This window comes from Hevea brasiliensis, chromosome 3 (assembly GCF_030052815.1).
Source record: "Hevea brasiliensis isolate MT/VB/25A 57/8 chromosome 3, ASM3005281v1, whole genome shotgun sequence".
NCBI classification, from domain to species: Eukaryota; Viridiplantae; Streptophyta; class Magnoliopsida; order Malpighiales; family Euphorbiaceae; genus Hevea; species Hevea brasiliensis.
In genome coordinates, this window is record NC_079495.1 from 46774007 (window position 1) to 46846095 (window position 72089).

Here is a 72089-nt window from a genome sequence, read left to right on the forward strand (position 1 = left end):
TTATTTTGGGCATGTATTATTAAGTTTGTAATATTTTTGTTTTGTAATTTCATTTATTTAAGTTCTTGTAAATTAGCCTTGGTATGCAAGGGATTACTATGTAATATTGGATTGCAGAAGTTCAGGAGGTCAAGAGCATTGGTGGGACGGTGGGAGAATTCAATATCAAGTGTTGATTATGTACTCCTTCAGCAACTCTTGTAAAATGAATGAATGAAATGCACCTAGGAATGCCACGATTCAATTCTTGGTGGCTCGAGTGAATCCCTTAGAAAATCCATGATCATACCATATTTCTTGCTTATCCATGAATGCATGAGATGTATGGGAATGTATGCAATTATATGATATATGCATGCTAAATGGAAAATGTGCAAAGTGAGACCTTAATAGTAATTAGTATGGCTATAAAATCTTCAAGACAAATGATTAAGTTGGAAATGCTATAATTAAAGTAATTATAACATAAGCCCTCCATTGGGGCAATTATTTTAAGAAATTTTAAATAGTTGAATGAGATGCAATTAATTTAAGAGATTTTCTTAAGAATAATTGTTAAGCATGAGATGTTGTAAATATGTAAATGGTTTGGTGGCCAATATTGGATGTACTGAGGACATTAAAATTATTTGCATAATTCTGGCTCAATGGGATCAACAACTAATGCAAGATAAGTCAATAATGGATGTATGAGATTTTGAGCATTAGGGGCTAGTAAGATTGAACCTCACATGAGATGTGATGGGCAAGGAGTTGCTCACTTATAGTTTATTGTAATTCCAATAATGGATGTACACGAGGATGATCAATAGAATTATAAGAATTCAATCACTTAGAAATCCATCCAACTAGGATTTCCGTTTCTACTTTGGAAGTGTAGGATTAAGCTAAGTTAGTGGGAGGACCAATTTGATTAAAAGACCATAATCATTTTGGTTAATTACATGATACATTTACTAATTAATCTGGTTATTTATTAATTTTACGATAAAAATGAGCACAAAACAACCACCATCCAATATCCTTGCGATTGGCTAAGAAATTTGAAACTTGAACCTTGAACATATAGGATATGTTCTAGATTCAAATGTTCTGGTCACTTACCTCGGAGGCCACACAAGAGGAACATGATACTTTGGACAAGTGGAAGGAGCATGATATGAGCTAAGTGTTGAGAACATAGTGAGATCCTCCTTCACCTACAAGAGTTGTATGGTGGGTATGAGATATCTAGAATGTTGGGGATCATGTCCACAAGATGATTTTGGAACATCTGACAAATTTCCATATAGGAGGTGGAGCTTGAGGAGGAGATCGGACGAACACCATTCCCTTAGCTCAGCATAGGCCTCGGAAGGCTACTAAGATCCGCCACGAGTTAGGGTGAACTTGAGCAATGCACACTCGGTGAAGTTTTAGGACCTCCTTAAAGAAGTCATCCAGAGGGAACCGAAGACCAGCCTTTAACTGCTCCTCGTATACCATAACCAGGTCATTCTCTTCAAAGAAATGATCAGCTCGGTGATTGCCGTGACACCGGATAAGTTCGCATTTAATCAGACGATATTGTACTCTGGTGAACGATTCTAGATCGGACTCTTGCAAGATCGATGGTAGCTCGTCCATAGGGAGATTCTCCCTCCCTGAAGAAGGTACGTGCCTTGATGGTCCGATCCGCCAGACCTAGGAGGTTCTGACCACCTCTTCTGAACCGAATGGAAGGAGGACTCGCTTTGACCCAAGACCGCCATTTTCAAAGAAAACAAAGAAATTAAACTAAAAGAAGATCAAAGCCCTTACCTGAGTCCCAAGAGCTTGAGTAAACGAGAACTTTGAGGTTGCGAGAGATTGAAATATTTAAATATGATTTAATTAATTAATTAAAGAGTTTAATTGATTAATTAAATAGATTATATTTAAAGTGTTTAAATATGAATTTAATTGATGAGAAATTAATTAATAGAGATTAATTAATTAATTTATATTTGATATAAATTAATTAGAAGAAGAAAATAATTATTTAATCATGTAAGATGATTAAAATCAAGATTAAATATAGGTTTGACAGAGATTAGCCATCAAGATTAATTTTAAAATCTTAAATGGCAAATACAGATCCAAAAACATATTAAAAGAGTTTTAATATGTTGTTTATCATTGAAATCAAATAGATAAAAAATGGTATAATCTTGTGTTTATTTAGATTGTTGATTATATGATTTAATTGTGTGGGTTTGCTTTTAATTCTGCAATTGTTGTATGATCTAAGGCCTATTCTTTGACTAATTAAAGTGTTTAATTAGTTGTTTTAATCACACAATTAAATTATGATTCAAATCAGAATTTTAAAAAAATGTTTGAATGTGATTCAAAAATTTTAAAAGTTGTTTGAATGTGATTCAAATCTGAATTTTTAAAGTTGTTTGAATCATATTTAAATCTGATTTTTAAAATTGATTCAATAAAATTAGATCTGATTTTAAAAATATTTGAATGTGATTCAAATCTGATTTTTAAAAATATTTGAATGTGATTCAAATCTGAATTTTTGAAGTTGTTTGAATGTGATTCAAATCTGAATTTTTAAATTTGTTTGAATGAGATTCAAATCTGAATTTTTAAATTTATTTGAATCATATTCAAATCTGATTTTTAAGTTGAATATGAGATATTCAATTTAATATAAGTATGTATGTTTTATTTAATTGTTAAATAGTGATATGCATGATGGATGATCATGGACTATAAAAGACCAATGTGATTGGATTTATTTCTTTATGTTTCTTTGGGATTGTAAATTAATTTATTTTAATTTATTTGTTTGTAATATTTTTGGGTTGTAATTTCATTTATTTAAGTTCTGAAGTTCAAGGAGGTCAAGAGCAAGGAATTCAAGATCAAGTGTTGATTATGTACGTAAAATGAATGAATGAAATGCACCTAGAAAGTCCATGATCATACCATATTATCCATGAATGCATGAGATGTATGGGAATGTATGCAATTATATGATATATGCATGCTAAATGGATAATGTGCAAAGTGAGACCTTAATAGTAATTAGGATGGCTATAAAATCTTCCAAACAAATGATTAAGTTGGAAATGCTATAATTAAAGTAATTATAACATACAATTATTTTAAGAAATTTTGAGATGCAATTAATTTAAGAGATTTTCTTAAGAATAATTATGTTGTAAATATGTAAATGGTTAATATTGATGTACTGAGGACATTAAAATTATTTGCATAATATCAACTTAACTAATGCAAGATAAGTCAATATAGATTTTGAGCATTAGGGGCTAGTAAAGGATTGAACCTCACATGAGATGTGATGGGCAAGGAGTTGCTCACTTATAGTTTATTGTAATTCCAATAATGGATGATGATCAATAGAATTATAATAGAAATCCATCCAACTAGGATTTCGTTAGTGGGAGGACCAATTTGATTAAAAGACCATAATCATTTTGGTTAATTACATGATACATTTATTAATTAATGAGCACAAAACAACCACCACCATCCAATATCCTTGCAAGCATACTTGAGGATATGTTCTAGATTCAAATGATGAGTAATGAAGATCCTCCTTCACCTACAAGAGTTAACATCTTGACTTCAACATGGATTTTCCTTCCAAGAAAGTTCAAAATATATTTGAAAATATTTTAGAGCTAATACATAGTGATGTATGTGGTCCATTTAAAGAAATGGCTAGAGGGGCTTTCATTATTTTATTGATGATAAATCAAGGTTTGGGTATTTGTATTTGATGAAATACAAACATGAATCCTTTGAAAAGTTTAAGGAATTTAAATCAAGTAGTAAATCAAACAGAAAAAATTTGATGAATACTTGAGAGAGCATGGCATTGTTTCACACCTTATGAGATATGGCATGGAAGAAAACCAAGTCTTAAGCATGTTAAGATTAAAAGGTCGATTTGTTGGATATCCAAAAGATAGTTTTGGATATTATTTTTATTTGCCTACTTCACAAAGGTTGTGATAAGTAGAGATGAGGCAAAGGAAGGCAAATAGAGTTAGAATTGGAGAATGATGGATATAGATCCATCTAGTCAACCTATACCCATTGATGAAACATCTTATCTCACCCACTGAGATATGGTTTTCAGATCATGGAGATGATCCACAAAATGGATTGATGCTATGAAAAGATTGATTCCATGTATAAGAATCAAGTTTGGGATCTGGTATTGTACCTATAGGGAACAAATGGGTTTTCAAGAAGAAAATTGGGAATAGACTATGAGGAGACTTTCATGCTTAAATCAATTAGATACTATGATTATGAGATTTGGATGGATGTCAAAATGGATACATTGAAGAAAACATTTTCATGTAACAACGAATCCCAAGATGGTTCCAAGGTATGCAAGCTAAAGTGATCCATTTATGGGTTGAAACAAGCTTCGAGGAGTTGGAACATCCGCTTTGATGAAGCCATTAAATCTTTTGGTTTTATCAAAATGAGGATGAGCCATGTTATCACTTTCCTTGTCTTATATGTGGATGACATTATAAAGGTATGGTTGTCAAATACATTCTCCATGAAGACTTAGGGAGGCAACCTATATTGAATAATTGGTTTATCCCAAAGTCTATACTTGGAAAAGGTGTTAAAGAGGTTTAACATGCTTGATTCTAAGAGAGGATTGTTAGAGACATGGTATCCATCTTTCTAAAGAGATGTCTCCAAAGACACTTGAAGAAAGAGATAAGATGAAGTTTAATGTATGCAATGTTATCAATCCAAAAGAATATTCTTAAGTACTTAAGAAGAACTAAGGATTTATTCTTGATTTATGGAGGTGGAGACTTGCAATTGGATTTCCAATCGATATCGATGATAGAAAGTCTACCCTGGATATGTGTTCATTTGTAATGGAGAAGAGTTCCAAGATCCATTCACTAAGCCTTTGTCACAACATCTTGAGAAGATGGGTCTAAGGTATTGTAATGAATGGCTCTAGTGCTAGTGGGAGATTGTTAGTAGTATGCCCTAGAGCATATCATTTAGTATGTATCTTGTATATATTTTATTAATAAAAGGCATTTCTACTTTTCCGTTTACATAATATATTTATGTGTAATAGAAAAGGTCCATTGATATTTTGTTAGAAATATTATTCTTAAGTTGTTAAGAATATGAGTAACAATATTTCTAGCACAAAGTATCATAAATATGTTCACAATCAAGGATACTTCATAATAAGTACATGACTTATGCAGAAAGATTGTATTCATGTTTGTTCCAAAGTTATTTATATGAGATATAAATAAGATGGAATGGTGAGTCTCATGCCATATAACATACATGATAGGCACTTATACATGATAAGGACACTTATGACAAGCACATGGAGTTTACTCTTGTCAATGTTTTGTCATAAATCATACATATAATCTAGATAGCACAATTATCTTGTATATAGGTAGTTTGAGTTTGACATACTTGTTGTATGGGTATATGGGCATAGTTATATATGGAGGTAGGTGTTGATCAAGATGGAATTCTAAGTAAATAGAGTTAAAATCCTATGTTCATTTAATTGTTCTTGATGTTTCAAGTTCGATAGATTTATAAAAGAGTTTAAATCTTTTAATCAAGAACTGGAATTAAAAGAGAACATAATATTCATAGCAAATGGAGTTTGACATAAACCATGACTCACTTGAGTTGGGATTTGAGATTCTAGTGCATGGTAACATATGATTATAGGTTCATTTAAGGTAAATCTTATTACTAATTGGGTGGCCATGGCATGCTATGCTAGGTGTTAACCATGGTCTATGTTCATAAAATGATTTAGAGAAATCATTTATAGTAAGAAAGAGTTCGATGATATTAAGAGTTGATATCATGTCTCATTGCCAATTAGTGATGAGCCTAGTAAGTCACACACATACACAAGTTATCACCTATTTAAATATGATTTAATTAATTAATTAAAGAGTTTAATTGATTAATTAAATAGATTTGGTTTGCAATTAAATTGCAAAGTCCCTAGCATGACTTGAAACCAAATCTAGATTATTGGATGTGTAGTATAAATTAAATTTATATTTAAAGTGTTTAAATATGAATTTAATTGATGAGAAATTAATTAATAGAGATTAATTAGTTAATTTATATTTGATATAAATTAATTAGAAGAAGAAAATAATTATTTTGGGTTAAGAACTCAAAATTAAGACAGACACGTGGCACCATGAGATGGTGACACATGGCATAACACATAAGCTTAAATGTTTTTAATCATGTAAGATGATTAAAATCAAGATTAAATATAGGTTTGACACTTGGCACAATTTGATTGGGTCACTTAAACCTAGAGCTAATCAAAAGGTGACATGTGGCTAGGGTTTAATGTGTTAACCTAGCTATTTAAGTGTGGTTATGAAAAGAAAACATAACCAGCAGCCTCTCCTCTCATATGTCACGCCACTTTGAGCCTCTCCAGCTATTTCTCTTCATCTCTCATCAATTCAAAGAGATTAGCCATCAATCTCTTGAATTAAGAACACTAGAAATTGTTTCTAGTGTCCATCTCTAATCTCTTAAAAGGCAGAACTTGAATTTCTAATTAATAGAAAAGGCTTTAGAAGCTGTTCAAGGGCTGCCATAGGTGTTCTTGGTGTGACAACATCCGTGTCCATCAAGAGGTTAGTGTAATCGTTCTTGATTTAATCTAGGGTTCTAAAATTAGATTAATTTTAAAATCTTAAATGGCAAATACAGATCCAAAACATATTAAAAGAGTTTTAATATTTTGTTTAACATTGAAATCAAATAGATAAAAATAAATCTTGCATGGTGCTTGTGACCCTAGGTGAAAATTTTTGAATTCAATGGTATAATCTTGTGTTTTTCACGCTTCCGTTCCATCAAAAATGACATACAGGAGAAAATGGCTAACCCCTCACCCCTATTTATACTCGTCCGAGCATTTAACGCTCACGAGGTTCCAGGCAGCGCATCGGTTAGCGGGACTCGCCAGCTGTTCTGACACGTCTCACGAATATTCCCAAGATTCCATGAAGAGATCGGTTAATTATAGAGCGATAGATCTAGGTGTTTCAAATTACAGATCGGATAATCATATTAGAGCTCGGAAAATAATTAATAAGATAATAATTGGCAAAATAAAATCTTTATTTCCAAAAGATCGGATTACATCATTTGGGCGATCTCAAGAGATCGGAGTACATTTCCAAAAATCAGATTACATCATTTGGGCGATCTCAAGATCGGATTACATCTGATTACATCAAAAGGCCGACCTCTAAAGATCAGCGGAACATCCTATCTAAAGAAGCCTATGTCAATAGCCAACATTGTGACTGATCCACAGGGTGTCGCCGATCGGAGCTTAACCCTCTGTCGGAACACCCAATGTGGAGGGAAACCGCTGTCGGAACACCCAATGTGATGAGAAGCCGAATAAACTCAGTTGAGCGACTCGAGATCGGCAGAGTCGAGGTCCGCAATCCAGATCGGTCAATTGATCCAGTTCCCTCACCATCATCAGACAAGGTTATGCGATCACCAGGGTCGTAAATTTTCAGTCGAGGAGTAAGGAAGTCCATCGGAAAAGGATCAAAGCCACAGTTGTAGCCGGAACTTCCGCCGGAGCAGCTAGAACTGGGAAGTAAGAAGGAAGAGAGGAAATGGGATGAAGGGAAGTCTCTTTCGTCTGGGGTATATATAGGGGAAAATGGGCATTTATTACTGAGCAGAAAACGAAGCGGACGCTTCGGGAATCGAGGGGAAATTAATGCTTTGACCAGACCAAGGCTGATTAAGGGATCGGAATAATAGAGATCGGAGGATGGGAGATCAGCATGAGAGATCGGAATAGGAGCGTGTCAAGAAGATCGAGAAGGGGGAGGGATCGGAAGACAAAGAGAATAAGACAAATCCCAAATAACCGTCGTCAGAATCAGAGCCGAGGTAGTTAAAGCGTTACAGACGAGATCTCCACCGCACGCCTAAGAATCGCCCGCAATGCTGACAGGTGCCAGGGTATGTCATGACAGTCCTGTACATCCCAATCCCCACCGTTGATCTCACTGGTAAGGACAAACCCGGAACCCTTGGATCAAGAGAGAAGACGACAATACCAGCGTCTTTCGCTCTTAGCCCTCAGATCGTTCCGGACAAGAAGATTTGGGACCGTCAGATTGAAAGAAGAAAAGGACAAATATTCTGAAGAGTGATCTCAGCCATTCATTTTGATTCTCTTTAATTCCTGAACACCCGATCATGTCCTTCGAAATCTTGACCCTCCATCTCCCTCAAAATAAATCCTGACCCTTCATGGGGAGCACCCGATTCCTATAAATACCTGCATGAAAAACTGTTCAAAGGACGGGCAAAAAAGAAAGGTAGTCATTATAGCGGAAGAACTCTGAAACTTGATTCAGTTTGTTACTCTGCTACTTTGAAGTTTTGATTAGAAAGACTTTTGAAACTAGTTTTCTGAAGTGTTTTCTTGAAAAGGATTCTGAATACTGAAACTCTACATTTTCAGTTTGTTCATTATCTGGTCACACTCTCGCTTTCAGCCCTTTATTATCTCTGTCTTCATTCCCATTATCCAAGCTCAATTTCATTTCACTCGGTTTTTATCTTGATCTGATTGCCTTTTAGCTAAGCATCCTTCAGTTCACAACGAACATCAGCCCTCAAGCTAATCAGTCTGCTGTCTTATTACTATTTGTCACCCCGTAGTTATTTCAATAGATTTGGCTTCTTACAGGTAAGAGCTCATATTGCCATTTTGTTAAGTGTTTACGTTTACTTTTCGCATTTTCTTTGTTCTTTTTATGCATGTGATTTTCTCCAAGTTCATTTAGTGCCAAAGAACTTTAAAGAATGTTACTCTCGAGTTTACTTCTTTAGTGATCAGTCCGTCATTTTATTAACCTTCGTCATTTCTGAATGCAAATTTTCTAGTTCCTAGTAGCGTGTAAGTGGTTGGGGAAAACGTAGGTAGCTGCAACTTAAGGGTCTCTTTTAAGAGAGAGAGCCTGAATAACACGTCAGGAAAATAGCCACAATATTGGGCTGACGTAAACGGCAATTCAGCAAGATGCCATAAAGTGGAATAAAACTAAAGTAAACGAAACAGAATGGATCGGACATTAATAGGTACTGGTAAAGTGACCTTAGGGGAGGTCGGCAAAATTTAGTCCAGCTTCTCTTATTTAGTCACAAAATATCAATTAGTTAAAAGAAGCCTTATCCCCAGCTCCTTAGAACGCCAGAATCCTTAGCTTTAGGACCTTATGACATGTAGCTGAAATTAAAATTCGGGAGATCGGAAAGATCCCATTCAGGTTCCTGTTAATTTAAAAGAGATCGGAAGAGAGTTCTTATCCGATTCTCAAATCAAAACTTTAATTAAATAGAGATCGGAGGAGAGTTCTTATCCGGTCTCAAATCAAAATTTTAATAAATATTTAATAGAGATCGGAGGAGAGTTCTTATCCGGTCTCAAATCAAAATTTTAATAAATATTAAATAGAGATCGGAGGAGAGTTCTTATCCGGTCTCAACTCAAAATTTTAATAAAACATTAAATAGAGACCGGAGGAGAGTTCTTATCTGGTCTCAACTCAAAATTTTTAATGATTTAAAAGAGATCGGAGGAGAGTTCTTATCTGATCTCAGGAAAAAAATATTAAAGAGTTCAGAGAAGAGTCCTTATCCAATTCTTAAATTAAATTTGAATAAAATAGTTCTTTTAAATAAAATTAAAACGCAAACAGTAACTCACTAAGGTTGTCTCATTTACTTATGTATCTGGGTGAATCGAATTTAGTGAAAAATTAAAATCTCCTTTTGACAAAAGGATTAACATGTCCATTTAAGCCCTCCTAACTAATACAAAGTTAAATCTACTTACCCTTATTAAGGGACGAGGTGGGGTGCCTAACACCTTCCCCACCCGTCTACGGACCCCGAACCTAGAATCTCTGTCTTGAAGTGGTTTCGTTTCAATTTATTTTCACAAATGGTTTTCTTTAGTTTCCCTCAAAAACTAAGGTGGCGACTCCTCACTCTTTCCCACTTCGGTGAGTGATCGTCCAGGCGACCGCAAAATCCCTTGCGACAATATTCAAAGCTGAATTTTTAAGTTGAATATGAGATATTCAATTTAATTTAAGTATGTATGTTTTATTTAATTGTTAAATAGTGATATACATGATGGATTATCATGGACTATAAAAGACCAATGTGATTGGATTTATTTCTTTTATGTTTCTTTGGGATTGTAAATTAATTAATTTATTTTAATTTATTTTGGGTATGTATTATTAAGTTTGTAATAATTTTTGAGTTGTAATTTCATTTATTTAAGTTCTTGTAAATTCACCTTGGTATGCCAAGGATTACTATGTAATTGGATTGCAAGAAGTTCAAGGAGGTCAGGAGCATTGGTGGGACCTGTGGGAGGAATTCAAGATCAAGTATTGATTATGTACTCCTTCAGCAACTCTTGTAAAATAAATGAATGAAATGCACCTACGAATGCCCTGATTCAATTCTTGGTGGCTCAGAATTGAATTCCTTAGAAAGTCCATGATCATACCATATTTATTTATTGTCCATGAATGCATGAGATGTATGTGAATGTAAGAAGTATATGATATATGCATGCTGTAACACCCTAGGCAAATCCCACATCGACAAAACACGGGAGAGATGCTGGGTTTATAAGTTGGTGGTTCGTAACTCCTAGTGACGCGTTTTAAAACCGTGAGGGCTTCGGCCTAGAGCGGAAAATATCACTAGTGGGCCGGGCCATTACATTTGTGGTATCAGAGCTGCTCCGCGTGCAACCTTGAACGATGGTGGGGCAAACCTCAGCGAGGACGCTGAGTCCCATAAGGGGGGTGGATTGTAACACCCTAGGCAAATCCCACATCGACAAAACACGGGAGAGATGCTGGGTTTATAAGTTGGTGGTTCGTAACTCCTAGTGACGCGTTTTAAAACCGTGAGGGCTTCGGCCTAGAGCGGACAATATCACTAGTGGGCCTGGCCATTACACATGCTAAATGGATAATGTGCAAAGTGAGACCTTAATAGTAGTTAGGATGACCATAAAATCTTCCAAACAAATGATTAAGTTGGAAATGCTATAATTAAAGTAATTATAACATGGGCCCTCCATTGGGGCAATTATTTTAAGAAATTTTAAATAGTTGCATAAGATGTAATTAATTTAAGAGATTTTTTTAAGAATAATTGTTAAGTATGAGATGTTATAAATATGTAAATAGTTTGGTGGCCAATATTGGATGTACCTGAGGACATTAAAATTATTTGTATAATTACTGGCTCAATGGGATCAACTTAACTAATGCGAGATAAGTCAATAATGGATGTACTTGTGTAACACCCCTCACCCGACTACAGTGTAGCCGAGCAAGGCATGCTACAATCGGTGCCGGAGCACCCTAACTTATCTTACTTTATTTTTATTTAAATAATTTTGAATTCATTTAATTTAATATCAATTATTTTTTGACGGAGAAACAAGCGGAGTTTCCCCTATTTTATTATCGTTTGGCGTATTTCAATATTCACCTGTTTGAAATTCAATAATATTTCCAAAATAAAATCTTATCCATGCTAATCATAATTATCTCATCAATCATTCTCATAATTTTCTCATAATTCAAATCTCATCCATACATTTCAATTTCATAATCATTTCCATACATTTCCATTCATACTCAATTCATATGTAAACATTCTCAAATTACATAAGCAAAATTTTCAAATTTCCTTAATTTACATAATTTACAAAATAATTACAAAATTTCATAATTTACATAATATATAAATTAATTACATATGAAAAAGCTAATTAATTAATTTACATCGCATTCCTATTAATTACCTGTTCATAATCTACATTATAATACAATATCTAGCATTTTAAACAAAATACAAAATATGATCTATATGGGCCCTATCTACATGCATTGTTGAGGAGGTGACAACCTTGAACGCTCTGCAGATTGAATCTCCAAAATCTCTGTTTAGTATTTGCTGGGCTTTAACTTCAGTACCTGCGCGAGGAAACAATTCCATCGCGCTAAGCATTGCTGCTTAGTGGTGCAATAATATAACAAGGAAATAATATACAAATAAAGATAGAAATAAAACATAATTTAAATAATTAAGATTTATTTATACTTCACATGCGGTTTCTAAAATTTGATATATTTTATCCTAATTTAGTCTTCTTTGAAAGTGTTTATTTCGCCAATGTACAGAAACAATGTACAAAGAAAAACGATTTAAAAATAATAAATATATGCTTATATTATCATGTTAGTCACATTTGCAATATTTATGTGTGTTATAATTTTCTTGCTAATCTTTTAGCTTTTTCTCAATACTTCCTAGGTTATCTCAGATTATTTCATAATAAGTAAATTTTGATGTCGGTCCAGTTCATTTCGATTCTTTTTAATAAATAACTATTCTAATTTATTTTAAGTCATCTTACTCATTTCTTTTATTTCATATCTAATATTTTTAATTGCTAATATTCTTAACTTATTTCAATAAATTTCACTGCCCAAGTAACCTATGTGCAGTGACTAAATCGGATAACGGTCGTTGTACCGACACCGCGGTGCCTCGGGCCGTCATACCATGGAACGCAGAACGTCAACCACGTATGCAGTCAGTATGGCTAAAAAGCCATGATAACACATAATCGGGCATAAAAGCCATGAATACAGGCATAAAGCCATGAATGTGGGCATAAAGCCATGAATACGGGCATAAAGCCTTTTGCAGTACTGCTAAAACAATACCCTATTGGCATGCCAAACTATCCAATCTGACACACATGTCTAGGCAATACAAGGGCACATAATATCATTAAATATTAATATATTGTATTTTATGACTTCATTATTTCATGATAAATTTCAATTACAATTCATACATTCATTTGATCATTTATATGATCACAATTCACATCAATTATCCTTTTATACCATTGTACTCAAAATACTTCTTCTCTCTACAATAATGAGAACTAATGTCTCATTCATACATTAATATGGTTCATTTATTCATTCATTATGTTATTCATATTGATCACAATTCTAAACAATGGTTCACACGTACCATTGTATTCAGAACATTTTTCCTTTTCTCATTTATACATTCAAGAATCTACTTATGTAATTACAAATTTTATATTTCAAGTTGAGTTATTAATATTTTATGAATTTCATTTGTGATGGGCATATAAGCCCTAACTATCTATTCACATCAATTAGGTGACTTACTTTTCATGTTTCAAGTAATCCATGAATATTTCATGGATTTCTAATTTATGGCCTTAATTTCTTTTTAACAATTTTGACTAGGATGCATAGTCTACATTTGTCATACAATTCTAAGCATTTAAGCTTAGAATTGATTCTAGGTTTTCATTTTAATTTACTAATCATTTTGATTACTATTCACCTTACTAGTCAACCAAAATGTTGACTTTTTCATACTTAGTGGATATATTAATTCTAATTACACCAAGATCCCACATTTTGAGTTTTACATTTGCTAGTATTAATTGCCAATTGCAATTTAAAGTCTCCTAGATGCATTTCTAATTTCAAATTTTGAATTTCAAGTTTTGGTGTCACTATTCACCTCATTGGTCAACAAAAATGTTGACTTTTGGATAGAAAATAGGTATATTGGTTTTAGCACTCCCAATGTACCACATTTTACATTTAAAACTTGTTGGAATTAACCACAAAATCCATTTCCAAATCTAAAACCAAGAGGGCAGAATTTTCAGTTTTTGTGACCCAAATTTACTGTTCCATTGGGTCCTGTTGCAGTGGGAATTTGAGGAAATGGTAACATGAAAGTTGTTCCTTATTTTGTCTAGTTCAATTTCCTTTTTTGAATCACTCCATTTGGAGTTTTGTAGCTCCAGATATGGTCCAAAAACCACAGCTGGCCGGATTTCAATTCTGCAAAATTTACCAAATCTACAGTACCATGAACAGTGACTGCCACTACCTTGTTGGATAGGTTCTGGTCATAATTTGGGGTAGGTTTCTTCATGAAATTTGTTTGTCTATGTCTTAACTTGTTTTTGTAAATATTTCAGGTCAATTGACCATATCTACAGTGAGTTATGGCCAAATGAACAATTACTGTTCATTTGGTCATTCTGCAGAATCAGTTTGCAGGGTATCCGGATTGGGGCCAACTTTTGGTCCTCTTGCTTTGGTCTTTTGGGCATGGTTTCTTCAGCAAAAATGTGCCATTATAAGTCTAGTTTCATGTCCAATTGGCCAAACACCAATTGAACCTACACAGCCAAAGTTATGGCTGTCTAAGTGGGCTGGAATCATAGCCTCATTGCTGCTGTCTCTAGGCAGCCTGCACATTTCACTTTGCCATGTATTAGCTCACTTCAAATTATGATTAACTTGCCTCAAATGGTCACTAATTGACCATTAAAATGTTCGTTCACCATTACCTAAACAAGGTCCAAGTTTCTCTCCAAAACCCTAACCCTAATTGACCAAGCCTCCAATTCATGCATCCCACTCCTAATTTGCTATACTAATCATATAATTTATAAGAGGGGCAGCAATATGTCACTTTAAACCAAAGATTTCTCCTAACCCTAACTCATGTCAAGGCTGCCAAAACTTCATGGAATATAACCATGCTTCATTAATTCAATTTTTGTCAAATTTTTAACTTAACTTAGCTCAAATTCATGATTAGAAAGATGTAAAAGCAAAGGTTATGGCACTAACCTCTTTGGTGATTTTCTAAGCTTGTTCACACCTCACTTTCTTCCACTTTCTCTTCTTCTAATTGCTGCCCAAGTCTTGTTCTACTGGTAAGGGAAATTTTTAGTGAAGGGAGGACAAGGTTTTGAGGTGGTTTGAAGTGGAAAATGAAGCTTAAGGGAGCTTTAATGGTGGAACCTCTTCTCTCTCTCTCTCTCAACGTTTTTTAGGCTGCCCAAAGGTTGAAGATGCAGATTATTTTTTCAAATTTTTGGTCACTTTTATCTCTTTTAATGAGTTTAACAAATTGTGATTGGTAGATAGGTTTTTAATGACATCATATGATGTCATTATTAGGTATTTTCTTTTATTTTCTTTTCTTTTCATCTCTACTCATTTTCAATTTAATTTTTAGTAATGTTTATTCACATTTTGTTTCATAATAATTATTTACTCAACTGGACAAGTCGGACAAAAATCGTCTCTGAAGGCGAAATGACCAAAATGCCCTCCGTTTGGCTTAACGGGTCAAAATTGTCTGTACCGATTGAAAAATTTTTCTAAATATTTTCTTGGCATTCTAATGCCATAGGAACCTCAATGACCCTTCTCTGGAGTCCCAAAAATTATTTTATGAATTTTTTCTCCGGACTAGGGCTCCTCGCTGCGAGAACCGCAACTTCCCTCTGGTTACCCATCGCTTGGGTACCGGCTCGTTTAACTTGGTTGTATTTTATTTCAAAAATTTTTCCTAAATTTTTCTTGTTAATATTTGAGTTAATTATGGTTCCTGACTTTAGTTTAAATATTTTTCCGGACGTTCTAGCTGTCCGGACCGACACCGGTCACCGGAACAGTAGAATGTACGGAGTTGCTACCGAGAGGGTGTTACAACTTGAGATTTTGAGCATTAGGGGCTAGGTAAAGAATTGAACCTCAAATGAGATGAGATGGGCAATGAGTTGCTCACTTATAGTTTATTGTAATTCTAATAATGGATGTAACTGAGGATGATCAATAGAATTATAAGAATTCAATCACCCACTAGAAATCTATCCAACTAGGATTTCCATTTTCTACTTTGGAAGTGTAGGATTCGCTAAGTTAGTGGGAGGACCAATTTGATTAAAAGACCATAATCATTTTGGTTAATTACATGATACATTTACTAATTAATCTAGTTATTTTTTGCAGTTAATTTTCTGATAATAATGAGCACAGAACAACCACCACCATCTAATATCCTTGCAAGCATACTTGATCGCAATAGGTTAACAGGACCTAATCTGTCTGATTGGCTAAGAAATTCAAAACTTGTCCTGAACCTTGAACATATAGGATATGTTCTAGATTTAAATGTTCCTGGTCCCTTACCTCCAGAGGCCACTCAAGAGGAACATGAAACTTTGGACAAGTGGAAGGAGCATGATATGAGAGCTAAGTGTTACATGCTTGCTTCCATGAGTAAGGAGTTACAAAAGCAGCATGAGAACATGCAGAGTGCGAGTGAGATCCTCCTTCACCTACAAGAGTTATATGGTGAGCACAGCAGGAATGCTAGGTATGAAATATCTAGGCAGCTGTTTCGCATGAGGATGTCTGAGGGACAGCACGTTGGGGATCATGTCCACAAGATGATTCGGCTGATTGAGCAGCTGGAACATCTTGACTTCAACATGGATTTCCAACTACAGACGGATTTGATCCTTCAGTCCCTTCCTGAGTCTTTTGAGAATTTTGTGACAAATTTCCATATGACTAAACAAGAATGCACCTTAGCTGGTTTACTCAACATGCTGGTTATTGCCCAAAACAATATGCTGAGCAATAAAGGAAAAGAGGTAGCTTTGATTGCATCTTCTTCTACTGGAAAGTCTAACAAGAAGAAGAGCAATAAGAAAAAGAAACCTCAGATTCCTGGTCCTTCTAAAAAAATAGCTAAACAGAAAGGGAAGACTAAAGCTGATGGAGGCAAAGGAAAGTGTTTCCACTGCCAAAAGGATGGGCACTGGAAAAGGAACTGCCCAGAGTATCTTGCTTCTCTGAAGGATAAGAAGGATAAACCTTCGGAAGGTATATCCATATCTTGTTATTTAGATTCTGATAATACTCATAGTTCATCTACAGCTTAGGTTTTAGATACTGGTTCCAATTCTCACATTTGTAATGATATGTAGGAACTAGTAAATAGTAGCAGTTTGCATTCTCGAGATGTTAGACTCCGGATTGGCAATGGCTCAACTATTGAAGCTTTAGCCATAGGATCTAAATCTTTTTACATGTCTGGACATGTTTTGTATTTGGATAATTTTTATATGTACCTTATGCTTTTAAGAACATCATTTCTATATCTAGTTTGACTAGAAATGGCTATGAATTTCAGTTCACAGATGATGTTTGCAATATTTATTTTGGAAATAAATATATTGGTTCAGGTTATATGAATGATGGTTTTTATTATTTGAATAATAATGACAAACACAAATTGAATGCAAGTGATCTAAATAAATGCAATGCCATGGTGAAAAACAACTCAAGTTCAAAATATATTTGGCACTTAAGGTTATATCATGTTACAGAAGATAGGAGTGCAAAGTTGGAGAAAATAGGGATTCTATCCTCATTGGGCTCTGAGCCTACTCCAACTTGTGAATCTTGCCTTCAGGGTAAAATGGCTAGATCACCCTTTGTTGGACAAGGGCTAAGGGCTAAAAATGTTTTGGAGCTAATACATAGTGATGTATGTGGTCCATTTAAGGAAATGGCTAGAGGTGATTTTCATTATTTTATTACCTTTACTGATGATAAATCAAGGTTTGGGTATTTGTATTTGATGAAATACAAACATGAATCCTTTGAAAAGTTTAAAGAATTTAAATCTGAAGTAGAAAATCAAACAAGAAAGAGTATTAAAGCTCTTTGATCAGATCGTAGGGGTGAATATTTGAGTACTGAATTTGATGAATACTTGAGAGAGCACGGCGTTGTTTCCCAGCTGACTCCTCCAGGAACGCCACAGCTGAATGGTGTATCTGAAAGGAGAAATCGTACTCTATTAGATATGGTACGTAGTATGATGAGCTATACTGATATGCCAATCTCCTTTTGGGGATTTGCATTGGAATCGGCTTTATATATTCTGAATAGGATTCCATCAAAAACAGTTTCTTCCACACCTTATGAGATATGGCATGGAAGAAAACCAAGTCTTAAGCATGTTAAGATTTGGAGTTGTCCAGCTTATATCAAAAAGCTAAACACTGATAAATTGGAAACCAGATCAGAAAAGGAACGATTTGTTGGATATCCAAAAGATAGTTTTGGATATTATTTTTATTTGCATACATCACAAAAGGTTATGGTGAGTAGAGATGCTACATTTCTTGAACAACAGTTTGTTCAAGAAGGAGGCAAAGGAAGGCAAATAGAGTTAGAATTAGAGAATTCTGAACAACCAACAGATCAGATGGATATAGATCTATTTAGTCAACCTACACCCGTTAATGAAACATCTACAGCTATTCCTCGTAGAACAACTAGGGTATCTCACCCACCAGTGAGATATGGTTTCCTTCATGAAGAAGAACAAGAGTTGTCTACTCATGTAGAAATAGATCATGCAGATGATCCACTTACCTATGAAGAAGCTATATCAGAAATAGACTCTTCAAAATAGATTGATGCTATGAAATCCGAGATTGATTCCATGTATAAGAATCAAGTTTGGGATCTTGTTGACCCACCTGAAGGTATTGTACTTATAGGGAACAAATGGGTTTTCAAGAAGAAAATTGGTTCTGATGGAAAGGTAGAGACCTATAAGGCAAGGCTAATAGCGAAAGGGTTTCGCCAAAGGCAAGGAATTGACTATGAGGAGACTTTTTCGCCTGTTGTCATGCTTAAATCAATTAGGATTCTATTAGCAATAGCTACATACTATGATTATGAGATTTGGCAGATGGATGTCAAAACAACTTTTCTCAATGGATACATTGAAGAAAACATTTTCATGGAACAACCTAGGGGTTTTGAATCCCAAGATGATTCCAAGTAATGCAAGCTAAAGTGATCCATTTATGGGTTGAAGCAAGCTTCAAGGAGTTGGAACATCTATTTTGATGAAGCCATTAAATCATTTGATTTTATCAAAAACGAGGATGAGCCATGTGTATATAAGAAGGTTAGTGACAGTGCTATCACTTTCCTTGTCTTATATGTGGATGATATACTATTGATGGGTAATGACACAGATATGTTAACAACTATAAAGGTATGGTTATTGAATACATTCTCCATGAAATACTTAGGGGAGGCAACCTATATTCTTGGGATTCGCATCTATAGAGATAGGGCGAAAAGAATAATTGGTTTATCCCAAAGTCGATACTTGGAAAAGGTCTTAAAGAGGTTTAACATGCTTGACTCCAAGAGAGGATTCTTACCAGTGAGACATGGTATCCATCTTTCTAAAGAGATGTCTCCCAAGACACCTGAAGAAAGAGATAAAATGGCCAGGATTCCATATGCTTCGGCTATTGGAAGTTTAATGTATGTAATGTTGTGTACTAGGCCGGATATCGCATATGTTGTTAGTTTGACTAGCAGGTATCAATCCAATCTAGGTTTGGAACACTGGATAGCCGTTAAGAATATCCTTAAGTACTTGAGAAGAACTAAGGATTTATTCTTGATTTATGGAGGTGGAAACTTGCAATTGGATGGTTATACTGATTATGATTTCCAATTAGATATCGATGATAGAAAGTCTACCTCTGGGTATGTGTTCATTTGTAATGGAGGAGCAGTCAGTTGGAAGAGTTCAAAACAGAGCACGACTGCAGATTCCACTACCGAGGCTGAGTATATTGCTGCATCAGATGCTGCAAAGGAAGCTGTTTGGATAAAGAAATTCATGACAGAAATTGCAGTAGTTCCTTCCATTGAGTCAGCAGTTCCACCACACTGTGACAACAATGAAGCAGTCATACAAGCTAAGGAACCAAGGTCTCACCAAAAATCCAAACACATAGAAAGGCGATACCACATTATCAGAGAAATAGTTGGGCGAGGCGATGTAGACATGCAGAAAATAGCATAAGCTGAAAATCTAGCTGATCCATTCACTAAGCCTATGTCACAGACTCAGCTAGACCGACATCTTGAGAATATGGGTCGAAGATATTGTAATGAATGGCTCTAGTGCTAGTGGGAGATTGTTAGTAGTATGCCCTGGAGCATATTATTTAGTATGTATCTTGTACATGTTTTTATTAATAAAAGGCATTTCCACTTTGCCGTTTACATAATATATTTATGTGTAATAGAAAAGGTCCATTGATATTTTGTTAGAAATTCTATTCTTAAGTTGTTAAGAATATGAGTGAAAGTATTTCTAGTACAAAGTATCATAAATAAGTTCACAATCGAGGATACTTCACAATAAGGACATGACTTATCCAGAAAGATTGTATTCATGTTTGTTTCCAAGTTATTTATATGAGATATAAATAAGATGGAATGGTGAGTCTCTTGCCATATAACAAACATGGTAGGCACTTACACATGATAAGTAGGCTAAACCAGTGACACTTATGACAAGCACATGGAGTTTACTCTTATCAATATATTATCATAAATCATATCAGTGCATATAATTTTTAGACCTGAGATAGCACAGTTATCTTGTATATAGATGGTTTGAGTTTGATACTGCTTTCATACTTGTACTGTGTATGGGTATATGGGCATGTGTTGGCTCCTACTAGTTATATATGGAGGTAGGTGTTGATCAAGATGGAATCTGTTCCTCTAAGTAAATAGACATAAAATCCTATGTTGATTTAATTATTCTTGATGTTTCAAGTTCTTGGCCAGGACAAATAGATTTATTCAGAAAAAGTTTCTAATGAGAAAATCTTTTTAATCAAGAACTGGAATTAAAAGAGAACATAATATTTATAGCAAATGGAGTTTGACATAAACCATGACTCTAGCTTGAGTTGGGATTTTGTAAAAGAGAGATTCTAGTGCATGGTAACATATGATTATAGGTTCATTTAAGGTAAATCTTATTACTAATTGGGTGGCCATGGCATGCTATGCTAGGTGTTAACCATGATCTATGAGGTGCATAAAATGATTTAGAGAAATTATTTTTAGTGAAAAATTAATTAATCAAGATTAATTAATTAATTTATATTTGATATAAATTGATTAGAAGAAGAGAAATAATTATTTTGGGTTCAGAACTCAAAATTAAGACACAGGGGCATTTGGGTCATTTCACAGGGTGACATGTGGCACCATGAGATGATGACACATGGCATTACACATAAGCTTGCCAAATGTTTTTAATCATGTAAGATGATTAAAATTAAGATTAAATATAGGTTTGACACTTGGCACAATTTGATTGGGTCAATTAAACCTAGAACCAATCAGAGGGTGACATGTGGCAAGGGTTTAATGTGTTAACCTAGCTATATAAGTGTTGTTATGAAAAGAAAATAGCACAACCAGTAGCTATTCTCTTTGGTGCCGCTACCCAAGAGGTTCCCCTTCTCTTCATCTTCTTCTCTCATCTATTCCAAGAGATTAGCAAACAATCTCTTAAATTAAAAATACTAGAAATCATTTCTAGTGTCCTGTTTACATCTTTAATCTCTTAAAAGGCAAAACTTGATTTTCTAATTAATAGAAAAAGCTTTAGAAGCAGTTTAAGGGCTGCCATAGGTGTTCTTGGTGCGGATAAGCTAGAGGGACAACATCTGGTGTCCTGAAGATGCATCCAAAAGGCACAAATATACTGCAGTGCATCAAGAGGTTAGTGTATTTGTTCTTGATCTAATCTAGGGTTCTAAAATTAATCTGATTAATTTTTAAAATCTTAAATAGAAAATACATATCCAAAAACATATTAAAATTGTTTTAATATGTTGCTTATCATTGAAATCAAATAGATAAAAATAAATATTGCATGATGCATGTGACCCTACGTGAAAATTTTTGAATTCAATAGTATAAACTTGTGTTTTTCATGCTTCCGCTCCTTCATTATTGAGTATTATTTTTTTATGACAATTGAATTGAGAAATGATGTTGAATTGTGTTAAGATAGTAATGAGTTTGATGAAATGAGAAATTGGAAGTGTTTTTATAGGTTTTTGAAGAACTGTTTTCTTAAAATACAGACAGCACTCTGCCGAAATTTTTCTAAAATTTGCATAAAAATAAAATGGACAAAAATTTGAACTAGTTTTTAAACTTCTATTAAATGTAAGAAAATGCTCACCACTTCCAAAAAGTAAGAAAATGGTTTTAAAATCCCTTGTAGGGTACTTAATGAGTTATCGGTAGGTGAAGTTCGGTGGTTCATTAGGTATTCTACGGGATCATGTTATGCCTTACATGTCACACCCTACCCCTCTGTAAGGTATAACATGATCCCGTAGTATACCTAATGAATTACCAAACTTCGTCTACTGATAACCCATTAAATACACTACAAGAGATTTTAAACCTTTTCTTAGTTTTTTTTTTACAGTGGTGAGCACTATTTACAGGTGTTAAAAAAATTTTTAACTGAAATGAAACTAAATAACACATTTGAAGTATTAACAATTTATGCAAAAACTTTGGCAGAGTGCCATCTGTATTTTGGATAAAACAGTTCTTCAAAAACCTGTTAAAAGCACTTCAAATATTTTCCTCAATCTCAAACTCCAATAACCAATCAACACAATAAGTTTCTCAATATTTGCCAACTCAAATCCACAACAATTTTCCAGTGTTTTCAAAAGCTGATATAAAAGAAATCTATCACAATATTTACAAGCTAAAATAATCTACAAATTTAGTTTACAACTTTAATGTACAATTTTAATGTACAATTTTAATTTATAACTGCTCAAAACCAAGAACAATATATACATACAGTGAACATACATTACAATACAAATTGCAAAATATGGTATACTCAATATACCCGATGAACTCTCAATATAGCACTAGTAGCCTAGTCTCACGCCTCGATCGCTTAGTCTACTCGACGTAAATGAAAGCTATCACTGAGCCAATGTCTCAGTGGTGCACAACATTAACAAAATGCAACATTAAATCATAAATCATAAGTCGTATAAATAGTGGATACTTAAAACCATAGTTAAATTCAAAAACAATGAATGCCATAAAGAATTTAAACTCCATTTCACAATATCACAATGAATATTAATAAATCATACACACAGCTTAATCATGTTTCAAAGTCCAATTCGTCCCAAAAGCTGATGGCTAGTGAGGAATAACATAGCTAGCTAGCAATAATATGAGTACTCATTCTATTCGTCCTCAACAGGCACACACCTCAACACTTCAGCTAGAGAGGGAATTGAAAGTCAATTCGTCCCACTAGACAAGCTAGCGAGGAATTCAATCAATATATATGATAATTGTGGTTTCAAACCATTTACAATGTTTTTCAAGCAATAAGTATCCATCAAATATCATTAAGACAAATTTTCACAATTTAAATAATAACAAATAATTTGTCATAATTTATTTCAATTGAAAATTCAAAAGAAATAATTGTTGTGCACAAACCTCTGATAAATGTCTCTTGGCCCTGACTCAGTGTTTCCTTTCCCTTCCCTGAGTCTTTGCTAACTAAAACACACAATTTGAAGTGTTTCAGTACTCATTTAAACTGTCTCTAACAATAAGGTTCAATAATTAATTTATTGAATTCTATTATTTTCCTTAGTCAACCTAAAATGTTGACCCTCGATGTACTCTAGGTGAATTAGGTTTAATGTTACCAATATGTCACATTTTATAGCCTTTTAGTTTCGGTACATGTTACCAAATTCATTTTCAAGTATATTGCATTTTATTGCAATTTTCCGGATTTCGGTATACTAATTTAACCTAGCCGGATGACCTAGTTTCCTCGGTTTTCGGGTTTCGGTCCAAAGTACAAACTTGTAGGTCTATGTCTTATTGCACGCAGGGCAAAATTTCAGGTCATTCTGAGTTGTATAGACCAAGATATGGTCAATTTACCAATGCTGGACAGAATGCACCAAAATGGTAGGTTTAGGACATTTTTAGGTCACTTTTGGTTTGGCCAGTTTTGGTACCTGAAATTGTGCAAGCTATTTGGCTTGGTTATGGCCATTTCTAGGCTTTGGTGTCTTCATAAGAATTTTATATATATGTCTAAACTATTCATGGTAAAAATTTTAGGTCAATTGGACCTGTTTTGAGTAAGTTATGGTCAAAACACTAACTACTGCCCAAATGGTCAATTTTCAGGCTTTCAAGTCACTAATCCGGATTTAGGTAAGCTTCCTTCATGAAAGTTGGCACTTTTTGTGCCTAGTTTCACCTCCAATTGGTCTCATACCAATTGGAGTCACACACTTAAGGTTCTAAGCCAAAACATATACTGCCCTGCTACACACTCCTCATCACTTACCAATTACGCATTCAACACTTACCAAATTACTTCCTTCATGCCAATTCTGGTTTGTACCTTGCCATTAACACTTTTAACAAAACATTTTGGTCATTTTGGACAGCCTGTAACCATTCTCAATATGCACACTATAACACAGAATTTTCCAAAGTCCATTTACACCATTTAACCACATGAACATACCCCATTTACATACCCAATTCCAAACCATTATACACATATACATGCTGCCATCAATAACAACATAATTCAATAACCCAAACCATGAAACAACACATTTTAAACTACACTTTAAAGTTACTGATTTGCACATCTTCCTCAAATAGCTTCCAAACTTCCAAAACCAAGTGCACTATCACACATACACTTAGTATACATTATCCAAATTATTTCTATATACATAACCACTTATACCAATATCTTAAACAACCATAAACAAGTAAAAACAAGCTATAAATAGTGAGTTTCCATGGCTACCAAAATGGTGTATCATCATTCAATCATCCAACATCAAAATTTCTTTCATAAATCAACTACCCACAACCTTTGTTACACTTTCAATGAAACAAGGATTGAAAACACTCACTTACCACTTTTGAAGTTCTTCAAAACCTCACTAAAACTTAACTTTCTTGCTCTTAGTATGCTACCCAAGGTATGGTGGTCAAGTTTAATGAAGAAAGCTAGTGTAAAGGATGGCTAAATCATGGTGAACTTGAGCTTGGAGTGTGGACGGCCATGGAGGTTTTTCCCAAAGAAGTTTCGGCTGGTTCTCTTCCTAAGGTTAAAGATGAGTTTTGCACCTCCCAAGTGTCCCTTTAGGTGTCCAAATGCTGAAGTTAGTGGAGCACTATTAAACATTTTAATGGTTATTTATTTAGTTTCCCATTTTTGCAATTTGGCCACCACACTTTCACTATTTACATAATGTATCTTATTTTAATTTTTCATGACATTTTCAAAGTTTAATATCATTTATTTTTAATGGAAATTTAGGTCAAAAGGAAACTTGGGATGTCAATTAACCACAATGCCCCTATTCGGGTTGCATTCTCGATTTTTCGGTAACACCGAGTTTTGTCGCTTTCTCGATTTTCTCATTTTTCTTTGTACTAATTAATTAATTTTTATTTGATATTTATAATGATATTTATACTTCAATAGATGTTTATTTAAGTCTTAAAAATATTTTCTAGGGTTCCCCGCGGTCCAAGAAGAGTCAACGGTCCACGCTGCAACTTCCCGGTGCGGTCACCTATCGCTAAGGTTTTTGGCTCGTTTAACTTGGTCACATTTCATTGCTATTATTTTTCCTTTGTTTTTCTTGTATTTTCCTTTCTTGTATTTCATTATTTTATGTCTCCTCAACATTTAAATGTAATTCTAGGCATCCTAGCTGTCTGGACTGACATTGGTCATCAGAACAGTAGAACGCACTACCGAACATAGGGGTGTTACAATTCTCCCCCCTTAAAATAAATTTCGTCTTGAAATTTTTACCTGGCATCAGTTTTTGAACAACTGTGGGTGCTGTCTCCTCATATCCTCTTCACGTTCCCAAGTAGCTTCCTAGCCTGAATGATGGTTCCACAGCACTTTAACCAGGTGTATCTGTTTATTCCTCAGCTGCTTTACCTCATATGCCAGAATTTCTATGGGTTTTTCATCATATGAGAGGTCTAGATTTACCTCAATCTCTTCAACTGATAGTACATGAGATGGGTCAGATCTGTACTTCCTTAACATGGACACATGGAAGACACAGTGTATCCTTTCTAGCTCTGGAGATAGTGCCAATCGATATGCCAAAGGACCCACTCTTTCCAGAACCTCATATGGTCCGATGAAGCGAGGACTCAGTTTCTCCTTTCTGCCAAATCTCATAATCCTCTTCCAAGGAGAAACTTTAAGGAATACCTTATCACCCACTGCATACTCAATATCTCTTCTCTTCATATCAATATAGGACTTCTGACGGTCTGATGCAACCTTGAGTCGATCTCTGATCAATCTGATCTTTTCCTCTATCTGCTGAACAATTTCTGACCCAATCATCTTCCTTTCACCTACTTCATCCCAACATAGCGGAGTTCTATACTTCCTGCTATATAAAGCTTCATATGGAGGCATCCCAATGCTTGATTGGTAGCTGTTGTTATAAGCAAACTCAATCAAAGGCAAGTGTGTATCCCAACTACCTTCAAACTCAATCACACAAGCCCATAGCATATCCTCCAATATCTGAATTATGTCTCAAATTGGCCATCTATCTGTGGGTGGAATGCTGTGCTAAAGTTCAATCTAGTTCCTAGGGCTCTGTAACACCCCCATGTTCGGTAGTGCGTTCTACTGTTCTGGTGACCAGTGTTGTCCGGACAGCTAGAATGCCTAGAACTACACTTTGATATGAGTGAGGAGACATAAAATAATGAAATACAAGAAAATAAAATACAAGAAAAACAAAGGAAAAATAATAGCAAAGAAATGTAACCAAGTTAAGCGAGCCGAGAACCCTAGCGATGTGTGACCGCACCGGGAAGTCACGGCGTGGACCGTTGACTAGCCCTGGATCGCGGGGAACCCTGAAAAGTATTTTTAGGACTTAAATAAACCGCTATTGAAGTATAAATACCATTAGAAATTTCAAAGAAAAATTAATTAATTAGTACAAAGAAAAGTGAGAAATCGAAAAACGGACAAAACCCGATGTTACCGAAAAATCAGGAATGCAACCCGAACGGGGCCATTGTGGTCATTTGACACCCCGAGTTGTCTTTTGACCTAAATGTCCATAAAAAATAAATAATATTACACTTGGAAAATATAATGAAAAATTAATTTAGTGGTACCTAATGTAAATAACAAAAATGGAGGGTAAATGGGGTAATTAGCACTTAAACATATAATATGATTAAAAATGCATGAGTGGAGCACTATGGGAATTAGAATATTCATTAAGTGGGCAGATTACTTCCACTATCAACCTTCATTCCTCACCATTGCCGAAATAAAGAAGTCCCAAGGTTCTCCCATGGCCACCCAAATGCATGTTTCATTACACCCATTTTCAAGCTAGATTTTGGTTACTTGTCTTCATTAATTTTGATCCTCACACCATGGGCAGTAGATAGGCAGCAAGAAAGGAAAGTTTTTATGGAGTTTTGAAGAATTTCCAAAGTGGTAAGTTTGAGTTTTTGATGGTTGCTTTGTTAAAGTTTGTAAGGATGTTATGGGTGTTTGATTTGTGGAGAAATTTTTGAGGTTTGATGTTGAATGGGGATGTGTACTTTTGGCAGCCATGAAAACACTTTGAAGGCAGTTTATTTTTGCTTGTAAATGGTGAATTAAATGATTGATTAAATGTATATTGTGTAGGAAATTGTTTGGGTGATGTATTCTTAGTATATGTAAATGTGAATTGAAATTTGAAGCTTGGAAATTTATGGAATGTAAAGGCACCATTGCGGCAGGTTGTTAACTCTTGAAGAATGATGGAATTCATGCTTGGTTTATAGTATATTAATGTTGACTTGTGTTGGATGTTATGGCAGTTTGAGTGTATATATGGTGTGAAGTTGGACATGAAAAAAAGTGTTATGGTTAGGTGATTGAATTATTGTAAATTGAGTTGAAAAATTCTGCACTTTATGGTGTATTTTGAATGTAATTGTAAGCTGCCAAAATGACCTATAATGTGTTGTGAATTATGTTTAGGTCATGATACAACCAGAATTGACTTGAATATTGAGTTTGGTAAGTGTTAGGAGATATCCTTGATGTGTATAAAAGAAATGCAATAAGACAGTTTGTGTTTTAGGCCTATAACTTTAAGTGTATGGCTCCAATTGGTATGAGACCAATTGGAGGTGAAACTAGGCACAAAATGTGCCAACTTTCACGAAGGAAACTTGCCAAAATTCTGCTTTTAAGGTAACTTGAAAAATGACCAAATCCGGATTAAGTGCAAAAGGCCTGAAAACTGACCATTTGGGCAGCAGTTAGTTTTTAGGCCATAACTCACTCAAAAGAGGTCCAATTGACCTGAAATTTTGACCATGAGTAGTTAAGAACCATATCTACAAGTCTTATGAAGACACTAAAGCCCATAAAGGACCATAAGCAAGTCAAACAGCTTGCACAAGTTCGGGTCCAAAAACTGGCCGAACCAAAATTGACCTAAAATGACCTAAAGTGACCAATTTTGATGCAATTTGACCAGCAATAGTAAAATGACCATAACTTGGTCTACATAACTCAGAATGACCTGAAATTTTGCCCCGCGTGTAATAAGACATAGATATACAAGTTTGTAGTTTTGACCGAAACCCAAAAACCGAGGGAATTAGGTCGTCCGGCTAGGTCAAACTAGTATCCCGGAATCCAGCAAATTGCAAGAAAATGCAGTATACACGAAAATGAACTTGGTAACATGTACCAACCCTAAAAGACTATCGAATGTGACATGTTAGTAACAGTAAAACTTAAATTACCTAGAATGCACCGAGGGTCGATATATTAGGTTGATTAAGCAAATAATAGCATTCAGTGAATTATTTATCAAACATTATCGTTAGAGACAGTTTAATTAAGTACTGAAACACTTCAAATTGTGTTTCTTAGTTAGCAAAGACTCAGGAAAAGAGAAGGAAACACTGAGTCAAGACCAGGAGACAGTTATCAGAGGTTTGTGCACAACAACTATTTCTTTTGAATTTTTCAATTGAAATGAATTATGACTATTTGTACATTATTGTTTTAAATTGTGGAAATGTGTTTGAATGGATATTTATCGCTTGAAAAGCACTGTAAATGGTTTAAAATTGTGAGAAATTGTTTGAATGATATTGATGGATACTTATTGCTTGAAAAGCATTGTAAATGGTTTGAAACTGTGGAAAAATTGATTTAGTGTGATTTGTGAAAACTGTGGAAAAATTGATTTAGTGTGATTTGTGAAAATTGAAGTTAATTATGAATTGTGTTGCCATTTTGTGAATGAAATTATGACTTTGGAAATTTATTGGATTCTCACGAACCATTTGAATAAAATGTTTGGAATTGATTTTGTGTTCACACTTAGCATGACAGTATCGTATCATTCCTTCTCCATTTATGGGGTTGTGATCATTTATTTTCCTTATCCATTTATGGGGTTGTGATCGTTTATTTTCCTTCTCCATTTATGGAGTCGTGATCGTTTATTTTTCTCCCTCTCTGGTTTACCAGTTGAGGTGATCGGATGAGTACTCATTATATAGCTAGCTCCCTTCCTCATTGATTTCGATTAGTGGGGTTGTGATTGCTTTGTCGTGGTGTACAACGCGGCATTGATCGAAAATTTTGTGTCATGGCTTAAGTTGTGTATGAATTGGCAACACTGTATTCTTAAATTATTCGACTAAATTGTGTTATTATGCGATTTGATAATTTGTGAAATGGAGTTTAAATTTTTATTGACATTCACTGTCTTTTGAATTTAACCATGTTTTGACTATTGAAATTTATTGTGATATTGTGAAATGGAGTTGAAATTCTTATTGACATTCACTGTCTTTTGAATTTAACTATGTTTTGATTACTGAGATTTAATGTGACATTGTGTTAAATTCCTTATGACATTCATTGTCTTGAATTTAACTATGGTTTTATGTATCCATCATTTATATGATTTATGAATTGTGATTTAAAGTTGTATTTGGTTAGTGTTGTACACCACTGAGACATTGTCTCAGCGATAGCTTTTCATTGCTGTCGCAGGTAGACAAATTGACAGGGCAGCGGACTAGGCTGCTAGTACATTCAGCGAGAAATCATTGGGTATATTAAGTATACCACATTTTGCATTTTGTACTGTAATGTATGTTCACTGTATGTATATATTATTCTTGGTTTTGAGCAGTTATAAATTAAAATTGTACATTGAAGTTGTAAAATAAATTATGAGTTATTTTGGCTTGTAAAATTTGTACTGTATTTCTTTTATCTCAGTCTTTGAAAAATTATTGTGGATTTGAGTTGAAAAACATATTGTGTTGAATTATGTTGGAGTTTGAGATTGAGGAATATATTTGAAGTGCTTTTTACAGGTTTTCTGAAGAACTATTTTATTCAAAATACAGAGGGCACTCCGCCAAAATTTTTACAGAAATTCCTAATAATTCAAATGTGTTAGCTGTTTCACTTCAGTTCAAAAAGTTTTTTAACACCTGTAAATTATGCTCACCACTGTAAAAGGAAGTAAGAAAAGTTTTAAAATCCCTTGTAGTGTATTTAATGGGTTATCAGTAGACGAAGTTGGTAATTCATTAGGTATACTACGGGATCATGTTATGCCTTGCAGAGGGGTAGGGTGTGATAGGCTCTTTGAAGACTACCCCAGAATCTAGAAGTGAACCTAGGATTTCTGTCAGATACAATCAATACTGGCACTCCATGTAGTCTTATAATCTTATTTATGTACAATCTGGCCAATCTTTCTAGGCTATAGTCCATCCGGACTGGCAAAAAGTGAGCAGACTTGGTTAGTCTATCAATTATAACCCATAATGTATCATGATTATTCTGTATCCTCAGAAGTCCCATCACAAAATCCATAGTTATCCATTCCCATTTCCACTCTGGTACTAGCAACGGATGTAACAAACCTACTGGTACTTGGTGTTCTGCCTTCACTTGCTGACAAGTTAGGCACTTGGAGACAAAATCAGCTACATCCCTCTTCATACCCATCCACCAGTAATGCTCTTTCAGCCCTCTATACATTTTAGTTCCACTAGGATGCATAGCAAAAGGAGACTCATGTGCTTCCTTCATAATGATCTGTCTCAATTCCACATCATTAAGAACACACATTCTACCCTGATGTAGTAGTAAACCATCATCCCTCACAGAAAATTCAGGTTTCTTGCCCTGCTGGACTTTTTTCAGCAGTTTCTGATATTTATCATCATTCTGAGCCGCCATTCTGATCTGATCAATCAACACTGGCTATACATGCCATGTAACTACTGTCTGTCCCTCATCATCAATCTCCAAACTGGCATGCTGTGCTTTTAACTCACGTACCATGGACAAAGGAGAAACTCTGAGACTTGCCATAGTCTTGTGACTTAAGGTGTCAGCCACCACATTTGCTTTTCCTAGCTGATAGTCTATTAAGCAGTCATAGTCTTTAATTAGTTCTAACCATCTCCTCTGTCTCAAATTCAATTCCTTCTGAGTGCCCAAGTACTTCAAGCTCTTGTGATCTGTGTAAATGTAGCATTTCTCCCCATACAAATAGTGTCTCCAAATCTTCAGAGCAAAAACAATAGCTGCAAGCCCCAAATCATGTGTTGGGTAGTTCCTCTCATGCGGTTTCAGCTAACATGATGCATAAGCAATGACATTTCGATCTTGCATCAGTACATAGCCTAACCCATTGTGAGAAGCATCATTATAAACTGTGTATTCTTTACCCAGGGTAGGGAAAGTAAGGATTGGAGCTTCAGTCAAACACCTCTTCAACTCATCAAAACTCTATTGAAATTTATCTGTCCACTGAAATTTTATATTTTTTCGAAGCAGCTTGGTCAGTAGAGAAGCTAACATAGAAAACCCTTTCACAAATCGACGGTAATATCCATCTAAACCCAGAAAACTGTGAATTTCTATGATATTCCTGGGCGGCTTCCAATTAAGGATAGCTTTTACCTTACTGGAATCTACCTTGATCCCTTCAGCTGGCACAACATGTCCCAAGAAGGAGATTTCTTTCAGCCAAAATTCACATTTCGACAATTTGGCGTATAGCTGTTTCTCCCTTAAAGTCTGCAATACAATCCGCAGATGTCTGTCATGCTCCTCTGCATTCCTTGAATATATCAAAATATCATCAATAAACACCATCACAAATTGGTCGAGATATGGTCTGAAGATATTGTTCATCAGATCCATAAAAGCAGCTGGAGCATTTGTTAACCCGAATGGCATTACTAGAAACTCATAGTGGCCATATCGAGTTCTAAAGCTAGTCTTTGGAATACTCTATTCTTGTACTTTCAACTGATAATAACCAGATCGCAAATCAATTTTGGAGAATACAGTTGCACCCTTCAACTGATCAAACAGATCATCAATGCGAGGCAATGGATATCTGTTCTTTATTATCACCTTATTCAATGGTCGGTAGTCAATAAATAAGCGAAGAGTGCCATCTTTCTTCTTAACAAATAATACTGGCACTCCCTAAGGTGACACACTAGGGCGGATGAAGCCCTTTTCAAGTAGTTCTTGTAACTGTACCTTCAACTCCTTCAACTCTGCTGGTGCCATTCTGTATGGTGTTATGGAAATTGGATCCACACTAGGCATAACATTAATTTCAAACTACACCTCTCTTTCTGGAGGTAATACTGGCAATTCATCAGGAAACACATCTGGAAAGTCATATACTGTAGGGATGTCCCTCAATGTTGGACTCCCCACTTGCGTGTCTACCACATGTGCCAAGTATCCTTCATACCCCTTTCTAATCATTTTTCTGGCTAGTGCAGCCGAAATGATGTTTGATGGCAATAACTGCCTCTCCCCGTGTATTACCACTTCACTATACTGAGGGAGACCAAAAGTGACTGTCTTCAATTTACAGTTAATCATGGCGTGATGCCTGGCTAACCAATCCATACCCAAGATGATATCATAATCTCTGAAGGGCATTTTAATGAGATCAGACAGAAAAGTATGTCCTTGGATCACCCTATACATTCTATTGACCCTGACCTCCTGTCCTAGTGGACTTGATACTAGCACCTCAAAGTCCATTTTTGTACATGGAACAACAAAGCAATCAATGATGCTAGCACTCACATAAGAATGTGTAGATCCCGGATCAAATAACACAAACACATCTTGATTAAAAGTTGAAAAGGTACTAGCCACAACATTAGATGTCTCTGCCTCTTCTCTCCGTCTCATTACGTAGACTCTGACTAGAGCACTTCCTTGCTCTAACTGATTCACTGTGCCTTGGCTGCCTGCTGGACTACCTCTACCCCTACCTCTACCTCTGCTAGGTGGTTGTGAACCTCTGGTGACAGGATTCTAAACTGACCCTTCAGTAGTAGTAGGAGGTGGCCTAACTCTACGGGCACTGGTACAGTCCTTGGCAAAGTGTCTTGTGCCTCCATAGTTATAACAAGCTCCTATGGCCTTGTAGCATACCCCACCATGGCTTCTACCACAAGTTTCACATTGGAGGGGAGGGTAGGAACTTCTGGTACTCTGCTAACCAGATAGAGGAGGTTTCTGTCCCGAAAACCTTCCCTTACTGTACTTCTTACCACCCCTGCTGTGTCCCCCATGGTTCTTCCTCTTTCCATTAGGACCACTGGAACTCTGATCTACTGACTTCCCTTCTTTCTCTTTCTCTATCTTCTCTGATTTCTTTTTCTCTAGGGCCGCTTCTGACTCAATTCTCTCTAATTCTAATGCTTGAGAAACAAGCTCAGAGAAGTTGTTATGTTTGAATCGGACCACTTGTAATATGATACTAGGCTTCAAGCCAATTTCAAACATCTTACATCTTTCCCTACTGGTAGAAAGTATACTTACTGCATAATTGCTCAGGTGGGAAAATTCCCTTTCATAATCAGCCACCAATCTACTCCCCTGTTTCAGACTTAAGAACTCTTGCAGCTTCTGGTCCACATAAGCATCAGGGATATATTTTTGTCTGAACTCCCATAGAAAATCATTCCATGTTAGCACTGAAGGTTCTACCAGACTATGGGGAATGGTTTTCCACCAGTCATATGCATCCCCCTGTAGCAGAGACACTGAATATTCAAATATGAGCTCCTTTGTACAATGTAGCTTCTTGAAAACCCTATCCATTCTCTCTAACCATTGTTCTGCCTCTAGAGGATCTACTGTCCCCTTGAACTCAGTAGCCCCATATTTCATCAATTTGTCATACTGCCTAGCAGAAGACTGTGGTTGTACCACTGGTGTCTGTAGTGGGACTTGAGTAGGCATGTTACCAGCCATCTGTTGGAACATTATAGCCATCTGCTGAGCAAACTGAGTAAGAAACTGCAGTACTGAGGGGGCTAACGCAGCTGATCCACTCACATTGTGTAGGGCTGGATCATCCCCTTATACCTCAGCCTCTATTGATTGATCGACTGAATGATCCCCTTCTTCCATAGCAATTTGAGGATCTTATACCTCATGAACAAATAACATAAGGAGATTTCCTCCCGTTAGTGCATATTTATAATGTAATGTACTGTATGTATCAAATAATGACATTGAGTAATTATACTATGAAGAAAGAATATTCAAATTACAGGTCAAAACAGAATTTAAAAACTAGATTTGATACCACTAAAACATGTCACACCCTACCCCTCTGTAAGGCATAACATGATCCCGTAGTAAACCTAATGAATTACCAAATTTCGTCTACTGATAACCCATTAAATACACTACAAGGGATTTTAAACCTTTTCTTACTTCTTTTTACAGTTGTGAGCACTATTTACTGGTGTTCAAAATTTTTTTAACTGAAATGAAACTAAATAACACATTTGAAGTATTAACAATTTCTGCAAAAATTTTGACAGAGTACCATCTGTATTTTGAATAAAACAGTTCTTCAAAAACCTATAAAAAGCACTTCCAATATTTTCCCCAATCTCAAACTCCAATAACCAATCAACACAATAAGTTTCTCAACATTTGCCAACTCAAATTCATAATAATTTTCCAGTGTTTTCAAAAGCTGATATAAAAGAAATCTATCATAATATTTACAAGCCAAAATAATTTACAAATTTAGTTTACAACTTTAATGTACAATTTTAATTTACAACTGCTCAAAACCAAGAACAATATATACATGTAATGAACATACATTACAATACAAAATGAAAAATACATGTAATGAACATACATTACATGTAATGAACATACATTACAATACAAAATGAAAAATATGGTATACTCAATATACCCAATGAACTCTCAATGTAGCATTAACAGCCTAGTCCGCTACCTTATCAGTCAGTCTACCTGCGACAGCAATGAAAAGCTATCGCTGAGCCACTGTCACAGTGGTGCACAACATTAACAAAATGCAGCTTTAAATCATAAATTATAAGTCATATAAATAGTGGATACTTAAAACCATAGTTAAATTCAAAGACAGTGAATGTCATAAAGAATTTAAACTCTATTTCACAATATCACAATGAATATTAATAAATTATACACACAGCTTAACCATGCTTCAAAGTCCAATTCATCCCAAAAGCCGATTGCTAGTGAGGAATAACATAGCTAGCTAGCAATAATATGAGCACTCATTCTATTCGTCCTCAACAGGCACACACCTCAACACTTCAGCCAGAGAGGGAATTCAAAGTCAATTCATCCCACTAGATAAGCTAGCGAGGAATTCAATCAATATACATGATAGCTGTGGTTTCAAACCATTTACAATGTTTTTCAAGCAATAAGTATCCATCAAATATCATTAAGACAAATTTTCACAATTTAAACAATAACAAACAATTTATCATAATTTATTTCAATTAAAAATTCAAAAGAAATAATTGTTTTGCACAAACCTCTAATAAATGTCTCTTGGCCCTGACTCAGTGTTTCCTTTCCCTTCCCTGAGTCTTTGCTAACTGAAACACATAATTTGAAGTGTTTCAGTACTCATTTAAACTGTCTCTAACAATAAGGTTCAATAATTAATTTATTGAATTCCATTATTTTCCTTAGTCAACCTAAAATGTTGACCCTCGATGTACTCTAGGTGAATTAGGTTTAATGTTACCAATATGTCACATTTTATAGCCTTTTAGTGTTGGTACATGTTACCAAATTCATTTTCAAGTATATTGCATTTTATTGCAATTTGTCGGATTTCAGTATACTAATTTGACCTAGTCGGATGACCTAGTTACCTCGGTTTTCGAATTTCGGTCCAAACTACAAACTTGTAGGTCTATGTCTTATTGCACGCAGGGCAAAATTTTAGGTCATTCTGAGTTGTATAGACCAAGATATGGTCAATTTACTAATGTTGGATAGAATGCACCAAAATGGTAGGTTTAGCTCATTTTTAGGTCACTTTTGGTTCAGCCAGTTTTGGTACCTAAACTTATGAAAGCTATTTGGCCTGGTTCTGGCCATTTCTGGGCTTTGGTGTCTTCATAAGAATTGTAGATATATGTATAAACTATTCATGGTAAAAATTTCAAGTCAATTAGACCTGTTTTGAGTAAGTTATGGTCAAAACACTAACTACTGCCCAAATAGTCAATTTTCAGGCTTTCAAGTCACTAATCCGGATTTGGTCAATTTTCAAGTCACCTTCTAGGCAGAATTTAGGTAAGCTTCCTTCATGAAAGTTGGCACTTTTTGTGCCTAGTTTCACCTTCAATTGGTCTCATACCAATTGGAGTTACACACTTAAGGTTCTAAGTCAAAACATATACTGCCCTACTACACACTCCTCATCACTTACCAATTACATATTCAACACTGACCAAATTACTTTCTTCATGCCAATTCTGGTTTGTACCTTACCATTAACACATTCAACAACACATTTTGGTCATTTTGGATAGTTTATAACCATTCTCAATTTGCACACTATAACACTAAATTTTCCAAAGTCCATTTACACCATTTAACCACATGAACATACCCCATTTACATACCCAATTCCAAACCATTATACACATATACATGCTGAAGGAGTGGAAGTATGAAAAACACAAGTTTATACCATTGAATTCAAAAAATTTTCAATTAGGGTCACATGCATCATGCAAGATTTATTTTTATCTATTTGATTTCAATGATAAACAACATATTAAAACACTTTTAATATGTTTGTGGATCTGTATTTGCCATTTAAGATTTTAAAATTAATCAGATTAATTTTAGAACCCTAGATTAGATCAAGAACAAATACACTAACCTCTTGATGCACTGCAGTGTATTTGTGCCTTTCAGATGCGTCTTCAGGACACTAGATGTTGTCCATCTAGCTTATCCACACCGAGAACACCTATGGCAGCCCTTGAACAGCTTCTAAAGCTTTTTCTATTAATTAGAAAATCAAGTTTTGCCTTTTAAGAGATTAAAGATGTAAACAGGACACTAGAAACAATTTCTAGTATTTTTAATTCAAGAGATTGTTTGCCAATCTCTTGGAATAGATTAGAGATAAAGAAGAAGAGAGGGAAAGGAGCCTTTGGGTGGCGGTACAAAGAGGAGCAGCTACTGGTTGTATTGTTTTCTTTTCATAAGAATACTTATATAGCTAGGTCAACACATTAAACTCTTGCCACATGCCACCCACTGATTGGTTCTAGGTTTAATTGACCCAATCACATTGTGCCAAGTGTCAAACCTATATTTAATCTTAATTTTAATCATCTTACATGATTAAAAGATATTTGGCAAGCTTATATATAATTCCATGTGTCACCATTTCATAGTGCCACATGTCACCCTGTGAAATGACCAAAATGCCTCTATGTCTTAATTTTTGAGTTCTCAACCCAAAATAATTATTTCTTTTCTTCTAATCAATTTATATCAAATATAAATTAATTAATTAATCTCTATTAATTAATTTCTCATTAATTAAATTCATATTTAAACACTTTAAATATAAATTTAACATATACTATACATCCAATAATCTAGATTTGGTTTCAAGTCATGCCAGGAACTTTGCAATCTAATTGCAAACCAAACCTATTTAATTAATTAATTAAACTCTTTAATTAATTAAATCATATTTAATTAGGTGATAACTTGTGTATGTGTGTGACTTACTAGGCTCATCACTAATTGACAATGAGATATGATATCAACTCTTAATATCATCAGAACTCTTTCTTACCATAAATGATTTCTCTAAATCATTTTATGCACCTCATAGACCATGGTTAACACCTAGCATAGCATGTCATGGCCACCCAATCAGTAATAAGGTTTACTTTAAATGAACCTATAATCATATGTTACCATGCACTAGAATCTCTCTGTTACAAAATCCCAACTCAAGCTAGAGTCATGGTTTATGTCAAACCCCATTTGCTATGAATATTATATTCTCTTTTAATTCTAATTCTTGATTAAAAAGATTTTCTCATCAGAAACTCTTTCTGAATAAATCTATCTGTCCTAGCCAGAAACTTGAAACATCAAGAATAATTAAATGGACATAGGATTTTATCTCTATTTACTTAGAGGAACAGATTCCATCTTAATCAACACCTACCTCCATATATAACTAGTAGGAGCCAACACATGCCCATATGCCCATACATAGTACAAGTATGAAAGCAGTATCAAACTCAAACCACCTATATATAAGATAACTGTGCTATCTCAGGTCTAAAGATTATATGCACTGATATGATTTATGATAATGCATTGACAAGAGTAAACTCCATGTGCTTGTCATAAGTGTCACTGGTTCAACCTACTTATCATGTATAAGTGCCTATCTTTTTTGTTATATGGCATGAGACTCATCATTCTATCTTATTTATATCTCATATAAATAACTTGGGAATAAATATGAATACAATCTTTTTGGATAAGTCATGTCCTTATTATGAAGTATCCTCGATTGTGAACCTATTTATGATACTTTGTGCTAGAAATACTGTCACTCATTTTCTTAACAACTTAATGTGACACCCCTATGTTCGGTAGTGTGTTCTACTGTTCCGGTGACCAGTGTTGTCCGGACAGCTAGGATGCCTAGAACTACACTTAAATATTGGTGAGAAGACATAAAATATTGAAATACAAGAAAATAAAATACAAGAAAAACAAAACAAAAATAATAGTAATGAAATGTAACTAAGTTAAACGAGCCGAGAACCCTAATGATGGGTGACCGCACCGAGAAGTTGCGGCGTGGACTGTTGACTAGCCCTGGACTGCGGAGAACCCTAGAAAATATTTTTTAAGACTTAAATGAACATCTATTGAAGTATAAATATCATTAGAAATATCAAAGAAAAATTAAAAAATTAGTACAAAGAGAAACAAGAAATCGAGAAAATGACAAAACTCGGTGTTACCGAAAAATCGGGAATGCAACCCGAACAGGGGCGTTGTGGTCATTTGACAATCCGAGTTGTCTTTTGACCTAAATTTCCATTAAAAATAAATGATATTACACTTTAGAAATGTCATGAAAAATTAAATTGTGACACATTATAAGAATAGTGAAAGAAATGGGGGATAAAAACTAAATTATGAACTAAACAAATATTAAACCTTGACCTTAGTGCTCCACTAACTCCACTTAAGTGGACATTTAATCAAAATATGGACAGAAGATAACTTCATCTTCAACCTTGGGAAAATTCAGCTGAAACCTTTGGGAGAGAAAACTCCATGGGCGCACCTTGAAGTCCACCATGCAACCATAATCCAAGCCTCCAATGGTTAAGGTTTCTTCACTAAACCTTGTCCACACACCTTAGGCATCATACTAGGAGTAAGAAAGTTAAGTTTTGGTGAGGTTTTGAAGAACTTCAAAAGTGGTAAGTATGTATTTTCAATTCTTGTTTCATTCAAAGTGTAACCAAGGTTATGGGTAATTGATTTATGGAAGAATTTTTGAAGTTTGATGAATTAGTGGAAATATACATTTTGGCAGCTATGGAACTTCACTATGAATAATTTGTTCTTGCATGTAAATAGTGGTTTGAATGATGATTTAAATGTTTGATTGTATTATAGTTGAATTCCATGAGTAAGGTTTGATTTGTAAGCTTGAAAATTGCAAATGGAGGTTGGCGGGTATGTGTAAACTTATGGCAGCCTCATGAAGAAGTTTGAAGTGTTTGAGTTCATGAAATATTGTTAAATTATGTTTTTATTAATGGCAGCATGTGTATATAAATAATTGTTTGAATTTGGACATGGAAATGAGGTATGTTCCTGTGGTTGAATTGCTGTAAATGGGACTTTAATTGTTGTAAATGGGACTTTGGAAAATTTTGTATTATAGTGTGTATGTTGAGAGTGGTTACAAGCTGCCAAAATGACCAAAAATGTGAAGTAAAGTGTGTTAATGTTATGGTACAAACCAGAATTGACATGGAATAGTTAATTTGGTAAGTGTTGGATGCGTAATTGGTAAGGATGAATAATGTGTAATAGGGCAGTGTATGTTTTGTCTAAGAACCTTAAGTGTATGGCTCCAATTGGTATGAGACTAATTGGAGGTGAAACTAAGCACAAAATGTGCCAACTTTCATGAAGGGAGCTTACCAAAATTCTACCTAGAAGGTAACTTGAAAAATGACCAAATCTGGATTAGTGACTTGAAAGCCTAAAAATTGACCATTTGGGTAGTAGTTAGTTTTTTGACCATAACTTACTCAAAATAGGTCCAATTGACCTGAAATTTTTACCATGAATAGTTGAGACATATATCTACAATTCTTGCGAAGACACCAAAGCCTAGAAATGGCCAAAATCAAGACAAATAGCTTGCACAAGTTCAGGTCTAAAAACTGGCTGAACCAAAAGTGACCTAAAAATGACCTAAAGTTACCATTTTGGTACATTCTGTCCAGCATTGGTAAATTGACCATAACTTGGTCTACACAACTCAGAATGACCTAAAGTTTTGCCCCGCATGCAATAAGACATAGACCTATAAGTTTGTAGTTTGGATCGAAACCTAAAAACCAAGGAAACTAGGTCATCCGGTTAGGTCAAATTAGTATACCGAAATCCGGCAAATTGCAATAAAATGCAATATACTTGAAAATGAATTGGGTAACATGTACTAACACTAAAAGGCTATAAAATGTGACATATTGGTAACATTAAACCTAATTCACCTAGATTGTATCGAGGGTCAACATTTTAGGTTGAGTACTGAAAATAATAGAATTCACCTAAAGGAAAATAATAGAATTCAATAAATTATTTATTAAGCCTTATTTTTAGAAACGATTTAAATGAGTACTGAAACACTTCAAATTGTGTATTTCAGTTAGCAAAGACTCAGGGAAGGGAAAGGAAACACTGAGTCAGAGCCAAAAGACATATATCAGAGGTTTGTGCACAACAGTTACTTCTTTTGAATTTTCAATTGAAATGAATAATGACAAATTGTCTATTATTGTTTTAATTGTGAAAAATTGTCTTAATGATATTTGATGGATACTTATTACTTGAAAAACATTGTAAATGGTTTGATTGAATTCCTTGCTAGCTTGTCTAGTGGGATGAATTGACTTTGAATTCCCTCTCTGGCTGAAGTGTTGAGGTGTGTGCCTGTTGAGGACGAATAGAATGAGTACTTATGTTATTGCTAGCTAGCTATGTTATTCCTCACTAGCCATCGACTTTTGGAATGAATTGGACTTTGGAACATGATTAAGCTGTGTGTGTGATTTATTGATATTCATTATGATATTGTGAAATGGAGTTTAAATTCTTATTGACATTCACTGTCTTTTGAATTTAACTATGGTTTTAAGTATCCACTATTTATATGACTTATGATTTATGATTTAAAGTTGTATTTTGTTAATGTTTTGCACTATTGAGACATTGGCTAAGTGATAGCTTTTCATTGCTATCGCAGGTAGACAGACTGACAAGGCAGTAGACTAGGCTGCTAGTGCTTCATTGAGAGTTCATCGGGTATATTGAGTATACCATATTTTGTATTTTGTATTGTAATGTATGTTCACTGTATGTATATATTGTTCTTAGTTTTGAGCAGTTGTAAATTAAAATTGTAAATTAAAATTGTACATTAAAGTTGTAAACTAAATTTGTAAATTAATTTGGTATGTAAATATTGTGATATATTCTTTTATCTCAGCTTTTGAAAACACTGGAAAAATTTTGTGGATTTGAGTTGATAATTATTTAGAAATTTATTGTGTTGATTGAATATTGGAGTTTGGGGATTGAACAAAATATAGGAAGTGTTTTTTTTTTTTACAGGTTTTTAAAGAACTGGTTTATTCAAAATACAGATGGCACTTTGCCAAAATTTTTACAGAAATTATTAATTCTTCAAATGTATTATCTGGTTTCACTTCAGTTAAAAATTTTTTTTTAACACCTGTAAATAGTGCTCACCACTGTAAAAAGAAGTAAGAAAAGATTTAAAATCCCTTGTAGTGTATTTAACAGGTTATCAGTAGACGAAGTTGGTAATTCATTAGGTATACTACGGGATCATGTTATGCCTTATGGAGGGGTAGGGTGTGACACTTAAGAATAGAATTTCTAACAAAATATCAATGGACCTTTTCTATTACACATAAATATATTATGTAAACAGAAAAGTGGAAATGCCTTTTATTAATGAAAACATGTATAAGATACATACTAAATGATATGCACTAGGGCATACTACTAAAACATGCTGCCATCAATAACAACATAATTCAATAACCCAAACCATGAAACAAAACATTTTTAACTACACTTTAAAGTTGCCAATTTGCACATCTCCCTTAAATAGCTTCCAAACTTCCAAAACCAAGTGCACTATCACACATACACTTAGTATACATTATCCAAATTATTTCTATATACATAACCACTTATACCAACATCTTAAACAACCACAAACAAGTAAAAACAAGCTAACAATAGTAAGTTTCCATGGCTGCCAAAATGGTGTATCACCATTCAATCATCAAACATCAAAATTTCTTCCATCAATCAACTACCCACAACCTTGGTTACACTTTTAATGAAACAAGAATTGAAAACACTCACTTACCGCTTTTGAAGTTCTTCAAAACCTCACCAAAACTTAACTTTCTTGCTCTTAGTATACTACCCAAGGTATGGTGGTCAAGTTTAATGAAGAAAGCTAGTGTAAAGGATGGCTAAATCATGGTGAACTTGAGCTTGGAGTGTGGACGGCCATGGAGGTTTTTCCCAAAGAAGTTTCGGCTGGTTCTCTTCCTAAGGTTGAAGATGAGTTCTGCACCTCCCAAGTGTCCCTTTAGGTGTCCAAATGCTGAAGTTAGTGGAGCACTATTAAACATTTTAACGGTTATTTATTTAGTTTCAAATTTTTGCAATTTGGCCACCACACTTTCACTATTTACATAATGTATCTTATTTTAATTTTTCATGAAATTTTCAAAGTTTAATATCATTTATTTTTAATGGACATTTAGGTCAAAAGGCAATTCGGGATGTCAATTGACCACAATGCCCCTATTCAGGTTGCATTCTCGATTTTTCAGTAACACCGAGTTTTATCATTTTCTCGATTTCTCGTTTTTCTTTGTACTAATTAATTAATTTTTCTTTGATATTTACAATGATATTTATACTTCAATAGATGTTTATTTAAGTCTTAAAAATATTTTTTAGGGTTCCCCGCAGTCCAGGGCTAATCAACGGTCCACACCGCAACTTTCCAGTGCAGTCACCCATCGCTAAGGTTTTCGGCTCGTTTAACTTGGTTACATTCATTGCTATTATTTTTCCTTTGTTTTTCTTGTATTTTCCTTTCTTGTATTTCATTATTTTATGTCTACTCAACATTTAAATGTAGTTCTAGGCATCCTAGCTGTCCGGACTGACACTAGTCACCAGAACAGTAGAATGCACTACCGAACATAGGGTTGTTACATTACAGAGGGGTAAGGTGTGACATGTTTTAGTGGTATCAGAGCGAATTTTTGAAGTATGTTTTAACTTATGAATTTGTGTCTTTTCTTTGATAAGTACAACTGCTCAATGTCTTTATTTGTTACATACAGTGCATTACATCATAAATATGAACTAATGGAGAGAAATCTCCTTGTGTTATTTGTTCAAGAGATATCCTAATTCCAGACTGAAATGGAAGAAGGGGATCACTCAGTTAAGCAGTCAGTAAAGGCAGAGGCCCAAGGGGAAGCCCCAGCCCTCCAAAATGTCAGTGGGTCCATGGCACCAGCCCCATAAATGCCGCAGTTTCTTGCACAATTCGCCCAGTAGATGGCTGCAATGTTTCAACAGATGGCTGGAGGTATGCCTGCTCAAGCTCCACCCCAGACTTCTATGGTGCAACTTCAAGCTCTAGTTAGACAATATGACAAGCTGTTGAAATATGGGGCGACAGAGTTTAAGGGTACAGTAGACCCTTTAGAAGCAGAGCAGTGGCTAGAGAGGATGGATCGAGTGTTCAAGAAATTGCACTGCCTAGATGAACTAAAGTTTGAATATTTAGTGTCTTTGTTGCAAGGGGATGCATATGACTGGTGGAAGACCATCCCCCACAGTTTGGCAGAACCACCAGTATTGACCTTGGACGACTTCGTCAGAGATTTCAGATAGAAATATGTCCCAGATGCATATGTGGATCAAAAATTGCAAGAATTTCTGAGTCTGAAGCAAGGGAACAGATCAATGGCAGAGTATGAGAGGGAGTTCTCCCGTTTAAGCCACTATGCTAGGAGTCTCCTGTCTACCAGCAAAGAAAGGTGTAAGAGATTTGAGACCGTTTTGAAGCCCGACTTGCGGATGCAAGTAGTGGGATTCAGACACAATAACTTCTCTGAGCTTATCTCTCTAGCACTTGAGTTAGAAAGAATTAAATTAGAAGTGACACCAATGAAAGAGAAATCAGAGAAGACTGAGAAATTAGAGAAAGATAAAGGAGAAAAATTAGTAGAGCAAAGTCCTAGTGGTACATCTAGAAAGAAGAAAAAATTTGGAGGACCAAGCAGAGGTAGAGGTGGAAGGTTTGGAAGGGGCAGATTCTCTGGACAGAGACCCCCTAGATCTGGTCAGCAGTCGACTAGGGGTTCATATCCTCCCTGCCCCTATGAGACATGTGGCAAGATTCATGGGGGAGAATGTTATTGGGCAACAGGAGCTTGCTTTAACTGTGGAGGCAAGGGCCATTTTGCTAAGGACTGTACCAATGCCGCTAGATTTAGTCCAGTTCCTACTACTATAGAAGGATCCATTCAGAGTCCTGCTACCAAAGGTTCACAACCGGTTAGTAGAGGAAAAGGCAGAGGTAGATGCAATGTTTCTGGCAGTCAGGGTACCATTAGCCAGTCAGCACAAGGGAGTGCTCTGGCCATAGTTTACATGATGGGACAGCGGGAAGAGGCTGAGACTTCCAATGTTGTAGCCGGTACATTATCTATCTCTGATCAAGATGTATTTGTACTGTTTAATCCGGGTTCTACCCACTCGTATGTTAGTGCTAGCATAGTTAGTTCACTTGCGGTTCCGTGTGCCAAAATGGATTTTGAAGTGATAGTAACTAGTCCATTAGGACAAGAGGTCTGGGTCAATAGAATGTATAGAGATTGTCCTTTAGTGATCCAAGGACACACTTTTCTGTCAGATTTGATTGAAATGCCCTTTAAAAATTATGATATCATCTTGGGCATGGATTGGTTAGCCAGGCATCATGCCATGATTGATTGTAGACTAAAGACAAGCACTTTTGGTCTCCCTCTATACGGTGATGTAGTAATACATGGGGAGAGGCAGTTACTACCATCAAACATCATTTCGGCTACACTAGCCAAAATGATTATCAGAAAGGGTTGTGAAGCATACTTGGCACATGTGATAGACACCTAAGTGGGGAGTCCAGTACTAAGGCACATCCCTATAGTATGTGACTTTCTGGATGTGTTTCCTGATGAATTGCCAGGATTACCTCCAGAAAGAGAAGTGGAAATTGATGTTATGCCAGGTGTGGACTCAATCTCCATAACACCATATAGAATGGCACCTGCAGAATTAAAAGAGTTGAAAGTGCAGTTGCAAGAGCTTCTTGACAAGGGCTTTATCTGCCCTAGTGTGTCACCTTAAGGAGCGCCAGTGTTGTTTGTTAAGAAGAAGGATGGAACTCTCTGCTTATGTATTGACTATCGACAGTTGAATAAGGTAACAATAAAGAACAGATATCCATTACCCCGCATTGATGATTTATTTGATCAGTTGAGGGGTGTAGCTGTGTGAAGGAACGAAAGCGTGAAAAACACAAGATTATACCATTGAATTCAAAAATTTTCACCTAGGGTCACATGCACCATGCAAGATTTATTTTTATCTATTTGATTTCAATGATAAACAACATATTAAAACTCTTTTAATATGTTCTTGGATCTGTATTTGCCATTTAAGATTTTAAAATTCATAGATTAATTTTAGAACCTAGATTAAATCAAGAACGACACACTAACCTCTTGATTGTACTACAGACTTTGAGGGAGAAACAGCTATACGCCAAATTATCGAAGTGTGAATTTTGGCTAAAGGAAATATCCTTCTTGGGGCATGTAGTATCGGCAGAAGGCATCAAGGTAGATCCAAGTAAGATAGAAGCTGTCCTTAATTGAAGACCACCCAGAAATATCACTGAAATTCGCAGTTTTCTGGGTTTAGCTGGATACTACCGCTGATTTGTGAAAGGGTTCTCCATGTTGGCATCTCCATTGACTAAGCTACTTCGAAAAGATGTGAAATTTCAGTGGACGGATAAATGCCAATAGAGTTTTGATGAGTTAAAGAGATGTTTAACTGAGGCTCTAGTACTTACTTTAACTACCCTAGGTAAAGAGTATATTGTTTACAGTGATGCTTCTCACAATGGGTTAGACTGTGTACTGATGCAAGAGTGGAATGTCATTGCCTATGCATCACGCTAGCTGAAACCGCATGAGTGGAATTATCTGACACATGACTTGGAGTTAGCAGCTATTGTGTTTTCTCTTAAGATTTGGAGACGCTATTTGTATGGGGAGAAGTGCTACATCAGACTGTCAGAAGTCCTATATTGATCTAAAGAGAATGGATATTGAATATGCAGCGGTTAAGAAAGTATTCCTCAAGGTTTTCCCTTAGAAGAGAATTATGAGATTCGGTAGAAAGGGGAAACTGAGTCCTCGTTTCATTGGGCCATATGAGGTTCTGGAGAGAGTGGGTCCTTTGGCATATCGTTTGGTACTACTTCCAAAGTTGGAGAAGATACATAATGTCCTCCATGTGTCTATATTGAGGAGGTATAGATCTGACCCATCTCATATACTACTAGTAGAAGAGATTGAGGTGAATCCAGACCTCACATATGAGAAAGAACCTATAGAGATCCTAGCTTATGAGGTGAAGCAACTGAGGAACAAGCAAATACCACTGGTAAAAGTGTTATGGAACCATCATTCGGGCCAGGAGACTACTTGGGAATGAGAGGAGGACATGAGGAGACAACACCCACAGCTGTTCAGAGACTGATACCTAGTAAAATTTTCAGACGAAATTTATTTTAAGGGGGGAGAATTATAACACCCCTATTTACATAATCTGGTATATTTTACTGTTCCGGTGACAGGTGTCGGTCTGGACAAGTAAGAGAATTAGAACCACATCTAAGACACCTAGATAAGCCCTAAATACAAATAATTAGTAATTGCCAAATAGTTAAGTATAAAGAAGAAAAACAGAACACAAGAAGTTAAATGAGCCGGGAGTCACAGCAATGGGTGACCTTCTCGGGAAATGACTGCGAGGTTAGTCTAAACTCAAATTTTGAACCGTAAAATATGATGCCACGGTCCTTAGGACTATTGCGAATACAGTGGAAAAGAGAAAATCACAGAAAAGAATTGTCAAGCAAGTCAAATAATTAGGTCAGGGATCCGGAAGAAATATTGAATTACTTGTAAACCAGATTGAACTAGAGAGGGGCAATTTGGTCAATTCATACCTAGAGCTGACTCCTAACCTAACTGTCTAATAAAATTGGAGAAAAAAAAATTTCAGAATCGGGAATTAAATTAAAGAACTAATGAAAAATTAAATGAAAAAGAAAAAAAAAAGGAAAAAGTGTTATTACATCACTTGGATGACATCATGGATGATGTCAAAAATTTTTTAATTTTTTCCTACAAATTTGGACTAAGTCAAATAGCTAATTAAAGATAAAAATAACATAAAAAAAAGAAGAAAATCACTCTCTTCTTCTTCCTCAACCAATCGCCCATGTCTCTCTCACTTTTTTCTCTCAAAAACTCGATTGAAGCCCACTTTGAGCTTGAGAAACCCTTAACCAAATCTCTAAATCCATAAAATCCCTCCATTAAATCTTGTCTTTGGACCTTTCTAAGCAACTTAGGAGCAAAAAGAAGAAAGGAATCAAAGGTTTGGGAAGAGGGACAAGCTCTAATTAAGGTAAGTGATTAAATTTGAAAATCTTAGTTTATTTATTGTGTATGTAGCTCATTTAACTTAGAAATTGAGTAAAATCAAACAAAAACAATTATTAAGGGACCAGACATGAAATTCATCCAACTAGGGTTAGAGTTTGAAATGAATGAGTTTGAAGTGTTTGAATGGTTATTTGAGGTGCATTAGGTGTAGAGATCATGAATGTGCACTTTGAATGCATTAAATTAAACTTTATGTGTAGTTAGGATTTGAGCATTTTGAAGAAATTGGAAATAAAGTTGAGAATTAGTCAATTGATGTAGTTGACCTTATTTGAGTTGAGAAATGGTCAATTGTGACCATTTGTGGTATGCATGAATTGTTGGAAACAAGTTTAAATTCGGATTGGTGAGGGTCAATCTGCAGGCAGCTTAACCTAGGTGTGAGGCCAATTGGGAATGAAGCTAGACATAAAATGGCACATTTTTCATTTAGGAATTGTCACACCCTACCCCTCTGTAAGGCATAACATGATCCCGTAGTATACCTAATGAATTACCAACTCCGTCTACTGATAACCCATTAAATATACTACAAGGGATTTTAAAAACTTTTCTTACTTCTTTTACAGTGGTGAGCACTATTTACAGGTGTTAAAAACTTTTTTGATATGAAGTGATAGAACTAACACATTTGAATTATTTGGAATTTCTGTAAAAATTTTGGCAGAATGCCATCTGTTTTTTGGATAAAACAGTTCTTCAGAAAACCTGTAAAAAACACTTCAATTATTTTCCAAATCTCAACTCCAACATTTTTCTCAATACAACATATTTCTCAACTCAAATCCACAATGATTTTTCAAAAGCTGAGATATAGGAAATATAATACAAATTTTTACAAGTAAAAATAACTCATAATTATTTTACAACCTCAAGTTACAATTTGAATTTACAACTGCTCAAACCAAAACAATATGTACATATAGTGGTCATACATTACAGTACAAAATGCAAAAAGCGGTATACTCGTTATACCCGAAAAATCTCTCACTAGAGGTACTAACAGCCTAGTCTGCTGCCCTGTCTGTCTGTCTACCTGCGACAGCAATAAAAAGCTATCGCTGAGACAATGTCTCAGTGGTGCACAACATTTACCAAATACAACTTTAAATCACAACTCATAAATCATATAAATAGTGGATACGTAAAACCATAGTTAAATTCAAGACAATGGATGTCATAAGAAATTTAAACTCCAATTCACAACTTATCCAAATTCATAATAACACAATTTAGTCAAATAGTTTAAGAATACTGTATTGCCAATTCATACACAATTTGATCAAATTACTGAATAACACAGTGTTGCCGATCAATGTCACAATTTGATCAAATAACTGAATAATATCGTTTTGCAAATCAATAACACAATTCGATCAAATAGCTGAATAATATCGTTTTGTAAATCAATAACACAATTCGATCAAATAACTGAATAATATCGTTTTGCAAATCAATAACACAATTCGATCAAATAACTGAACAATACAATGTTGCCAATCAATAACACAATTTAGGTCATGACACAAATTTTTCCATATATGCCGTGTTGTACACCACGACAAGACATACTCACCCCAATAATCGAAATCAATGAGGGAGGAAGCTAGCTGAATAATGAGTACTCATCCACACTCACCTCAGACTGGGAAGTCAAGAGGGAGGAACATAATCATACTCACCCCAGACTGATAAGTCAAAGAGGGAGGAATAATCACACTCACCCCATTAATGGAGGAGGAACATAGTATCAGTGTCATGCCAATTGTGAGTCAAAACAATTCCAAACATTTTATTCAAATGATCCGTAAGAATCCAATAAATTTCCAAAGTTATAATTTCATTCACAAAATGGCAACACAATTCGTAATTCACTTCAATTTCCACAAAAACCATTTACAGTGCTTTTCAATCAATAAGTATCCATCAAATACCATTCAAATGGTTTCTCATAGTTTCAAATCATTTATAATGCTTTTTAAGCAATAAATATCCATTCAAGTACATTTCCACAATTTAAAACAATAACATACAAGTAGACATAATTTATTTCAATTGAAAATAATTCAAAAGAAATAAATATTGTGCACAAACACAATTTAAAACAATAACATACAATTTATCATATCAAATATTATTCAGAACAAAATCAGTTGAAAACTAGTTGTGCACAAACACAATTTAAAACAATAATGTACAATAGTCATAATTCATTTCAATTGAAAAATTCAAAAGAAATAGCCGTTGTGCACAAACCTCTGATGACTGTCTTCTGGTCTTGACTCAGTATTTCTTTCCCTTTTCTTTGAGTCCTTGTTAATCGAAACACAATTTGAAGTGTTTGATGCTAAATTTTTTTGCCTCTAACGATAATGTTCGATAAACAATTCACTGAATACCTTTATTTGCTTAATCACCCAATATACCGACCCTCGATGTTTTCTAGGTAAATTAGGTTTTAGTGTCCTTTACATGTCACATTCGATAGGGTTTTAGGGTTGGTACGTGTTACCAAACTCAATTCTATGTATATTGCGTTTTCTTGCATTTCATTGCAAATTGCTGGATTTTGGGATACTAGTTTAACCTAGCCAGACTACCTAGTTCCCTCGATTTTCGGGTTTCGGTCAAAACTACAAACTTGTAGATCTATGTCTTATTGCACGCGGGGCAAAATTTTAGGTCAATCCGAGTTAAGTAGACCAAGTTATGGTCATTATACTATTGCTGCTCAATTGGTATCAATTTAGGTAAATTTTTGGTCAATTTGGTCAACTTTGGTTCGGCCAGTTTTTGGGACCGAACTTGTGCAAGCTTTTTGACTTGCTTCTGGTCATTTATGGGTTTTGGTGTCTCATAAGACTTGTAGGTATGGGTCTTAACTATTCATGGTTAAAATTTCAGGTCAATTGGACCTGTTTTGAGTGAGTTATGGCCTAAACACTCACTGCTGCCCAAATGGTCAGTTTTTAGGTCTCAAGTGTACCTAATCCGAATTGGTCATTTTTCACATCACCTTGCAAGCAGAATTTTGGTATGTACTCTCAATGAAAGTTGGCACATTTTGTGCCTAGTTCAACCTCCAATTGGTCTCATACCAATTGAGGTTACACATTTAAACTTATTGGCTAAAATGTATACTGCCCTTGGTTACTTTGCTTAACACACATCAATTACACACATTTACCTTGCAATTTGTTTACTTCTCTACCAATCTGTTTTGGTACATTACCAAAAGCATATTCTACTTTACACTAACATTACTTTGGGCAGATTACAATTACCCTCAACACACCAAATATAATTCACATTTACAAGTTCTAAGTACCATTACATACACACCTAACCATTACAAATCTTACATACACTTTACAATATCAATCTCCATACATATCCATCAATCCTTCTAGGTCAATATTCTGCCTACACTTCCATGAATACATACATTTACTCAAGTGTTCCCAAGCTGCCGAAAATTGTCCTTCAACATCAAAGTGCCCTACAATTTACCAATTCCCATCCAAGTGCATAAATCACCATATATATGTGAAATAATTCACTAGGATATTAAATCACCATGATCAACATTATTTCTCATCAATTATATGCATAATAAATCATTAAATGCGTGACCCCATGGCTGTCCAAAAATGGCTATCTCAATAACTATTTAAACTTTAAAATTTCCTTCACAAAACTAACACCCATAACATGAACATAAAGTTTAACAAAGGAATTCTCAAAAATGTAAACTTACCTTTAATTGTAACTTGCTAAACCTTCACCAAACTTCTCAAATTTGGTGTCAATATCTTCCTTGTGATGTGTAGACCATTTTTCATGAAGGAACCTAAGTAATTGAAGGTGAAATGGAAGGGTTAGATGAAGCTTTAAGGAAACGTTAATGGTGGACTTATCCTTTTCTCAATTCGGCAATGTTGGGAGAATTGGAGAAGATGAAGAATTCAGATGGCATTTTTGACTTACACCTGCCCCATTACATGTTTAATTTATTCATTAGTGGACCACTCACCCATTTAACAATATAATAAGCTTAAATGTGTTATTTACACATTTTTCACTCCATTTTTGGCTATTTGTATTAGGTACCACTAAATTAATTTTTCATTTTATTTTCTAAGTGTAATATTATTTATTTTTAATGGACATTTAGGTCAAAAGACAATTCGGGGTGTCAAATGACCATAATACCCTCTGTTACGTTCCCGATTTTTCGGTAACACCGGGTTTTGTCTGCTTTTTTCGATTTCTCACTTTTCTTTGTACTAATTATTTAATTTTTCTTTGATCTTTCTAATGATATTTATTCTTCAATAAGGTTCTATTTAAGTCCAAAAAATGTTTTCCAGGGTTCCTCGCAGTCCAGGACTAGTCAACGGTCCACGCCGTGACTTCCCGGTGCGGTCACCCATCGCTAGGTTTCCCGACTCGCTTAACTTGATCACATTTCTTTGCTATTATTTTTCCTTTGTTTTTCTTGTATTTTCTTTTCTTGTATTTCATTATTTTATGTCTCCTCACTCATATTGAAGTGTAGTTCTAGGCATCCTAGCTGTCCGGACAGCACTGGTCACCGGAACAGCAGAATGCACTACCGAACTTAGGGGTGTTACAATTCTCCCCCCCTAAAATAAATTTCGTCCACGAAATTTTACCCAATAGTTATCTTACAATAGTCATACGTTTATTTTCTCCTTTCTATATGATCGTATAATCTTCTTTTCCTCAAATTTGTATAAGACTTTTAACAATCTAATACAACGTTTAATTTGTTTGTGTAATACTAATCTCCTCTTACTATTGTGTTGTCTAATATTTCGGTTCACTTTCCTTCTTGAATGACCCTTGAGGTCATGTTAGAATCATTCATCAGTCATTGGTCCTCTGACCATTCTAGTCCATAGTCTTCCTCACATTCGTAATATTTCTTTGTTACACATGAATCAACTGTTCAAATTTCTACTTTCATAACTCTTTTTATCTGTCAATATTCTATAACTTACTTCTTTTTGTACTGAACTATAACCTTTCGATATTCTAACTTTTAAGTTTTAGATCCCTAAGTAGGATTTTCAACTTAATTCCAACAATAAAATTCTGTCCTGGCATAACTATACCAAAACAGATGCCGTTGGCAACTATTCTCATCTAGGTGTACTATCGGGTAGTACGTAGCTCTACACAATAATCTCAAGTCAGTACTGTAATCTGCAGCTTACAGTATAAACATCAAGAACATTGCATAGTTACTACGATACATCCCAATATATCAAATTTTTCCTATCTTTTATCCTTTTTGAATTCACTGATATTCGAATCTTATTCTGATTACAATATCCATTAGCAATTCCTAACCGTAACCTCCTTGCCCTTATCAAGAGCAATTCCATTGCTGCATCTTACTTTTACGTCCTCTTGCCTTACATTAAGTAGGCTCACTAATTAGCTTTATAATTTATGGTGTGTTAGAAAATACTTTTCGCCGATAAACTCTTTCAAAACTAATTTCACTTATTATCACAATCCTTATCTTAAGGACTAATCACTAATGCATCAAAATTTATTCCCCTGTAAAGGAATAACAACAGAACATGTAGTTCTAACACTAACATAAAAGTATGCAAACTATAGGTCAAACAATACATATATATATCTTAGTTGCTAATTAAGAAAGTACCAGTAATAATGTCCAAAAGTCTAAACCTCTTCTCTCTGCCGTATAGCGTATACTCCAGCTGAAGCATTACCTTATTCTGGCTGATTCACAGTACTTTGACTTCTAGGTGTACTTCCCCTACCTCTACCTTTGCCTCTACTAACTGATGGTGAACTCTTTGGGGTAAAAACTTGGGTTGATCCCTTTCGTGTAGTAAATGATCCGTAACGACTGGATTTACACAATCCCTAGCAAAATGGCCAGTCTCTCCACAGTTAAAACATGCTCCTACGGCTCTATAACATACCCCACTATGTGGTTTACCACAAGTTTCACAAAGTCGATCTGACAGCGCATTCCTGGGTTTCTGTTGAGTTTGCTGATCCGATCGAGGTGGTTTCTGTCCAAAAGATCTATCTCTACCGGACTTCTTACTATCTCTGTCGTATCCCCCAAAGTTTTTCCTCTTTCCAAGAGGGACCACTAGAACTCTGCTCACGACTTTCCTCTTTTTCTGCCTTCTCCGATTTCTTTTTCTCAAGAGCCGCTTGATTCAATTCTTTCTAATTCTAGTGCTTGAGAAATAAGTTCAGAGAAGTTGTTATGTTTGAATCGACCACTTGTAACTGATACTAGGCTTCAAGCCGGTTTCAAACCTCTTACATCTCTCCCTACCGGTAGAAAGTAGACTTCATCGTGATAATCGGCTCAAAGTGAAAAATTCCCTTTCATATTCAGCCACCGACCGCTTCCCCTGCTTTGCACTTAGGAACTCTTGCGCCTTTCCGGTCTACATAAGCATCGTGGACATATTTTTGCCTCGAATTCCCGAGGAAGTCATTCCATGTTAATACTGCAGTTCTACTGCATCGTGGGGAATGGTTTTCCACCTCATAAGCATCCTCAGAGCAAAGATACCGAGTATTCAAATCGAGCTCCTCTGCAAAGGCGCTTTCTTGAACACCCTATCCATCCTCTCTAACCATTGTTCAGCTTCTAGAGGATCTACTGTCCCCTTAAACTCTGTAGCCCCATACTTCGTCAATTTATCATACTGCCTCATAGGAGACTGTGGTTGTACTACTAGTGTCTGTGTTGGGACTTGAGTAGGCACATTGCCAGACATTTGCTGGAACATTGCAGCCGTCACGAGCGAACCGAGCAGAAACCGCAGATCAGTAGGGGCCGGTGTCGCTGAACCACTAACATTATGTACTACTGGGCATCCCTTTGCACCTCAGCCTCTATAGATTGATCGACTAAACGATCACCCTCTTCCATAGTCAATGCGAGGATTCTAGACCTCCTGTACAATAATACAAGGAGATTTCCTCCCGTTAGTGCATATTTATAATGTAATGTACTGTATGTATCAAACAATGATATTGAGCAGTTGTACTGTGAAGAAAGAATATTCAAATAACATGTGAAAACAGAATTTAAAAACTTTGCTCTGATACCACTAAAACATGTCACACCCTACCCCTCTGTAAGGCATAACATGATCCCGTAGTATACCTAATGAATTACCAACTCCGTCTACTGATAACCCATTAAATATACTACAAGGGATTTTAAAAACTTTTCTTACTTCTTTTACAGTGGTGAGCACTATTTACAGGTGTTAAAAACTTTTTTGATATGAAGTGATAGAACTAACACATTTGAATTATTTGGAATTTCTATAAAAATTTTGGCAGAATGCCATCTGTTTTTTGGATAAAACAGTTCTTCAGAAAACCTGTAAAAAGCACTTCAATTATTTTCCAAATCTCAACTCCAACATTTTTCTCAATACAACATATTTCTCAACTCAAATCCACAATGATTTTTCAAAAGCTGAGATATAGGAAATATAATACAAATTTTTACAAGTAAAAATAACTCATAATTATTTTACAACCTCAAGTTACAATTTGAATTTACAACTGCTCAAACCAAAACAATATGTACATATAGTGGTCATACATTACAGTACAAAATGCAAAAAGCGGTATACTCGTTATACCCGAAAAATCTCTCACTAGAGGTACTAGCAGCCTAGTCACGCCTGTCTGTCTGTCTACACCGCGACAAAGAATAAAGCTATCGCTGAGACAATGTCTCAGTGGTGCACAACATTTACCAAATACAACTTTAAATCACAACTCATAAATCATATAAATAGTGGATACGTAAAACCATAGTTAAATTCAAGACAATGGATGTCATAAGAAATTTAAACTCCAATTCACAACTTATCCAAATTCATAATAACACAATTTAGTCAAATAGTTTAAGAATACTGTATTGCCAATTCATACACAATTTGATCAAATTACTGAATAACACAGTGTTGCCGATCAATGTCACAATTTGATCAAATAACTGAATAATATCGTTTTGCAAATCAATAACACAATTCGATCAAATAGCTGAATAATATCGTTTTGTAAATCAATAACACAATTCGATCAAATAACTGAATAATATCGTTTTGCAAATCAATAACACAATTCGATCAAATAACTGAACAATACAATGTTGCCAATCAATAACACAATTTAGGTCATGACACAAATTTTTCCATATATGCCGTGTTGTACACCACGACAAGACATACTCACCCCAATAATCGAAATCAATGAGGGAGGAAGCTAGCTGAATAATGAGTACTCATCCACACTCACCTCAGACTGGGAAGTCAAGAGGGAGGAACATAATCATACTCACCCTGCATCGATAAGTCAAAGAGGGAGGAATAATCACACTCACCCCATTAATGGAGGAGGAACATAGTATCAGTGTCATGCCAATTGTGAGTCAAAAAAATTCCAAACATTTTATTCAAATGATCCGTAAGAATCCAATAAATTTCCAAAGTTATAATTTCATTCACAAAATGGCAACACAATTCGTAATTCACTTCAATTTCCACAAAAACCATTTACAGTGCTTTTCAATCAATAAGTATCCATCAAATACCATTCAAATGGTTTCTCACAGTTTCAAATCATTTATAATGCTTTTTAAGCAATAAATATCCATTCAAGTACATTTCCACAATTTAAAACAATAACATACAAGTAGACATAATTTATTTCAATTGAAAATAATTCAAAAGAAATAAATATTGTGCACAAACACAATTTAAAACAATAACATACAATTTATCATATCAAATATTATTCAGAACAAAATCAGTTGAAAACTAGTTGTGCACAAACACAATTTAAAACAATAATGTACAATAGTCATAATTCATTTCAATTGAAAAATTCAAAAGAAATAGCCGTTGTGCACAAACCTCTGATGACTGTCTTCTGGTCTTGACTCAGTATTTCTTTCCCTTTTGCTGAGTCCTTGTTAACTGAGAAACACAATTTGAAGTGTTTCAGTGCTAAATTAATTTGCCTCTAACGATAATGTTCGATAAACAATTCACTGAATACCTTTATTTGCTTAATCACCCAATATACCGACCCTCGATGTTTTCTAGGTAAATTAGGTTTTAGTGTCCTTTACATGTCACATTCGATAGGGTTTTAGGGTTGGTACGTGTTACCAAACTCAATTCTATGTATATTGCGTTTTCTTGCATTTCATTGCAAATTGCTGGATTTCGGGATACTAGTTTGACCTAGCAAGACGACCTAGTTCCCTCGATTTTCGGGTTTTGGTCAAAACTACAAACTTGTAGATCTATGTCTTATTGCACGCGGGGCAAAATTTTAGGTCAATCCGAGTTAAGTAGACCAAGTTATGGTCATTATACTATTGCTGCTCAATTGGTATCAATTTAGGTAAATTTTTGGTCAATTTGGTCAACTTTGGTTCGGCCAGTTTTTGGACCCGAACTTGTGCAAGCTTTTTGACTTGCTTCTGGTCATTTATGGGTTTTGGTGTCTTCATAAGACTTGTAGGTATGGGTCTTAACTATTCATGGTTAAAATTTCAGGTCAATTGGACCTGTTTTGAGTGAGTTATGGCCTAAACACTCACTGCTGCCCAAATGGTCAGTTTTTAGGTCTCAAGTGTACCTAATCCGAATTGGTCATTTTTCACATCACCTTGCAAGCAGAATTTTGGTATGTTCTCTCAATGAAAGTTGGCACATTTTGTGCCTAGTTCAACCTCCAATTGGTCTCATACCAATTGAGGTTACACATTTAAACTTATTGGCTAAAATGTATACTGCCCTTGGTTACTTTGCTTAACACACATCAATTACACACATTTACCTTGCAATTTGTTTACTTCTCTACCAATCTGTTTTGGTACATTACCAAAAGCATATTCTACTTTACACTAACATTACTTTGGGCAGATTACAATTACCCTCAACACACCAAATATAATTCACATTTACAAGTTCTAAGTACCATTACATACACACCTAACCATTACAAATCTTACATACACTTTACAATATCAATCTCCATACATATCCATCAATCCTTCTAGGTCAATATTCTGCCTACACTTCCATGAATACATACATTTACTCAAGTGTTCCCAAGCTGCCGAAAATTGTCCTTCAACATCAAAGTGCCCTACAATTTACCAATTCCCATCCAAGTGCATAAATCACCATATATATGTGAAATAATTCACTAGGATATTAAATCACCATGATCAACATTATTTCTCATCAATTATATGCATAATAAATCATTAAATGCGTGACCCCATGGCTGTCCAAAAATGGCTATCTCAATAACTATTTAAACTTTAAAATTTCCTTCACAAAACTAACACCCATAACATGAACATAAAGTTTAACAAAGGAATTCTCAAAAATGTAAACTTACCTTTAATTGTAACTTGCTAAACCTTCACCAAACTTCTCAAATTTGGTGTCAATATCTTCCTTGTGATGTGTAGACCATTTTTCATGAAGGAACCTAAGTAATTGAAGGTGAAATGGAAGGGTTAGATGAAGCTTTAAGGAAACGTTAATGGTGGACTTATCCTTTTCTCAATTCGGCAATGTTGGGAGAATTGGAGAAGATGAAGAATTCAGATGGCATTTTTGACTTACACCTGACCCATTACATGTTTAATTTATTCATTAGTGGACCACTCACCCATTTAACAATATAATAAGCTTAAATGTGTTATTTACACATTTTCACTCCATTTTTGGCTATTTGTATTAGGTACCACTAAATTAATTTTTCATTTTATTTTCTAAGTGTAATATTATTTATTTTTAATGGACATTTAGGTCAAAAGACAATTCGGGGTGTCAAATGACCATAATACCCCTGTTCGGGTTACGTTCCCGATTTTTCGGTAACACCGGGTTTTGTCTGTTTTTTTCGATTTCTCACTTTTCTTTGTACTAATTATTTAATTTTTTTTGATCTTTCTAATGATATTTATTCTTCAATAAGGTTCTATTTAAGTCCAAAAAATGTTTTCCGTGGTTCCATGATCCAGACTAGTCAACGGTCCACACCGTGACTTCCCGGTGCGGTCACCCATCGCTAGGTTTCCCGGCTCGCTTAACTTGATCACATTTCTTTGCTATTATTTTTCCTTTGTTTTTCTTGTATTTTCTTTTCTTGTATTTTATTATTTTATGTCTCCTCACTCATATTGAAGTGTAGTTCTAGGCATCCTAGCTGTCCGGACAGCACTGGTCACCGGAACAGCAGAACGCACTACCGAACTTAGGGGTGTTACAGGAATCATGCCCAGAAAGTGACCATAACTTAGTGAACAATTAGGCTAAATCCAGAATTAGGCACACTGATCTGTATAAAAATAACTAAATAAACAGTAGTTACGTAAATGACCATAACTTGGTCTAGGAAGGTCCAAATGACCTGAATTTTATACCGATAGAAAGTTGAGACATAGCCCTACAAATTTTGTGAAGAAAACAAACCCAAAATTTGACCATAACCTATCCAAAAACTTACCCACATTCAACACACAAAAATGGCTAATATCTAATAAATGCCCAGAATTCTGGGTAACACCAAATCTGGCCAGCCATGTTCAAATGGCTATAACTAGGGCTACAAAACTCCAAATGGAGTGATTCAAAAAGGGAAATAAAGTTAAGATAATAAGAAACAACTTCTATGAAGAAAACTTAGCCAAATTACCACAACAACTTGATCAATGGAACAGTGCAACACAAGGCACCAAATCTGAAATTTCGGAAGTTTCACCAAAGAAACTTAAAGTTTGAGAAAACAACCAAAACCAACAAGTTAGGTAACCAAAATGTGGTATGTGGGTGAAATTGAAATTCCCATACCTATTAAGCATTAGAAAGTCAACAAAATAACTTGAATAGTATCATACATAGATTTGAATTTATTTTTGGATTTATGATAAATTATGATACTGAAACACTATGAAATTGTGTGTTTCAGTCGAAAAGAATACTGGGAAAGAACCCGAGGCATCAAGTCAAGGCCAAGAGGCCACTCGCATAAGGTTTGTGCACAACATAGAAATTTCTGTAAATTTTTCATTTGCAAATTGTTTTGAATGAATTGTGATATTAAATTGTGACTTAATTGTATTGAAATATTTATTATGCTTTTGACTTAAATTATTGAAAGTTTACTTGTATGTGTATGAAATGGCAATATATGTTTAGTAAATTGCTAAGACAGTTTTGAAACCATAGTGTCATGACCATATATTTGAATGCCTCACTAGCATGACTAGTGGAGGAATTAGTTTTGAATTTTGATTCCCTCTCTGGTTGAAGTATTAAGGTGTGTGCCAGTAGAGGAAGAAATTTGAATGGGTACCCATATATTTGAGCTAGCTAGCCTTGTGATTACTCATAAGCCTCCAGCTATTGAGATGAATATTATTTTGAATGGCATGATATAACTGTGTGTTTTTGTGAAATTCATTTTGATACTTCCTAAGTGAAATTGTTTGGACTAAAAGTTTATAAATCATGTTTTGTATTTGTCTTTCATTTTCAGTACTGTATTTGAATAAATGTGCTTTGAATTATGCATAAATGTTATTTAGTATGTTGTGCACCACTGAGTCATAGTATTCAACGATGGCTGTTATTGCTGTCGTAGATATAGAAACTAAAAGAGCGGCAGAGTGAGCTGCTGAGGATCTTGGAGCCACATCCCTGAAGTTTTGTTGGGTATATTTTATACCCTAATTATAATATTTATTTTGATGTATATAAATGTATGTACATGTAATAACTGATCATGAGCAGTTGTATAGAGCTTGTAATAATATTATTTTCGTTTTGTTAATGTAAAGTTTGGTTGATGAATGTAAATTATTTTTACTTTAATGAAAAATGAAAGGAATTATTGAGTATTATTTTTTATGACAATTGAATTGAGAAATGATGTTGAATTGTGTTGAGGTAGTAATGAGTTTGATGAAATGAGAAATTGGAAGTGTTTTTATAGGTTTTTGAAGAACTGTTTTCTTAAAATACAAACGGCACTCTGCTAAAATTTTTCTAAAATTTACGTAAAAATAAAATGGACAAAAATTTGAACTAGTTTTAAAACTTCTATTAAATGTAAGAAAATGCTTACCACTTCCAAAAAGTAAGAAAATGGTTTTAAAATCCCTTGTAGGGTACTTAATGAGTTATCAGTAGGTGAAGTTCGGTAGTTCATTAGGTATTCTACAGGTTCATGTTATTCCTTACAGAGGGGTAAGGTGTGACATATTGCATCATACTTATGTCATGCATGATGTAAATAAACCTTTTTCTTTCTTTTTTTTTCTTTTGCATTTATTTTTCCATTAGTTCTTTCATTTAATTCCCAATTTTGAAATTTTCTTTTCTCTGATTTTATTGGACAGTTAGGTCAGGAGTTAGCTCTAGGTGTGAATTGACCAAATTGCCTCTCTCCAGTTCGATCCAGTTTGTAAGTAATTCAATAGTTCTTTTGAATCGCTGACCTAATTATTTGACTTGCTTAACAACTCCTTTTTGTGATTTTCTCTTTTCCACTGTGTTCGCAATGGTCCTAAGGACCGCAACGTCACATTTTCCAGCTCGAAATTTGAGTTTAGACTGACCTCACAGTCATTCCCGAGAAGGTCACCCATCGTTGTGACTCTCAGCTCATTTAACTTCTTGTGTTTTGTTTTTTATTTATACTTAACTATTTGGTGATTACTAATTATTTGTGTTTAGGGTTTATCTAGGTGTCTTAGCTGTGGTTCTAATTCTCTTACTTATCCGGACCAACACCGGTCACCGAAACAGTAAAATGTACCAGGCTATGCCAATAGGGGTGTTACATTCAGCTTCACTCCGAGACATTCCAAATTGTTGGACTATAGTACTGAACCGTCCAAACCATTCTCTCAAAGATTATTTCAAGCCACATAAAGAACGCCGTAGGTGACACACCAAACCAGACTCCCCCTAAGCAACAAACCCCGGTGGTTGCTCCATATAAACTTTCTCAGCTAGCTTGGCATGTAAAAAGGCATTTTTGATATCCAGTTGATGCAGTGACCAGTGATGGATGGCAACAAAGGAAATAAGAAGGCGAACCAAGGTAATCTTAGCCACAGAAGAGAAGGTATCACTGTAATCGAGGCCAAAGATCTGAGTATAGCCCTTTGCAACAAGGCGAGCTTTAAGTTTATCAATCTGGCCTTCAGGCCCCACCTTGATTGTATAAACCCATCAATAGCCAATAGTAGATTTACCCTTCGGTAGTGGCACCAATCCCAAGTGCCATTGTTATGGAGAGCAGTTATCTCTTCAACCATTGCATTACACCATCTTAGATGTTCCAAAGCTTCTCTAATTGTCTTAAGTATAGATACATTAGACAAAGTGGTGACAAAAGCATAGTATGAAGGAGATAAACAATGATAACTCACAAAATTATAAATAGAATGAGGATTTCGAGATGAACAAATACTTTTTCATATGGCAATGGGAGGAGTAGCATCGTCTGTTGAAGGCGAAACCGGAATAGATGAAGATGAAGGAGGGCGAGAGTCACCAAGAGATGATGTTGTACCTATATCAAGCAAAGGAGAATCAATGGTGTTAGTGGGAGGATGAGAACGACGTGAGTAGACGTGTAGAGGTGGTGGACTGATTGGTGGTGGAGTAAGAGTAGGAACTGGTAAGGCGGTGGGAATAAAAACCTTGGATGTGGTGTTGGAGGAAAAATAGGGAGATGTTTCAAAGAAGGTTACATCAGCTGACACAGAGTATTTATTTGTAAGTGGATTATGGCATTTATAACCTTTTTAAAGTCTATAATATCCCAAAAAGACACATTTTATTGATTTGGGCTGAAGTTTGTCTTTGCCAGGAGTATGATCATGAACAAAACAAATACAACCAAATACACGCAGGGACAACTGATGGGCATCTTGGTCGGGAAACAAAATGGAATGAGGACTCTGATTCTGCAAAATAGAAAAAGGCATTCGGTTAATTAAGTAACCAGCAGTAAGAATAGCATCTCCCTAAAAATGAAGAGGAACATTATAGTGAATGAGTAAAGTACAGGAAGTCTAAACTAGATGACGATTCTTTCATTCGGCAATCCCATTTTGTTAAAGGGTATAAGCACATAAAGTTTGGTGAGTAATACCCTGAGAAGATAAGAAATGAGTAAAGGGAGTAGACAAATATTCTTTTGCATTGTCACTACAAAGTATTTTAATAGAAACACTAAATTAATTACGTATTTTAATAGAGAATAATTCAAAACGAGTCTTCATTAAAAATAACAAAGTACAACGAGAATAATAATCAACAAAAGTAACAAAATAATGAAATCCCAAAGTTATACTGACATGACTTGTACCCCAAATGTCTGAATGGACAATTTCAAACATGGACTTTGCCCTATTATTGACTCGCTTGGGAAAGGAAACACGACTTTGTTTCCCAAGTTGACAGGACTCACATTCAAAAGAAGATAAACTATAAAGACTAGGAACTAATTTTTGCAATTTGGCAAGACTCGGATGACCTAGACGATTGTGAAGAAGATCAGCAAAAGTGGTAGAGGCAAGAGTAACTAGAGAATTTGAAGTAGAAAGATGGTACAACCCTAGTGACTCACATCCTACTCCAATCATCTTCCCCATACTCCAGTCCTGCACAACAATAGAGTTAGCTGTAGAAGTGACAGAACAATTGAGATTTTTAGTCAATTTACTAATGGAGATTAAATTATATAGGCATTCTGAGGTGAACAAAACTATGGTTAAAGGAATAGATGGAAAAATTTTTACTTCTTCTATGCCCTTAACTAAAGTTTGTGAATCAATAGCCAAAGTAACTTTAGATAAAATCGGAGGAGAAACTAGAGATGAGAAAAGACTTTCATTACCAGATATATGATCAGAAGCACTAGAGTCTAGGATCTATGGACCAGTGAACGAAGACTATGTTAGACAAGCAAAGGAATTACCAGAATGAGCACTGCTAGAAGATTGATGTTTGGCTGTTTGATATTGCAAATACTCCTTCTAATCAGCTCTAGTTAATAGGATAGAATCTGACACCTGATCCTTTCTATCAGGTAATGGAAGAATACCATTTTCACCAAATTGAGCCATATGAATAGTTGATCTGCCCATATTATTTGACTAAATGGGGCATGGTGGTCAACCACAAAAGGCCCAACAAGTGTCTCGAGTGTGATTACTCTTATCACAATAAGTGTAATGGAGCCTTTTACCCTTGCCTCTCTAATAAGCACCCTGTCTCAGTTGGTTTCCACTTTGTGCAGCTAAAACTGAAGATTCAATTTCGGAGAAACTATTCTTACTGAGTGAGATGCATAGATGTCACACCTTACCCCTCCATAAGGCATAACATGATCCCGTAGTATACCTAATGAATTACCAAACTTCGTCTACTGATAACCCATTAGATATACCACAAGGGATTTTAAACCTTTTCTTACTTTTTTTTTACAGTGTTAGCACTATTGACAGGTGTTAAAAATTTTCTTTTACTGAAGTGAAACCAAATAACAAATCTAAAGTATTAATAATTTCTGTAACACCCTCCCCGTAATAACTCCGTACATTCTACTGTTCCGGTGACCGGTGTCGGTCCGGACAGCTAGAACGTCCGAAAAAATATTTAAACTAAAGTGAGGAAGTATAATTAACTCAAATATTAATAAGAAAAATTTAGTAAAAATTTTAGAAAATAAAATACAACCAAGTAAAACGAGCCGGTGCCCAAGCGATGGGTAACCGGAGGGAAGTTGCGGTTCTCGCAACGAGGAGCCCTAGACCCGAGTAAAAATTCATAAAATAATTTTTGGGACTCCAGAGAAGGGTCATTGAGGTTCCTATGGCATTAGAATGCCAAGAAAATATTTAGAAAATTTTTTCAATCGGTACAGACAATTTTGACCCGTTAAGCCAAACGGAGGGCATTTTGGTCATTTCGCCTTCAGAGGTGATTTTTGGCCGACTTGTCCAGTTAAGTAAATAATTATTATGACTCAAAATATGAATAAATATTGCTAAAAATTAAATTGAAATGTGGTAGAAAAGAAAAGCAAAGAAAAATAGTTGAAATTAAGGATAATGACATCATATGATGTCATTATCTTACTCCGAACCAATCACCATCTAACAAGCAATCTTAAAACACTTAAAAGAGTAAAAAATAGACCAAAAATTTCTGGTTTCCTTCTTCATCTTCAACCAGCCAAAACGTGAGTTTCTTCCTCCATAGCTTTTATTTTTTTATACCTTCCAATCTTTGATTCCTTACCCTAAAACCCTTAGGTCTCTTCATTAAAACTTGTCCACACACCTTGTAGGAGTGTTTGGCAGCCAAGAAAAGCCAAGAAAGTGAAGGAATTGCTTGGGAAAATTATGCCCTCCTAAGGTTAGTGCACCTATATCCATTAAACTCTTTATTTTCATGGTTTAGGACTTGAAACTAGTAAGAATTGTGATTTAAATTAACAAAAACTTATGTGTATAACATCTTGAATTTTGGCTGCCCTAGCTATGGAATAAAGGGAAGTGTTTTGATGAGCTTAGAGTGGAATAGAAACCATGTTGAAGTGATAAACATATGAGCAATGCATTGGTAGCTACTAAGATACATGGCATAAACTATGAATTTGAATTAGGGTTTGGAAAGGTGAAAATGTGACTTGGCTTAGGAAATTATTAGAGAGCATTTTAATGGTCAATTAGTGACCATTTTAGGTAATTTGAACAACAAATGGACAGAAAAATGAGATTGCAAAGTGAGGATTGCAGGCGCCTAGGGCAGCAAAGATAGGGACTGAAAATTCAGTCCCTTTGCACTGCCATAACTTGGGCTGTGTTAGTCCAATTGGTGTTTGGCCAATTGGACATGAAACTAGGCTTATAATGGCACATTTTTGCTGAAGAAACCATGCCCAAAAGACCAAAGCAAGAGGACCAAAACTTGGCCCCAATCCGGATACCCTGCACTGAATTCTGCAGAATTGACCAAATGAACAGTAACTGTTCATTTGGCCATAAATCACTGTAGATTTGGTCAATTGACCTGAAATTTTTACAGCAACAAGTTAAGACATAGACAAACAACTTTCATGAAGGAACCTACCCCAAATTATGGCCAGAACCCATCCAAACAAGTGGTTCCAGTCACTGTTCATGCACTGTAGATATGGTAATTTTCTGCAGAATGCACATCCGGACAGCTTGGGTTTTTGGGCCATATCTGGAGCTACAAAACTCCAAATGGAGTGATTCAAAAAAGGAAATTCAACTAGACAAAATAAGGAACAACTTTCGTGTTTTACATTTCTTCAAATTCCAACAGTAACAGTGTCCAATAGAACAGTGAAGTTGACTCACCAAAACTGAAAATTCTGCTTGTGTTGGGTTAAACTTAGAAATGGTATTAACATTTAATGCCAACAAGTTTTAAACACCAAATGTGGTATGTTGGGAGTGCCAAAGTCAATGTACACATTTTTATTCCAAAAGTCAACATTTTTGTTGACCAAGGAGGTGAATAGTGACACCAAAACCAAAAATTGGCAATTTTGCCAAAATGACCTAAGCTTTGAGAAAGTGACCAAAACTAACAAGTTTTAAATGCAAAATGGGGTACATTGGGAGTGTTAAAACCAATGCACCTATGATCTATGCAAAAGTCAACTTTTTGTTGACCATTGAAGTGAATAGTGACATAAAAACTTGAAATTCAAAAATTGAAGAATTCAAAAGTATCAAATGCCCTAGTAGGCCTAATGTGATTTGTTTGGATAGGTTGGCATGCCAATAGGGTTCTGATAGCAGTACTGCGTATGATGTATGGCTTCATTGCCATTATGTGATGTGATAGCCTATGGCTATACTGATTATGATGTTTTACTTGGCTTTATGCCTTATTGGTTATATGGCTTATTAGCCATTCTGTTTGCACACCGGGAGACACATTGTGACCGATGGTGTGACGGCCCGAGGTACCTGGTACCCAGTGCTAGTTTACCCGTTTATCCAGTCCGGTCAATTTGTATAGGTTACTTGGGCATGGAAAAGTATAACTGTAATTGAACTGATTGTTAAAGAAAATACGAAAATTAAATATCAGAAATGATTACGATAGAATACAAAGAAACTCAAGATCATGAAGAAAATAAACAAACAAAATGCATGAAGAAGTTAATATCATAAAACGTAATTAGCCCTCGACTAAACATTAAGTTGGTAATTATTCAGTTCTTATGAACACAATGGCTAAGAAATTATGATTTTTATTTGCATATTATTTCTTTCTATTTTATTATTTGCACCACTAAGCTTTATGCTTAGCGTCGCTTTTGCAACGCTGTAGGTACCAAGATACCGATCGAGAGTGAGACCACGATTGGGTAAGTCCATCCCGCAGATTCGCATAGTGTCCGTGTCACCTCACAAAGCGATTGCATTGGTAGGACACTAGGTGTCAATTTGGTATTTTGTAATTGATCTTATTTTCTCATGTGTAAATGAACTTATGAAATGTAATTTGATGCTCATGTAAATAATGAGAATTGTGTTTGTAAATGAAAAAGTGAATGTTTATCTGTGATATATATATGATTATCACATGAAATGAATGATTGAGAAATGAATGTGAACTGAAAAATATTGAGATTTTGATAAATGGAGTTGAGATGAATGAATAAGAATATAGGATGTGTTTTTCACAGGTTCCGAAGAACGGTTTTCTCCATTTTTAGCCGGTACTCTGCCGGATTTTCTTTAAAATTTTCGGAACCTCAAATAAATTACAATTTCAATAAATGAATTATATTTCACAAATTATTTTCAAAACTACGATAAAAATGAATTAAGATAAAATAGAGTGCTCCGGCACACTGAGTGGCATAACTTGCTCGGCTACACTGTAGTCGGGTAAGGGGTGTCACAATTTCTGTAAAAATTTTGGCAGAGTGCCATCTGTATTTTGAATAAAACAGTTCTTTAAAAACCTGTAAAAAGCACTTCCAATATTTTTCTCAATCTCAAACTCCAATAACAGTTCAACACAATAATTTCCTCAACAATTGTCAGCACAATTCAATAATCAATTTTCTAGTGTTTCCAAAATATGTGATAAAAGAAACATATCAAAATATTTTTACAAGCCAAAATAATTTACAATTTTTGTTTACAACTGCTCAAGACCAAGTACAATATATATATACAGTGCACATACATTACAACAAAAACTAAAATATATGGTATACTCAATATACCCGGTGAAATCTCAAAATGTAGCACAAGCAGCCTACTCTGCTTCTCTGTCCATCTGTCTACCTGCGATAGCAATGAAAAAGCTATCACTGAGCCAATGTCTCAGTGGTGCACAACATTAAGAAAATACAATTTAAAAACTATAAGCCATAAATCATATAAACAGTGGATACTTAACATCATAGTTAAATTTAGAAGACAGTGAATGTCATAAAGAATTTAAACTCCATTTCACAATATCACAATAAATATCAATAAATCATACACATAGCTTAATCATGGTTCCATAGTCCAATTCATCCCAAAAGCCGATGGCTAGTGAGGAATAACATAGCTAGCTAGCAAATAAATGAGTACTCATCCTATTCGTCCTCAACAGGCACACACCTCAACACTTTAGCCAGAGAGTGAATTCAAAGTCAATTCGTCCCACTAGACAAGCTAGCGAGGAATTCAATCAATATACATGATAGCTGCGGTTTCAAACCATTTGAAATGTTTTTCAAGCAATAAGTATCTATCAAATATCATTCAAACAATTTTTCACAATTTAAACAATAACAAACAATTTGTCATAATTTATTTCAATTGAAAATTCAAAAGAAATAACTATTGTGCACAAACCTCTGATAAATGCCTCTTGGTCCTGACTCAGTGTTTCCTTCCCCTTCCCTGAGTCTTTGATAACTAAAACACACAATTTGAAGTGTTTCAGTACTCATTTAAACTGTCTCTAACAATAAGGCTTAGTAATTAATTTATTGAATTCTATTATTTTCCTTAGTCAACTTTTAATGTTGACCTCGATGCACTCTAGGTAAATTAGATTTAATGTTATCAATATGTCACGTTTTTCATTTCAATATGCTACCAATATAGTGCAACTTACCATTTTTACAAGTTGGCATTCATTGCCAAATTATTTCAAGCATAATTGTATGTAAATGTCAAGTTCTCAATTTTTGTGTGCTAGATTGGTCTAGCTTAAAGTCCTATTTCTCTTAGTTTTTAGCTTCTAGCTAAAGAAGCAAAATTGTAGATCTATGTCTTATTGCACGTGGGGCAAAATTTCAGGTCATTCTGAGTTGTATAGACCAAGATATGGTCAATTTACTAAAGCTAGACAAATTGCACTAAAATGACAACTTTAGGTCATTTCTGGTTTTGGCAGTTTTTATACCCCAACTTATGCAAGCTATTTGACTTGATTATGGTCATTTCTGTGTAACACCCCTAAGTTTGGTAGTGCGTTCTACTGTTCCGGTGACCAGTGTTGTCCGGACAGCTAGAATGCCTAGAACTACACTTCGATATGAGTGAGGATACATTAAATAATGAAATACAAGAAAAGAAAATACAAGAAAAATAAAGGAAAAATAATAGTAAAGAAATGCAACTAAGTTAAGCGAGCCGAGAACCCTAGCGATGGGTGACCACACCGAGAAGTCACGGCGTGGACCGTTGACTAGCCCTGGACCCCGGGAAACCCTGGAAAATATTTTTTAAGACTTAAAGAGACACCTATTGAAGTATAAATATCATTAGAAATATTAAATAAAAACTAAATAATTAGTACAAAGAAAAGTGAGAAATCGAAAAACGGACAAAACCCGGTGTTACCGAAAAATCGGGAATGCAACCCGAACAGGGGCATTGTGGTCATTTGACACCCCGAGTTGTCTTTTGACTAAATTTCCATTGAAAACACATGATATTATATTTGGAAAATGTCATGAAAAATTAAATTAGTGGTACCTAATGTAAATAGCAAAAATGGGAAGCTTAATGTGGGAAAATAAAATCTTTGATTAAACTAATGTTATTTCTACATTAGTGGACCATTAACACCTTGTAAATCAATTAAAAACCTGTCATCTTCCACTAACTTCTGCACAGCCATCTTCTTCCTCAAACTTTCCCATGGCCAAGCCAAAAAGCTCCCAAATTCTCCCATGGCCGTCCAAGCTCCAACCTCCATGCGTCCATGATCCAAGCTCCCAATGGTTAAGGTTTCTTCATTAAACTTGACCACCACACCATGGGCAGTAGATAGGCAGCAAGAAGACCAAGTTTTGGAGAGGTTTTGAAGAGTTTCCAAAGTGGTAAGTTTGAGTTTTTGGTTAGTGCTTCATTAAAGTTAGTAAGGAGGTTTTGGGTACTTGAATTGTGAGAAGAATTTTGGAGTTTGATGTTCTAATAGTGATGTTTATTTTTGGCAGCCATGAAAACTCTTTAAGGGCAGTTTATTTTTTCTTGTAAATGGTGAATTAAATGATTGATTAAATGTATATTGTGTAGGAAATTGTTTGGGTGATGTATACTTAGTATATGTAAATGTAAAATGAAATTTAAAGCTTGAAAAGTAATGGAATGTAAGTGTACCATTGTGGCAGTTTGCTAACTCTTGAGGAATGCTGGAATTTATGCTTGGTTTATGGAATAATGATGTTAAAATGTGTTGGTTGTTATGGCAGTTTGAGTGTGTGTAAGGTGGTGTGAAGTGGGACATGTAAATGAGCATAAAAAGGTGATTGAATTGTTGTAAATTGGATTGAAAAAAATTCTGCACTTGTTGGTGTATGTTGAATGTAATTTTAAGCTGCCAAAATGACCTATAATGTGTTGTGAATTATGTTTAGGTTGTGGTACAACCAGAATTGGTTTGAATGTTAAGTTTGGTGAGTGTTAAAAGTGATGCTTGATGTGTATGCAAGAAATGCAATAAGGCAGTTTGAGTTTTAGGCCTATAACTTTAAGTGTGTGGCTCCAATTGGTATGAGACCAATTGGAGGTGAAACTAGGCACAAAATGTGCCAACCTTCATGAAGGAAGCTTGCCAAAATTCTGCTTGCAAGGTAGCTTGAAAAATGACCAAATCCGGATTAAGTGCAATTGAGGCCTGAAAACTGACCATTTGGGCAGCAGTTAGTATTTAGGCCATAACTCACTCAAAACAGGTCCAATTGACCTGAAATTTTAACCATGAATAGTTAAGACCCATATCTACAAGTCTTATGAAGACACCAAAGCCCAGAAATGACCATAAGCAAGTCAAACAGCTTGCACAAGTTCGGGTCCAAAAACTGGCCGAACCTAAAATGACCTAAAGTGACCTAAAATGACCAATTTTGGTGCAATTTGACCAGCAATAGTAAAATGACCATAACTTGGTCTAC